At 44.3% G+C, this 71,490-nt stretch overlaps 13 non-coding genes across 13 annotated transcripts; all 13 read left to right on the forward strand.

The window, feature by feature from the left end:
* The first annotated feature begins 3,684 nt into the window (after positions 1-3,684).
* Positions 3,685-3,770, forward strand: TRNAY-GUA (transfer RNA tyrosine (anticodon GUA)). The gene is given in 2 exon segments: positions 3,685-3,721; positions 3,735-3,770. It is a non-coding gene; the product is annotated as a tRNA-Tyr (tRNA).
* Positions 3,771-4,133: 363 nt separating this feature from the next.
* TRNAD-GUC (transfer RNA aspartic acid (anticodon GUC)) lies at positions 4,134-4,205 on the forward strand. Its single transcript has one exon. It is a non-coding gene; the product is annotated as a tRNA-Asp (tRNA).
* Positions 4,206-10,817: 6,612 nt separating this feature from the next.
* Positions 10,818-10,903, forward strand: TRNAY-GUA (transfer RNA tyrosine (anticodon GUA)). Its single transcript is given in 2 exon segments — positions 10,818-10,854; positions 10,868-10,903. It is a non-coding gene; the product is annotated as a tRNA-Tyr (tRNA).
* Positions 10,904-11,266: 363 nt separating this feature from the next.
* On the forward strand, positions 11,267-11,338 carry TRNAD-GUC (transfer RNA aspartic acid (anticodon GUC)). The gene has a single exon. It is a non-coding gene; the product is annotated as a tRNA-Asp (tRNA).
* Positions 11,339-17,949: 6,611 nt separating this feature from the next.
* TRNAY-GUA (transfer RNA tyrosine (anticodon GUA)) lies at positions 17,950-18,035 on the forward strand. The gene is given in 2 exon segments: positions 17,950-17,986; positions 18,000-18,035. It is a non-coding gene; the product is annotated as a tRNA-Tyr (tRNA).
* Positions 18,036-18,398: 363 nt separating this feature from the next.
* Positions 18,399-18,470, forward strand: TRNAD-GUC (transfer RNA aspartic acid (anticodon GUC)). Its single transcript has one exon. It is a non-coding gene; the product is annotated as a tRNA-Asp (tRNA).
* Positions 18,471-25,532: 7,062 nt separating this feature from the next.
* TRNAD-GUC (transfer RNA aspartic acid (anticodon GUC)) lies at positions 25,533-25,604 on the forward strand. Its single transcript has one exon. It is a non-coding gene; the product is annotated as a tRNA-Asp (tRNA).
* A 7,062-nt stretch (positions 25,605-32,666) lies between these two features.
* On the forward strand, positions 32,667-32,738 carry TRNAD-GUC (transfer RNA aspartic acid (anticodon GUC)). The gene has a single exon. It is a non-coding gene; the product is annotated as a tRNA-Asp (tRNA).
* Positions 32,739-39,796: 7,058 nt separating this feature from the next.
* On the forward strand, positions 39,797-39,868 carry TRNAD-GUC (transfer RNA aspartic acid (anticodon GUC)). Its single transcript has one exon. It is a non-coding gene; the product is annotated as a tRNA-Asp (tRNA).
* A 7,060-nt stretch (positions 39,869-46,928) lies between these two features.
* Positions 46,929-47,000, forward strand: TRNAD-GUC (transfer RNA aspartic acid (anticodon GUC)). The gene has a single exon. It is a non-coding gene; the product is annotated as a tRNA-Asp (tRNA).
* Positions 47,001-54,060: 7,060 nt separating this feature from the next.
* TRNAD-GUC (transfer RNA aspartic acid (anticodon GUC)) lies at positions 54,061-54,132 on the forward strand. The gene has a single exon. It is a non-coding gene; the product is annotated as a tRNA-Asp (tRNA).
* A 13,745-nt stretch (positions 54,133-67,877) lies between these two features.
* Positions 67,878-67,963, forward strand: TRNAY-GUA (transfer RNA tyrosine (anticodon GUA)). Its single transcript is given in 2 exon segments — positions 67,878-67,914; positions 67,928-67,963. It is a non-coding gene; the product is annotated as a tRNA-Tyr (tRNA).
* Positions 67,964-68,326: 363 nt separating this feature from the next.
* TRNAD-GUC (transfer RNA aspartic acid (anticodon GUC)) lies at positions 68,327-68,398 on the forward strand. The gene has a single exon. It is a non-coding gene; the product is annotated as a tRNA-Asp (tRNA).
* Positions 68,399-71,490: the final 3,092 nt, after the last annotated feature.

A 71,490-nucleotide genomic window follows, 5' to 3' on the forward strand; every position in this document is an offset into this window, starting at 1 on the left:
AGTTGGGTTGCCAAGGACGAAACTTGGTAACAAGGAGCTACAAGAACGGCTCCCTTACTATATTCCTGGGCATGGATGTAATCCAAGGTGGAGCAGATGTGTTCAGAAGAGGATAAAAGTGAATTGGACATAATTCACAATGGTGTCTTGTTAGTAATTGTTTCTTTGGGTGTGATGTCAGCTACTGGAAGGCTCTGGGGTGATTAAAGTGTTGTTCAGTTAGGCAGAGATTCAGAATCTTTTTGCCCCCTTGACTAGAGTGGACTCTAAGGGAAAGATAACTCTCCTTGACTAAGTGGCAGTCGCGACTCACAGGGGTTACCAGAGGTGGGGTGGAGAGCGGGGTGTGGGGAGGCAAGGAGAATATTAACAATATTAAAAAGTTAAAAAACTAAAAACTTACCTGCTCCGTCGCACCGCTGCTCCTCCGTCAGCAGCAGGCTCCCAGCCTGCCCTGCGGCCAATCCTGACGCTGCTCAGAGAAGCGTTAGGATTGGCTGGGAGTGCCCAGCCACGGTGCTCCCAGACAGACTGGGAGCCTGTGCCTGCTCTCTCCAGCCCGGCAGCAGTGTGCCCCAGATGGCCGGCCAAACACACATGTGCACTGAGGGGAGTGCACAGTGCACTCCCCTCACTGCTCGTCACCCCCAATGCCCCACCCCTTTATAATTCTCAGTATAATGTACATGCGACATCAGCTCCCGCGAGTTTCTGTAGTGTAGTGGTTATCACGTTCGCTGCCCCCGTGAAAGGTCGCGGGTTTGAAACTGGGCGGAAACACTTTTAACACTTCCATCTACCTTGTTCTGCATTATTATTAATATCTATGACCACCTAACTTGTTCTGCATTATTAATATATATGACGAGCGATACTTCTGTGCTACAATTTTAATTGATATCATCCATATAGTAACATATTTCAAATAAACAAGATAAGCAACGCATAGATGATGTAAACTGTGCAAAAGATATTAGCTCGCTTGTAATTAGTACGGGACTGAAAATTTTAAAATAATACAAAACTAAAGAAATGAATGTTAAATTATTAAAACTACAGCAGGTTCTACCGAGATTCAAACTCAGATCGCTGGACTCAAAGTCCAGAGTGCTAACCATTACACCATGGAACCTTCCATTGACAAGCATGAGGTGCGTTAGTAGTGAAATGACAGTATCCTGTAGTGTGCACGTCTCCTTGTAAAAGTCCTGATGTTTTTCAGATGTCAGGTTATTAATGGCAAGGAACACAAGCATTGGCAAAGCCAATAGGTATCGCCTATGTGATAGCTACTGGTTTTGCCAGTGATTTAGCCATGCTGCAACATGGCTGAAAGTAAAGGAAAAAAGCTGTATATGACACAGCCAGCATTGATCACTTCATAGTGCTTTTTTTTACATTCATCCATGCTGCACTGAAGCCAGAGCTGCTGTACAATGTGGCTAAAAAAACATTCACAAAACCAATAGATCCCACATAGGCAAGATCTATTAGCTTTACCAAGGCTTGTTTGTCATCTGGAGCCATTGTGGTACTGCCATGAAAGAGCTGCCAACAATAGCCAGGCCCTGTTCAGACTGCAATTCGGGTCATCATTCACACTGCTGTCAAGAAACCAGTAATGTTTTATAAAAACACAGCTGAGTGATTTGAGCTAAAAAAAAAGTGTTTGCTCCTTAAGTGCATTTTTCAGTCCGGGGGGGGGGGGGGATTACATACATTGCAGTGTTGAACCAACGCTTCTGCATTTCTGGGATGCATATGTTACACTTGTACTGATCCTGTTTTGTGATGACATTTGTGGCATATCAACGTGCTAAATAAAAAGACATTTGCGCTGACTAACCAGGGCAAATACGTTCAAATGACGATGCCCAATTGCTGTAGCATCAGTGCAGGGTATGTAATGTAGCGCCTGGGGTCTAGCTTCTATGCCCCAACCATAATCTCCCTTCTGGTGATGCGTGTCACGAGCTACACTTTATGTGGAAGCGCGAGGGATGCCTGAAGAAGTCAAAGACACGCAGGCAGCCGTGGGACTGACACTGTGCTCGAGAGCGCCTAGCAGCAGAGTTTCTAGGTGCTTCCAGGGGTGAGATGATGGCTGTCAGGCCTTTGCTGGGAGCCAGGGGGGGACGAGGAGTTTTCACAACAGATGCTTGTCTCAAAAAGGTGGGGTGGGCTAGGGCAGAGTCAGTCATGGGCAGCCTCCAAGATGGCTCACTAGTAAAGTGCCCCCTGCTGGTACCTGAGCATGACTTACAGGTCACATTCTTAAATCCGAGCCGAGTGGGCTCAACGCTTTTCCCTCACAAGGTATATAAAGTGGCTGCTATGAATACTGGTTATTTACGGTGCTATGAAGGTGACATATGGAAATAGCAAACACTTTAGAAATCAGGTCACTTTACTTTCCTTTTGTTGCACAAGAGCACAGAACCGGATGAGCAGCTCCTCACGTGCACTGTGGCTGGCCAGGGATGGACACTTTACAGAACCAGTGCTGAGCCTCTTAAGCAGAGCTGGATCTGTTCAAGTCTGTGCAAACCCTGGGCCTGCTCACAGCCTGGCAAGCTGCAGACAATGTTGGGTGCAGCCTTAAATGTGAAATCGTTCCAAGTTGCCACTGTTTGTAGTGAGTTTAACAGACACTGTCTCTGGCTTCCTTCCTGCACGAGGCCAGGTAGGAAGCAGTATCACTCCCCCCATCCTGTGTGTTAGAGAATGGTTTCCATTGCAGTGGGAGGCGGGGCCGTCCATGCCAGGTTTTCAAGGTGACCTCGGACGAGCTTAATATGTAACTGTTGTTCATTTCTGGCAATCATATATATATCTTGTGGATATCCTGCAAATCCGGCATGGATCCGACTCTACTGGACTTATGTTGGGCACCCTTGCACTAGAGCAAGGTTTTTTATGTAAAACTGGTAAGTGTTAATATTGTCATTGTTCACGCCTTCACCAATCACAGGGGGGGGCAACATGCCTGCATCCTCACCGCACACTCCCTATCATTCTTACACTGAGCGCCAAGCTTTCCAAAGTTTAAGAATCTACACAACTTTCAGCATTCCAGCTGAGTTCATTGGCCGACATACTTGTTGTGATGGTTTTGCCATTTTATTTCCTGAGCTGTACTTTTCTCAAGAAAGTTAGTTCCCATTATTTTTAATAAACCATTGAGAATGCTGAGAAATCACTTTGTGCGTCTGCGACAAGACACATTTATTTTTTTGAATTCTAAGTAAAGGTAATCAAGATGGAAAGACAATGGCTGTATGACTGACTTCAACAGAAAGCCCTCCCCCATGCTTGCTGCTGAAATATTCAGATATTAGAAAAGCACTGAAAATGTGCATTGCTAAAGCGGCATGTGTTTTCCAGAGTACGCAAATGAAGAGGAAAAGCACGCCTTGCCGATTAAAATGCAGAGTCACCCTTTGTAGTTATTCTGCGATGAGTTTCCAAAAAGTACTCAGGTGGTAGATGAAATGATGCTGATTGTAGGTTTGTGCTGTTGGAGAATGAGATAGGCATCTGAAAATAAACAGCATGCATCCTGAAGACACAGCTTGATATGTGACCTCGGTCTTTAAATGCCCAGCACACATACACATGATCACCATGGGCCCCACTGCTGGCAGGTACATAACCTGAAGGCTGCAGTCACATGATGCTTCCGTCCCTTCGATAGCTCAGTTGGTAGAGCGGAGGACTGTAGTGGTGAAGCTGATATCCTTAGGTCGCTGGTTCAAATCCGGCTCGAAGGATTTTTTTTCGTATTTGCTCTTCATATTTCTTTTCACATTCTGAAATTAAAATACGCCATGTTTTGAAGCAACGACGCTAGAGCTTGACAATTGTTTTTGTCTCCCCCATTTTTCTCAGATGGCACCAAGAAGTGAATTTAGCCAGAGCAGAAATGGACGGAGGTGCAGCCGCTGATCCCAGTGACTGTCAGAGAGAGAAAAGGAGGAGTCTGTGCAGAGGAAGCTGTAAATCAGTGATACAAAGAGAGCGGCTCTTTCCTTGCACAGATGGGGTCAACACTGACATTTCTGTGGGTGCAGCGCCCCCAGCAGGGGGACAGGTAGAACAATCAGTAGGAGGTCAGGTACCAGGGAGTCATCAGTTCCTCGTTAGTATAGTGGTCAGTATCCCCGCCTGTCACGCGGGAGACCGGGGTTCAATTCCCCGACGGGGAGACTATGTTTATGACTTAACCATGTTTACACTTTAGAAATACATTTTTTTATTTGTTTCGTTTACAATCTCGACATTTTAGAAGTATTGCGATTTAATGTATATGAAGTGCACTGTATAATATGATCAGTGGCAGCATATAGAATTGTAATAAATACCAACACCGAGGCGCCTCTAGCAGAGCGCTGGAAGGCTTGGAAATCCAACAGAGAAAGCTTTCAACATGAAGGAATCAAGTTTTGGGAACACATTTGTACATTTTGATTTTAAGTTATGGACCACTTAGTCGACAGCGAATGTTTAATATTTACAGAAAAACAAAGTACTATGTGGTGAACAATTGGTACTGGCTGTTTTGCTTGATTATCAATTCCACGTAATCGCGTCATGGTTAATTTCAAATGTATTATAAGCTTCATCACTATTACTTTTTCTAGTTGCGCCTCTGATTTTCAACTAAAACTATATATCATCTATACAAACAATTAGAACCAAACTGTATCTTTTTTAATAACGAACGTACTTTTCTGAAATTGGAGTGAATGCAAGTTGTAGTAACGAAGAAACGTAGGCTTCCGGGTAGTGTATTGGTTATTCATGTTTGTAGGGTCGAGCCTGCGTTGCATGCGCTCGCGCATGCGTATCGCAGCGAGACGCTTTAGTGTTTAGAAAAGGGCTCGGAGCCCTGTCAACGTCACGTCAGTGTTTTTTATTGGTACGTGGGCTTGCCTAATAAAATCCGCTTGCTTTCATTAGTCGAAGGCACGCATAGGTCATGCCTTTTCCGGTGGCTCGCCCTCCTCCAGCGCAGCGACCAAGTACAGAAAACATGCGAGGCTCGCTGTTTTCCATCGGGCTCATGGACTTCTTTTTCTCTCATTCACGAGCGCGATCTCGCTTGGCAGAAGTCGAGCACTTTACATAATTAACTTCACTTTTTCGGGTTATGTACATAAATGCACTTTTGCCCGATAGGTGAAAAGTCGGGTTAGGAGTTTACAACGCGATCAGCTGTAACATGAGCAAACGCGAGACCCGTTGCATTGCAAATGCTTGTTTTAATAGTTTGTGTCTCCGTCAAGTATTCTCCATCTATTTAATGTAAATCTATTTAATGTGCAGTATCTCTTTCTTCGTGGTCTCCATGAATGCAGTGTGTCTTCCATGTCTGGTGTTTTATTCTGGCTTTTTGTATATCTTGGTCAGTCGGCGAAAGCGTAGGTTTAAGCCTGTGTGGTGATGTCTGGTCCACACTGCTGTAAAGAGAGCAGCGACCCCCGGCGAGGCTTCTTTCAGACTAAGGGGGGAGGTGATGAGAGACCTGGACACCTGTAAAGATACCTGTGAGCTCTCCAAAACAACAGAGCCCCTCCATGGGCTCTTGGCTAGGACGTTAGACTGAAGCTCTAAAGATCCCAGGTTTCCACAGTGACTTTTTGTTTGATATCCATTACCTTCAGTGCTGAGTAGTCAAACTTTAAACCCTCTCAAACTTGGTAAAATAAAACATGACTTTAACAACATCAATCTATTTCCCTCCACATTCCAGCTTCTTTCTTTCTTCACCCCTCATTTCTTTCTGAGCCCCCTTCAGTCCGTCTTTATTTTCTTTATTGGAACAAGTTTCTCAAAGCCCTACTCAGTGTGAGTCTCAGAACTGAGAGAATACTATCACAGGCTGTAAGTTCACTGCTAAGAGGAAAGTTTTACTCCTTGTATGAAGGTCCGAAAGAGTGGAGTGCAACTTTCCAAAAAACTACTATTTAAATACAATCTCCCGGACCTTCCGTAACCTGAGTCTAGACAGAAATATTTAGAATTCTTCTCTGAAAAAGTGGCAACCCTCCTGCAGGGCTTGAAAGCAGACAATACTCATCATTAGAATCCACAGCCAGCAACACTAGAAAACTGCCACTCATGACCAAGTTAGCAGCAAGTTGGGCCACGGGGATGCTCTCTATGCTTGAAACATCAGATAACTCACTAGAAAACTACCTGGAAGTTGGCACCCAGACTCATCCTCAACCTCCCGCTCTGAATTCACATCTCACCATACCTCAGAGAGCTCCACTGTCTCCCGAAACAGAAATGAACTAATTTCAAACACCTTACATACACATTCAAGGCACAACACAACGTAGGCCCCACCTACTTGACCAGTTGCTTCTCTTTCCACAACCACCAAGAGACTTCCATCTACTCAGGGCTCCTACTCACACACATCCCATACATACAGAGAACCAGATCAGGAGGATGGGTGTTCTGTTGCATCACTCCTAAAGCATGGAATGGACTCCCATTTCACACAAGAGCATTTTATTCTCTTCTTCAATTCTGCAAGAAGTTGAAGACCTGCGTTTTTAATAAACCAACCTACCTTAGACAGGGCTACACACACACACGCCTGCTCAGCGCCAGGAAACCCTTGCAGGTGATTGCGTGCCTTACAAATACCCATTACGTTACAGATGCACCCCCAGGGCTCCACCAGATGTTTCACAGCAATGGGTGTGACAGAGCATAACATGGCTGTGCCTTTATGCTTTCTTTGGTAGAAGAGAAGGACAGCATTTACCTTCATATATTGTGTGAAAAACTATACCCATGTAAATGTGATGCATTAAAAGACCACAACATTATGGTGCCTTTGTGAGTGATATTACACTTGTTAGATATAAACTGCTTTTATGAAATGTTAACCAGATGCATTTATACCTTGGTATCTTAACAAATGATATATTTTATAGTCACTCATCATTTACTGTGTTTAAGACAATTGCATTTGTAAAAACATAACTAAAATGTGCTTCCATTCCATTGTTCAAGCTGGAGTTAAGGTCTGCCAATTCCTATGTTTAATTTCAACATGAAACTTGCTTTGTTTGTGCGCTATTTTTCTTTCGTCTGCAGGTGATAGGTAAGGAAGAGAGAGTTGGGTTGCCAAGGACGAAACTTGGTAACAAGGAGCTACAAGAACGGCTCCCTTACTATATTCCTGGGCATGGATGTAATCCAAGGTGGAGCAGATGTGTTCAGAAGAGGATAAAAGTGAATTGGACATAATTCACAATGGTGTCTTGTTAGTAATTGTTTCTTTGGGTGTGATGTCAGCTACTGGAAGGCTCTGGGGTGATTAAAGTGTTGTTCAGTTAGGCAGAGATTCAGAATCTTTTTGCCCCCTTGACTAGAGTGGACTCTAAGGGAAAGATAACTCTCCTTGACTAAGTGGCAGTCGCGACTCACAGGGGTTACCAGAGGTGGGGTGGAGAGCGGGGTGTGGGGAGGCAAGGAGAATATTAACAATATTAAAAAGTTAAAAAACTAAAAACTTACCTGCTCCGTCGCACCGCTGCTCCTCCGTCAGCAGCAGGCTCCCAGCCTGCCCTGCGGCCAATCCTGACGCTGCTCAGAGAAGCGTTAGGATTGGCTGGGAGTGCCCAGCCACGGTGCTCCCAGACAGACTGGGAGCCTGTGCCTGCTCTCTCCAGCCCGGCAGCAGTGTGCCCCAGATGGCCGGCCAAACACACATGTGCACTGAGGGGAGTGCACAGTGCACTCCCCTCACTGCTCGTCACCCCCAATGCCCCACCCCTTTATAATTCTCAGTATAATGTACATGCGACATCAGCTCCCGCGAGTTTCTGTAGTGTAGTGGTTATCACGTTCGCTGCCCCCGTGAAAGGTCGCGGGTTTGAAACTGGGCGGAAACACTTTTAACACTTCCATCTACCTTGTTCTGCATTATTATTAATATCTATGACCACCTAACTTGTTCTGCATTATTAATATATATGACGAGCGATACTTCTGTGCTACAATTTTAATTGATATCATCCATATAGTAACATATTTCAAATAAACAAGATAAGCAACGCATAGATGATGTAAACTGTGCAAAAGATATTAGCTCGCTTGTAATTAGTACGGGACTGAAAATTTTAAAATAATACAAAACTAAAGAAATGAATGTTAAATTATTAAAACTACAGCAGGTTCTACCGAGATTCAAACTCAGATCGCTGGACTCAAAGTCCAGAGTGCTAACCATTACACCATGGAACCTTCCATTGACAAGCATGAGGTGCGTTAGTAGTGAAATGACAGTATCCTGTAGTGTGCACGTCTCCTTGTAAAAGTCCTGATGTTTTTCAGATGTCAGGTTATTAATGGCAAGGAACACAAGCATTGGCAAAGCCAATAGGTATCGCCTATGTGATAGCTACTGGTTTTGCCAGTGATTTAGCCATGCTGCAACATGGCTGAAAGTAAAGGAAAAAAGCTGTATATGACACAGCCAGCATTGATCACTTCATAGTGCTTTTTTTTACATTCATCCATGCTGCACTGAAGCCAGAGCTGCTGTACAATGTGGCTAAAAAAACATTCACAAAACCAATAGATCCCACATAGGCAAGATCTATTAGCTTTACCAAGGCTTGTTTGTCATCTGGAGCCATTGTGGTACTGCCATGAAAGAGCTGCCAACAATAGCCAGGCCCTGTTCAGACTGCAATTCGGGTCATCATTCACACTGCTGTCAAGAAACCAGTAATGTTTTATAAAAACACAGCTGAGTGATTTGAGCTAAAAAAAAAGTGTTTGCTCCTTAAGTGCATTTTTCAGTCCGGGGGGGGGGGGGGATTACATACATTGCAGTGTTGAACCAACGCTTCTGCATTTCTGGGATGCATATGTTACACTTGTACTGATCCTGTTTTGTGATGACATTTGTGGCATATCAACGTGCTAAATAAAAAGACATTTGCGCTGACTAACCAGGGCAAATACGTTCAAATGACGATGCCCAATTGCTGTAGCATCAGTGCAGGGTATGTAATGTAGCGCCTGGGGTCTAGCTTCTATGCCCCAACCATAATCTCCCTTCTGGTGATGCGTGTCACGAGCTACACTTTATGTGGAAGCGCGAGGGATGCCTGAAGAAGTCAAAGACACGCAGGCAGCCGTGGGACTGACACTGTGCTCGAGAGCGCCTAGCAGCAGAGTTTCTAGGTGCTTCCAGGGGTGAGATGATGGCTGTCAGGCCTTTGCTGGGAGCCAGGGGGGGACGAGGAGTTTTCACAACAGATGCTTGTCTCAAAAAGGTGGGGTGGGCTAGGGCAGAGTCAGTCATGGGCAGCCTCCAAGATGGCTCACTAGTAAAGTGCCCCCTGCTGGTACCTGAGCATGACTTACAGGTCACATTCTTAAATCCGAGCCGAGTGGGCTCAACGCTTTTCCCTCACAAGGTATATAAAGTGGCTGCTATGAATACTGGTTATTTACGGTGCTATGAAGGTGACATATGGAAATAGCAAACACTTTAGAAATCAGGTCACTTTACTTTCCTTTTGTTGCACAAGAGCACAGAACCGGATGAGCAGCTCCTCACGTGCACTGTGGCTGGCCAGGGATGGACACTTTACAGAACCAGTGCTGAGCCTCTTAAGCAGAGCTGGATCTGTTCAAGTCTGTGCAAACCCTGGGCCTGCTCACAGCCTGGCAAGCTGCAGACAATGTTGGGTGCAGCCTTAAATGTGAAATCGTTCCAAGTTGCCACTGTTTGTAGTGAGTTTAACAGACACTGTCTCTGGCTTCCTTCCTGCACGAGGCCAGGTAGGAAGCAGTATCACTCCCCCCATCCTGTGTGTTAGAGAATGGTTTCCATTGCAGTGGGAGGCGGGGCCGTCCATGCCAGGTTTTCAAGGTGACCTCGGACGAGCTTAATATGTAACTGTTGTTCATTTCTGGCAATCATATATATATCTTGTGGATATCCTGCAAATCCGGCATGGATCCGACTCTACTGGACTTATGTTGGGCACCCTTGCACTAGAGCAAGGTTTTTTATGTAAAACTGGTAAGTGTTAATATTGTCATTGTTCACGCCTTCACCAATCACAGGGGGGGGCAACATGCCTGCATCCTCACCGCACACTCCCTATCATTCTTACACTGAGCGCCAAGCTTTCCAAAGTTTAAGAATCTACACAACTTTCAGCATTCCAGCTGAGTTCATTGGCCGACATACTTGTTGTGATGGTTTTGCCATTTTATTTCCTGAGCTGTACTTTTCTCAAGAAAGTTAGTTCCCATTATTTTTAATAAACCATTGAGAATGCTGAGAAATCACTTTGTGCGTCTGCGACAAGACACATTTATTTTTTTGAATTCTAAGTAAAGGTAATCAAGATGGAAAGACAATGGCTGTATGACTGACTTCAACAGAAAGCCCTCCCCCATGCTTGCTGCTGAAATATTCAGATATTAGAAAAGCACTGAAAATGTGCATTGCTAAAGCGGCATGTGTTTTCCAGAGTACGCAAATGAAGAGGAAAAGCACGCCTTGCCGATTAAAATGCAGAGTCACCCTTTGTAGTTATTCTGCGATGAGTTTCCAAAAAGTACTCAGGTGGTAGATGAAATGATGCTGATTGTAGGTTTGTGCTGTTGGAGAATGAGATAGGCATCTGAAAATAAACAGCATGCATCCTGAAGACACAGCTTGATATGTGACCTCGGTCTTTAAATGCCCAGCACACATACACATGATCACCATGGGCCCCACTGCTGGCAGGTACATAACCTGAAGGCTGCAGTCACATGATGCTTCCGTCCCTTCGATAGCTCAGTTGGTAGAGCGGAGGACTGTAGTGGTGAAGCTGATATCCTTAGGTCGCTGGTTCAAATCCGGCTCGAAGGATTTTTTTTCGTATTTGCTCTTCATATTTCTTTTCACATTCTGAAATTAAAATACGCCATGTTTTGAAGCAACGACGCTAGAGCTTGACAATTGTTTTTGTCTCCCCCATTTTTCTCAGATGGCACCAAGAAGTGAATTTAGCCAGAGCAGAAATGGACGGAGGTGCAGCCGCTGATCCCAGTGACTGTCAGAGAGAGAAAAGGAGGAGTCTGTGCAGAGGAAGCTGTAAATCAGTGATACAAAGAGAGCGGCTCTTTCCTTGCACAGATGGGGTCAACACTGACATTTCTGTGGGTGCAGCGCCCCCAGCAGGGGGACAGGTAGAACAATCAGTAGGAGGTCAGGTACCAGGGAGTCATCAGTTCCTCGTTAGTATAGTGGTCAGTATCCCCGCCTGTCACGCGGGAGACCGGGGTTCAATTCCCCGACGGGGAGACTATGTTTATGACTTAACCATGTTTACACTTTAGAAATACATTTTGTTATTTGTTTCGTTTACAATCTCGACATTTTAGAAGTATTGCGATTTAATGTATATGAAGTGCACTGTATAATATGATCAGTGGCAGCATATAGAATTGTAATAAATACCAACACCGAGGCGCCTCTAGCAGAGCGCTGGAAGGCTTGGAAATCCAACAGAGAAAGCTTTCAACATGAAGGAATCAAGTTTTGGGAACACATTTGTACATTTTGATTTTAAGTTATGGACCACTTAGTCGACAGCGAATGTTTAATATTTACAGAAAAACAAAGTACTATGTGGTGAACAATTGGTACTGGCTGTTTTGCTTGATTATCAATTCCACGTAATCGCGTCATGGTTAATTTCAAATGTATTATAAGCTTCATCACTATTACTTTTTCTAGTTGCGCCTCTGATTTTCAACTAAAACTATATATCATCTATACAAACAATTAGAACCAAACTGTATCTTTTTTAATAACGAACGTACTTTTCTGAAATTGGAGTGAATGCAAGTTGTAGTAACGAAGAAACGTAGGCTTCCGGGTAGTGTATTGGTTATTCATGTTTGTAGGGTCGAGCCTGCGTTGCATGCGCTCGCGCATGCGTATCGCAGCGAGACGCTTTAGTGTTTAGAAAAGGGCTCGGAGCCCTGTCAACGTCACGTCAGTGTTTTTTATTGGTACGTGGGCTTGCCTAATAAAATCCGCTTGCTTTCATTAGTCGAAGGCACGCATAGGTCATGCCTTTTCCGGTGGCTCGCCCTCCTCCAGCGCAGCGACCAAGTACAGAAAACATGCGAGGCTCGCTGTTTTCCATCGGGCTCATGGACTTCTTTTTCTCTCATTCACGAGCGCGATCTCGCTTGGCAGAAGTCGAGCACTTTACATAATTAACTTCACTTTTTCGGGTTATGTACATAAATGCACTTTTGCCCGATAGGTGAAAAGTCGGGTTAGGAGTTTACAACGCGATCAGCTGTAACATGAGCAAACGCGAGACCCGTTGCATTGCAAATGCTTGTTTTAATAGTTTGTGTCTCCGTCAAGTATTCTCCATCTATTTAATGTAAATCTATTTAATGTGCAGTATCTCTTTCTTCGTGGTCTCCATGAATGCAGTGTGTCTTCCATGTCTGGTGTTTTATTCTGGCTTTTTGTATATCTTGGTCAGTCGGCGAAAGCGTAGGTTTAAGCCTGTGTGGTGATGTCTGGTCCACACTGCTGTAAAGAGAGCAGCGACCCCCGGCGAGGCTTCTTTCAGACTAAGGGGGGAGGTGATGAGAGACCTGGACACCTGTAAAGATACCTGTGAGCTCTCCAAAACAACAGAGCCCCTCCATGGGCTCTTGGCTAGGACGTTAGACTGAAGCTCTAAAGATCCCAGGTTTCCACAGTGACTTTTTGTTTGATATCCATTACCTTCAGTGCTGAGTAGTCAAACTTTAAACCCTCTCAAACTTGGTAAAATAAAACATTACTTTAACAACATCAATCTATTTCCCTCCACATTCCAGCTTCTTTCTTTCTTCACCCCTCATTTCTTTCTGAGCCCCCTTCAGTCCGTCTTTATTTTCTTTATTGGAACAAGTTTCTCAAAGCCCTACTCAGTGTGAGTCTCAGAACTGAGAGAATACTATCACAGGCTGTAAGTTCACTGCTAAGAGGAAAGTTTTACTCCTTGTATGAAGGTCCGAAAGAGTGGAGTGCAACTTTCCACAAACTACTATTTAAATACAATCTCCCGGACCTTCCGTAACCTGAGTCTAGACAGAAATATTTAGAATTCTTCTCTGAAAAAGTGGCAACCCTCCTGCAGGGCTTGAAAGCAGACAATACTCATCATTAGAATCCACAGCCAGCAACACTAGAAAACTGCCACTCATGACCAAGTTAGCAGCAAGTTGGGCCACGGGGATGCTCTCTATGCTTGAAACATCAGATAACTCACTAGAAAACTACCTGGAAGTTGGCACCCAGACTCATCCTCAACCTCCCGCTCTGAATTCACATCTCACCATACCTCAGAGAGCTCCACTGTCTCCCGAAACAGAAATGAACTAATTTCAAACACCTTACATACACATTCAAGGCACAACACAACGTAGGCCCCACCTACTTGACCAGTTGCTTCTCTTTCCACAACCACCAAGAGACTTCCATCTACTCAGGGCTCCTACTCACACACATCCCATACATACAGAGAACCAGATCAGGAGGATGGGTGTTCTGTTGCATCACTCCTAAAGCATGGAATGGACTCCCATTTCACACAAGAGCATTTTATTCTCTTCTTCAATTCTGCAAGAAGTTGAAGACCTGCGTTTTTAATAAACCAACCTACCTTAGACAGGGCTACACACACACACGCCTGCTCAGCGCCAGGAAACCCTTGCAGGTGATTGCGTGCCTTACAAATACCCATTACGTTACAGATGCACCCCCAGGGCTCCACCAGATGTTTCACAGCAATGGGTGTGACAGAGCATAACATGGCTGTGCCTTTATGCTTTCTTTGGTAGAAGAGAAGGACAGCATTTACCTTCATATATTGTGTGAAAAACTATACCCATGTAAATGTGATGCATTAAAAGACCACAACATTATGGTGCCTTTGTGAGTGATATTACACTTGTTAGATATAAACTGCTTTTATGAAATGTTAACCAGATGCATTTATACCTTGGTATCTTAACAAATGATATATTTTATAGTCACTCATCATTTACTGTGTTTAAGACAATTGCATTTGTAAAAACATAACTAAAATGTGCTTCCATTCCATTGTTCAAGCTGGAGTTAAGGTCTGCCAATTCCTATGTTTAATTTCAACATGAAACTTGCTTTGTTTGTGCGCTATTTTTCTTTCGTCTGCAGGTGATAGGTAAGGAAGAGAGAGTTGGGTTGCCAAGGACGAAACTTGGTAACAAGGAGCTACAAGAACGGCTCCCTTACTATATTCCTGGGCATGGATGTAATCCAAGGTGGAGCAGATGTGTTCAGAAGAGGATAAAAGTGAATTGGACATAATTCACAATGGTGTCTTGTTAGTAATTGTTTCTTTGGGTGTGATGTCAGCTACTGGAAGGCTCTGGGGTGATTAAAGTGTTGTTCAGTTAGGCAGAGATTCAGAATCTTTTTGCCCCCTTGACTAGAGTGGACTCTAAGGGAAAGATAACTCTCCTTGACTAAGTGGCAGTCGCGACTCACAGGGGTTACCAGAGGTGGGGTGGAGAGCGGGGTGTGGGGAGGCAAGGAGAATATTAACAATATTAAAAAGTTAAAAAACTAAAAACTTACCTGCTCCGTCGCACCGCTGCTCCTCCGTCAGCAGCAGGCTCCCAGCCTGCCCTGCGGCCAATCCTGACGCTGCTCAGAGAAGCGTTAGGATTGGCTGGGAGTGCCCAGCCACGGTGCTCCCAGACAGACTGGGAGCCTGTGCCTGCTCTCTCCAGCCCGGCAGCAGTGTGCCCCAGATGGCCGGCCAAACACACATGTGCACTGAGGGGAGTGCACAGTGCACTCCCCTCACTGCTCGTCACCCCCAATGCCCCACCCCTTTATAATTCTCAGTATAATGTACATGCGACATCAGCTCCCGCGAGTTTCTGTAGTGTAGTGGTTATCACGTTCGCTGCCCCCGTGAAAGGTCGCGGGTTTGAAACTGGGCGGAAACACTTTTAACACTTCCATCTACCTTGTTCTGCATTATTATTAATATCTATGACCACCTAACTTGTTCTGCATTATTAATATATATGACGAGCGATACTTCTGTGCTACAATTTTAATTGATATCATCCATATAGTAACATATTTCAAATAAACAAGATAAGCAACGCATAGATGATGTAAACTGTGCAAAAGATATTAGCTCGCTTGTAATTAGTACGGGACTGAAAATTTTAAAATAATACAAAACTAAAGAAATGAATGTTAAATTATTAAAACTACAGCAGGTTCTACCGAGATTCAAACTCAGATCGCTGGACTCAAAGTCCAGAGTGCTAACCATTACACCATGGAACCTTCCATTGACAAGCATGAGGTGCGTTAGTAGTGAAATGACAGTATCCTGTAGTGTGCACGTCTCCTTGTAAAAGTCCTGATGTTTTTCAGATGTCAGGTTATTAATGGCAAGGAACACAAGCATTGGCAAAGCCAATAGGTATCGCCTATGTGATAGCTACTGGTTTTGCCAGTGATTTAGCCATGCTGCAACATGGCTGAAAGTAAAGGAAAAAAGCTGTATATGACACAGCCAGCATTGATCACTTCATAGTGCTTTTTTTTACATTCATCCATGCTGCACTGAAGCCAGAGCTGCTGTACAATGTGGCTAAAAAAACATTCACAAAACCAATAGATCCCACATAGGCAAGATCTATTAGCTTTACCAAGGCTTGTTTGTCATCTGGAGCCATTGTGGTACTGCCATGAAAGAGCTGCCAACAATAGCCAGGCCCTGTTCAGACTGCAATTCGGGTCATCATTCACACTGCTGTCAAGAAACCAGTAATGTTTTATAAAAACACAGCTGAGTGATTTGAGCTAAAAAAAAAGTGTTTGCTCCTTAAGTGCATTTTTCAGTCCGGGGGGGGGGGGGGATTACATACATTGCAGTGTTGAACCAACGCTTCTGCATTTCTGGGATGCATATGTTACACTTGTACTGATCCTGTTTTGTGATGACATTTGTGGCATATCAACGTGCTAAATAAAAAGACATTTGCGCTGACTAACCAGGGCAAATACGTTCAAATGACGATGCCCAATTGCTGTAGCATCAGTGCAGGGTATGTAATGTAGCGCCTGGGGTCTAGCTTCTATGCCCCAACCATAATCTCCCTTCTGGTGATGCGTGTCACGAGCTACACTTTATGTGGAAGCGCGAGGGATGCCTGAAGAAGTCAAAGACACGCAGGCAGCCGTGGGACTGACACTGTGCTCGAGAGCGCCTAGCAGCAGAGTTTCTAGGTGCTTCCAGGGGTGAGATGATGGCTGTCAGGCCTTTGCTGGGAGCCAGGGGGGGACGAGGAGTTTTCACAACAGATGCTTGTCTCAAAAAGGTGGGGTGGGCTAGGGCAGAGTCAGTCATGGGCAGCCTCCAAGATGGCTCACTAGTAAAGTGCCCCCTGCTGGTACCTGAGCATGACTTACAGGTCACATTCTTAAATCCGAGCCGAGTGGGCTCAACGCTTTTCCCTCACAAGGTATATAAAGTGGCTGCTATGAATACTGGTTATTTACGGTGCTATGAAGGTGACATATGGAAATAGCAAACACTTTAGAAATCAGGTCACTTTACTTTCCTTTTGTTGCACAAGAGCACAGAACCGGATGAGCAGCTCCTCACGTGCACTGTGGCTGGCCAGGGATGGACACTTTACAGAACCAGTGCTGAGCCTCTTAAGCAGAGCTGGATCTGTTCAAGTCTGTGCAAACCCTGGGCCTGCTCACAGCCTGGCAAGCTGCAGACAATGTTGGGTGCAGCCTTAAATGTGAAATCGTTCCAAGTTGCCACTGTTTGTAGTGAGTTTAACAGACACTGTCTCTGGCTTCCTTCCTGCACGAGGCCAGGTAGGAAGCAGTATCACTCCCCCCATCCTGTGTGTTAGAGAATGGTTTCCATTGCAGTGGGAGGCGGGGCCGTCCATGCCAGGTTTTCAAGGTGACCTCGGACGAGCTTAATATGTAACTGTTGTTCATTTCTGGCAATCATATATATATCTTGTGGATATCCTGCAAATCCGGCATGGATCCGACTCTACTGGACTTATGTTGGGCACCCTTGCACTAGAGCAAGGTTTTTTATGTAAAACTGGTAAGTGTTAATATTGTCATTGTTCACGCCTTCACCAATCACAGGGGGGGGCAACATGCCTGCATCCTCACCGCACACTCCCTATCATTCTTACACTGAGCGCCAAGCTTTCCAAAGTTTAAGAATCTACACAACTTTCAGCATTCCAGCTGAGTTCATTGGCCGACATACTTGTTGTGATGGTTTTGCCATTTTATTTCCTGAGCTGTACTTTTCTCAAGAAAGTTAGTTCCCATTATTTTTAATAAACCATTGAGAATGCTGAGAAATCACTTTGTGCGTCTGCGACAAGACACATTTATTTTTTTGAATTCTAAGTAAAGGTAATCAAGATGGAAAGACAATGGCTGTATGACTGACTTCAACAGAAAGCCCTCCCCCATGCTTGCTGCTGAAATATTCAGATATTAGAAAAGCACTGAAAATGTGCATTGCTAAAGCGGCATGTGTTTTCCAGAGTACGCAAATGAAGAGGAAAAGCACGCCTTGCCGATTAAAATGGCGAGTCACCCTTTGTAGTTATTGTGCGATGAGTTTCCAAAAAGTACTCAGGTGGTAGATGAAATGATGCTGATTGTAGGTTTGTGCTGTTGGAGAATGAGATAGGCATCTGAAAATAAACAGCATGCATCCTGAAGACACAGCTTGATATGTGACCTCGGTCTTTAAATGCCCAGCACACATACACATGATCACCATGGGCCCCACTGCTGGCAGGTACATAACCTGAAGGCTGCAGTCACATGATGCTTCTGTCCCTTCGATAGCTCAGTTGGTAGAGCGGAGGACTGTAGTGGTGAAGCTGATATCCTTAGGTCGCTGGTTCAAATCCGGCTCGAAGGATTTTTTTTCGTATTTGCTCTTCATATTTCTTTTCACATTCTGAAATTAAAATACGCCATGTTTTGAAGCAACGACGCTAGAGCTTGACAATTGTTTTTGTCTCCCCCATTTTTCTCAGATGGCACCAAGAAGTGAATTTAGCCAGAGCAGAAATGGACGGAGGTGCAGCCGCTGATCCCAGTGACTGTCAGAGAGAGAAAAGGAGGAGTCTGTGCAGAGGAAGCTGTAAATCAGTGATACAAAGAGAGCGGCTCTTTCCTTGCACAGATGGGGTCAACACTGACATTTCTGTGGGTGCAGCGCCCCCAGCAGGGGGACAGGTAGAACAATCAGTAGGAGGTCAGGTACCAGGGAGTCATCAGTTCCTCGTTAGTATAGTGGTCAGTATCCCCGCCTGTCACGCGGGAGACCGGGGTTCAATTCCCCGACGGGGAGACTATGTTTATGACTTAACCATGTTTACACTTTAGAAATATATTTTGTTATTTGTTTCGTTTACAATCTCGACATTTTAGAAGTATTGCGATTTAATGTATATGAAGTGCACTGTATAATATGATCAGTGGCAGCATATAGAATTGTAATAAATACCAACACCGAGGCGCCTCTAGCAGAGCGCTGGAAGGCTTGGAAATCCAACAGAGAAAGCTTTCAACATGAAGGAATCAAGTTTTGGGAACACATTTGTACATTTTGATTTTAAGTTATGGACCACTTAGTCGACAGCGAATGTTTAATATTTACAGAAAAACAAAGTACTATGTGGTGAACAATTGGTACTGGCTGTTTTGCTTGATTATCAATTCCACGTAATCGCGTCATGGTTAATTTCAAATGTATTATAAGCTTCATCACTATTACTTTTTCTAGTTGCGCCTCTGATTTTCAACTAAAACTATATATCATCTATACAAACAATTAGAACCAAACTGTATCTTTTTTAATAACGAACGTACTTTTCTGAAATTGGAGTGAATGCAAGTTGTAGTAACGAAGAAACGTAGGCTTCCGGGTAGTGTATTGGTTATTCATGTTTTTAGGGTCGAGCCTGCGTTGCATGCGCTCGCGCATGCGTATCGCAGCGAGACGCTTTAGTGTTTAGAAAAGGGCTCGGAGCCCTGTCAACGTCACGTCAGTGTTTTTTATTGGTACGTGGGCTTGCCTAATAAAATCCGCTTGCTTTCATTAGTCGAAGGCACGCATAGGTCATGCCTTTTCCGGTGGCTCGCCCTCCTCCAGCGCAGCGACCAAGTACAGAAAACATGCGAGGCTCGCTGTTTTCCATCGGGCTCATGGACTTCTTTTTCTCTCATTCACGAGCGCGATCTCGCTTGGCAGAAGTCGAGCACTTTACATAATTAACTTCACTTTTTCGGGTTATGTACATAAATGCACTTTTGCCCGATAGGTGAAAAGTCGGGTTAGGAGTTTACAACGCGATCAGCTGTAACATGAGCAAACGCGAGACCCGTTGCATTGCAAATGCTTGTTTTAATAGTTTGTGTCTCCGTCAAGTATTCTCCATCTATTTAATGTAAATCTATTTAATGTGCAGTATCTCTTTCTTCGTGGTCTCCATGAATGCAGTGTGTCTTCCATGTCTGGTGTTTTATTCTGGCTTTTTGTATATCTTGGTCAGTCGGCGAAAGCGTAGGTTTAAGCCTGTGTGGTGATGTCTGGTCCACACTGCTGTAAAGAGAGCAGCGACCCCCGGCGAGGCTTCTTTCAGACTAAGGGGGGAGGTGATGAGAGACCTGGACACCTGTAAAGATACCTGTGAGCTCTCCAAAACAACAGAGCCCCTCCATGGGCTCTTGGCTAGGACGTTAGACTGAAGCTCTAAAGATCCCAGGTTTCCACAGTGACTTTTTGTTTGATATCCATTACCTTCAGTGCTGAGTAGTCAAACTTTAAACCCTCTCAAACTTGGTAAAATAAAACATTACTTTAACAACATCAATCTATTTCCCTCCACATTCCAGCTTCTTTCTTTCTTCACCCCTCATTTCTTTCTGAGCCCCCTTCAGTCCGTCTTTATTTTCTTTATTGGAACAAGTTTCTCAAAGCCCTACTCAGTGTGAGTCTCAGAACTGAGAGAATACTATCACAGGCTGTAAGTTCACTGCTAAGAGGAAAGTTTTACTCCTTGTATGAAGGTCCGAAAGAGTGGAGTGCAACTTTCCAAAAAACTACTATTTAAATACAATCTCCCGGACCTTCCGTAACCTGAGTCTAGACAGAAATATTTAGAATTCTTCTCTGAAAAAGTGGCAACCCTCCTGCAGGGCTTGAAAGCAGACAATACTCATCATTAGAATCCACAGCCAGCAACACTAGAAAACTGCCACTCATGACCAAGTTAGCAGCAAGTTGGGCCACGGGGATGCTCTCTATGCTTGAAACATCAGATAACTCACTAGAAAACTACCTGGAAGTTGGCACCCAGACTCATCCTCAACCTCCCGCTCTGAATTCACATCTCACCATACCTCAGAGAGCTCCACTGTCTCCCGAAACAGAAATGAACTAATTTCAAACACCTTACATACACATTCAAGGCACAACACAACGTAGGCCCCACCTACTTGACCAGTTGCTTCTCTTTCCACAACCACCAAGAGACTTCCATCTACTCAGGGCTCCTACTCACACACATCCCATACATACAGAGAACCAGATCAGGAGGATGGGTGTTCTGTTGCATCACTCCTAAAGCATGGAATGGACTCCCATTTCACACAAGAGCATTTTATTCTCTTCTTCAATTCTGCAAGAAGTTGAAGACCTGCGTTTTTAATAAACCAACCTACCTTAGACAGGGCTACACACACACACGCCTGCTCAGCGCCAGGAAACCCTTGCAGGTGATTGCGTGCCTTACAAATACCCATTACGTTACAGATGCACCCCCAGGGCTCCACCAGATGTTTCACAGCAATGGGTGTGACAGAGCATAACATGGCTGTGCCTTTATGCTTTCTTTGGTAGAAGAGAAGGACAGCATTTACCTTCATATATTGTGTGAAAAACTATACCCATGTAAATGTGATGCATTAAAAGACCACAACATTATGGTGCCTTTGTGAGTGATATTACACTTGTTAGATATAAACTGCTTTTATGAAATGTTAACCAGATGCATTTATACCTTGGTATCTTAACAAATGATATATTTTATAGTCACTCATCATTTACTGTGTTTAAGACAATTGCATTTGTAAAAACATAACTAAAATGTGCTTCCATTCCATTGTTCAAGCTGGAGTTAAGGTCTGCCAATTCCTATGTTTAATTTCAACATGAAACTTGCTTTGTTTGTGCGCTATTTTTCTTTCGTCTGCAGGTGATAGGTAAGGAAGAGAGAGTTGGGTTGCCAAGGACGAAACTTGGTAACAAGGAGCTACAAGAACGGCTCCCTTACTATATTCCTGGGCATGGATGTAATCCAAGGTGGAGCAGATGTGTTCAGAAGAGGATAAAAGTGAATTGCACATAATTCACAATGGTGTCTTGTTAGTAATTGTTTCTTTGGGTGTGATGTCAGCTACTGGAAGGCTCTGGGGTGATTAAAGTGTTGTTCAGTTAGGCAGAGATTCAGAATCTTTTTGCCCCCTTGACTAGAGTGGACTCTAAGGGAAAGATAACTCTCCTTGACTAAGTGGCAGTCGCGACTCACAGGGGTTACCAGAGGTGGGGTGGAGAGCGGGGTGTGGGGAGGCAAGGAGAATATTAACAATATTAAAAAGTTAAAAAACTAAAAACTTACCTGCTCCGTCGCACCGCTGCTCCTCCGTCAGCAGCAGGCTCCCAGCCTGCCCTGCGGCCAATCCTGACGCTGCTCAGAGAAGCGTTAGGATTGGCTGGGAGTGCCCAGCCACGGCGCTCCCAGACAGACTGGGAGCCTGTGCCTGCTCTCTCCAGCCCGGCAGCAGTGTGCCCCAGATGGCCGGCCAAACACACATGTGCACTGAGGGGAGTGCACAGTGCACTCCCCTCACTGCTCGTCACCCCCAATGCCCCACCCCTTTATAATTCTCAGTATAATGTACATGCGACATCAGCTCCCGCGAGTTTCTGTAGTGTAGTGGTTATCACGTTCGCTGACCCCGTGAAAGGTCGCGGGTTTGAAACTGGGCGGAAACACTTTTAACACTTCCATCTACCTTGTTCTGCATTATTATTAATATCTATGACCACCTAACTTGTTCTGCATTATTAATATATATGACGAGCGATACTTCTGTGCTACAATTTTAATTGATATCATCCATATAGTAACATATTTCAAATAAACAAGATAAGCAACGCATAGATGATGTAAACTGTGCAAAAGATATTAGCTCGCTTGTAATTAGTACGGGACTGAAAATTTTAAAATAATACAAAACTAAAGAAATGAATGTTAAATTATTAAAACTACAGCAGGTTCTACCGAGATTCAAACTCAGATCGCTGGACTCAAAGTCCAGAGTGCTAACCATTACACCATGGAACCTTCCATTGACAAGCATGAGGTGCGTTAGTAGTGAAATGACAGTATCCTGTAGTGTGCACGTCTCCTTGTAAAAGTCCTGATGTTTTTCAGATGTCAGGTTATTAATGGCAAGGAACACAAGCATTGGCAAAGCCAATAGGTATCGCCTATGTGATAGCTACTGGTTTAGCCAGTGATTTAGCCATGCTGCAACATGGCTGAAAGTAAAGGAAAAAAGCTGTATATGACACAGCCAGCATTGATCACTTAATAGTGCTTTTTTTTACATTCATCCATGCTGCACTGAAGCCAGAGCTGCTGTACAATGTGGCTAAAAAAACATTCACAAAACCAATAGATCCCACATAGGCAAGATCTATTAGCTTTACCAAGGCTTGTTTGTCATCTGGAGCCATTGTGGTACTGCCATGAAAGAGCTGCCAACAATAGCCAGGCCCTGTTCATACTGCAATTCGGGTCATCATTCACACTGCTGTCAAGAAACCAGTAATGTTTTATAAAAACACAGCTGAGTGATTTGAGCTAAAAAAAAAGTGTTTGCTCCTTAAGTGCATTTTTCAGTCCGGGGGGGGGGGGGGGGATTACATACATTGCAGTGTTGAACCAACGCTTCTGCATTTCTGGGATGCATATGTTACACTTGTACTGATCCTGTTTTGTGATGACATTTGTGGCATATCAACGTGCTAAATAAAAAGACATTTGCGCTGACTAACCAGGGCAAATACGTTCAAATGACGATGCCCAATTGCTGTAGCATCAGTGCAGGGTATGTAATGTAGCGCCTGGGGTCTAGCTTCTATGCCCCAACCATAATCTCCCTTCTGGTGATGCGTGTCACGAGCTACACTTTATGTGGAAGCGCGAGGGATGCCTGAAGAAGTCAAAGACACGCAGGCAGCCGTGGGACTGACACTGTGCTCGAGAGCGCCTAGCAGCAGAGTTTCTAGGTGCTTCCAGGGGTGAGATGATGGCTGTCAGGCCTTTGCTGGGAGCCAGGGGGGGACGAGGAGTTTTCACAACAGATGCTTGTCTCAAAAAGGTGGGGTGGGCTAGGGCAGAGTCAGTCATGGGCAGCCTCCAAGATGGCTCACTAGTAAAGTGCCCCCTGCTGGTACCTGAGCATGACTTACAGGTCACATTCTTAAATCCGAGCCGAGTGGGCTCAACGCTTTTCCCTCACAAGGTATATAAAGTGGCTGCTATGAATACTGGTTATTTACGGTGCTATGAAGGTGACATATGGAAATAGCAAACACTTTAGAAATCAGGTCACTTTACTTTCCTTTTGTTGCACAAGAGCACAGAACCGGATGAGCAGCTCCTCACGTGCACTGTGGCTGGCCAGGGATGGACACTTTACAGAACCAGTGCTGAGCCTCTTAAGCAGAGCTGGATCTGTTCAAGTCTGTGCAAACCCTGGGCCTGCTCACAGCCTGGCAAGCTGCAGACAATGTTGGGTGCAGCCTTAAATGTGAAATCGTTCCAAGTTGCCACTGTTTGTAGTGAGTTTAACAGACACTGTCTCTGGCTTCCTTCCTGCACGAGGCCAGGTAGGAAGCAGTATCACTCCCCCCATCCTGTGTGTTAGAGAATGGTTTCCATTGCAGTGGGAGGCGGGGCCGTCCATGCCAGGTTTTCAAGGTGACCTCGGACGAGCTTAATATGTAACTGTTGTTCATTTCTGGCAATCATATATATATCTTGTGGATATCCTGCAAATCCGGCATGGATCCGACTCTACTGGACTTATGTTGGGCACCCTTGCACTAGAGCAAGGTTTTTTATGTAAAACTGGTAAGTGTTAATATTGTCATTGTTCACGCCTTCACCAATCACAGGGGGGGCAACATGCCTGCATCCTCACCGCACACTCCCTATCATTCTTACACTGAGCGCCAAGCTTTCCAAAGTTTAAGAATCTACACAACTTTCAGCATTCCAGCTGAGTTCATTGGCCGACATACTTGTTGTGATGGTTTTGCCATTTTATTTCCTGAGCTGTACTTTTCTCAAGAAAGTTAGTTCCCATTATTTTTAATAAACCATTGAGAATGCTGAGAAATCACTTTGTGCGTCTGCGACAAGACACATTTATTTTTTTGAATTCTAAGTAAAGGTAATCAAGATGGAAAGACAATGGCTGTATGACTGACTTCAACAGAAAGCCCTCCCCCATGCTTGCTGCTGAAATATTCAGATATTAGAAAAGCACTGAAAATGTGCATTGCTAAAGCGGCATGTGTTTTCCAGAGTACGCAAATGAAGAGGAAAAGCACGCCTTGCCAATTAAAATGGCGAGTCACCCTTTGTAGTTATTGTGCGATGAGTTTCCAAAAAGTACTCAGGTGGTAGATGAAATGATGCTGATTGTAGGTTTGTGCTGTTGGAGAATGAGATAGGCATCTGAAAATAAACAGCATGCATCCTGAAGACACAGCTTGATATGTGACCTCGGTCTTTAAATGCCCAGCACACATACACAGGATCACCATGGGCCCCACTGCTGGCAGGTACATAACCTGAAGGCTGCAGTCACATGCTGCTTCCGTCCCTTCGATAGCTCAGTTGGTAGAGCGGAGGACCGTAGTGGTGAAGCTGATATCCTTAGGTCGCTGGTTCAAATCCGGCTCGAAGGATTTTTTTTCGTATTTGCTCTTCATATTTCTTTTCACATTCTGAAATTAAAATACGCCATGTTTTGAAGCAACGACGCTAGAGCTTGACAATTGTTTTTGTCTCCCCCATTTTTCTCAGATGGCACCAAGAAGTGAATTTAGCCAGAGCAGAAATGGACGGAGGTGCAGCCGCTGATCCCAGTGACTGTCAGAGAGAGAAAAGGAGGAGTCTGTGCAGAGGAAGCTGTAAATCAGTGATACACAGAGACCGGCTCCTTCCTGGCACAGGCGGGGTCAACACTGACATTTCTGTGGGTGCAGCGCCCCCAGCAGGGGGACAGGTAGAACAATCAGTAGGAGGTCAGGTACCAGGGAGTCATCAGTTCCTCGTTAGTATAGTGGTCAGTATCCCCGCCTGTCACGCGGGAGACCGGGGTTCAATTCCCCGACGGGGAGACTAGGTTTATGACTTAACCATGTTTACACTTTAGAAATACATTTTGTTATTTGTTTCGTTTACAATCTCGACATTTTAGAAGTATTGCGATTTAATGTATATGAAGTGCACTGTATAATATGATCAGTGGCAGCATATAGAATTGTAATAAATACCAACACCGAGGCGCCTCTAGCAGAGCGCTGGAAGGCTTGGAAATCCAACAGAGAAAGCTTTCAACATGAAGGAATCAAGTTTTGGGAACACATTTGTACATTTTGATTTTAAGTTATGGACCACTTTGTCGACAGCGAATGTTTAATATTTACAGAAAAACAAAGTACTATGTGGTGAACAATTGGTACTGGCTGTTTTGCTTGATTATCAATTCCACGTAATCGCGTCATGGTTAATTTCAAATGTATTATAAGCTTCATCACTATTACTTTTTCTAGTTGCGCCTCTGATTTTCAACTAAAACTATATATCATCTATACAAACAATTAGAACCAAACTGTATCTTTTTTAATAACGAACGTACTTTTCTGAAATTGGAGTGAATGCAAGTTGTAGTAACGAAGAAACGTAGGCTTCCGGGTAGTGTATTGGTTATTCATGTTTTTAGGGTCGAGCCTGCGTTGCATGCGCTCGCGCATGCGTATCGCAGCGAGACGCTTTAGTGTTTAGAAAAGGGCTCGGAGCCCTGTCAACGTCACGTCAGTGTTTTTTATTGGTACGTGGGCTTGCCTAATAAAATCCGCTTGCTTTCATTAGTCGAAGGCACGCATAGGTCATGCCTTTTCCGGTGGCTCGCCCTCCTCCAGCGCAGCGACCAAGTACAGAAAACATGCCAGGCTCGCTGTTTTCCATCGGGCTCAAGGACTTCTTTTTCTCTCATTCACGAGCGCGATCTCGCTTGGCAGAAGTCGAGCACTTTACATAATTAACTTCACTTTTTCGGGTTATGTACATAAATGCACTTTTGCCCGATAGGTGAAAAGTCGGGTTAGGAGTTTACAACGCGATCAGCTGTAACATGAGCAAACGCGAGACCCGTTGCATTGCAAATGCTTGTTTTAATAGTTTGTGTCTCCGTCAAGTATTCTCCATCTATTTAATGTAAATCTATTTAATGTGCAGTATCTCTTTCTTCGTGGTCTCCATGAATGCAGTGTGTCTTCCATGTCTGGTGTTTTATTCTGGCTTTTTGTATATCTTGGTCAGTCGGCGAAAGCGTAGGTTTAAGCCTGTGTGGTGATGTCTGGTCCACACTGCTGTAAAGAGAGCAGCGACCCCCGGCGAGGCTTCTTTCAGACTAAGGGGGGAGGTGATGAGAGACCTGGACACCTGTAAAGATACCTGTGAGCTCTCCAAAACAACAGAGCCCCTCCATGGGCTCTTGGCTAGGACGTTAGACTGAAGCTCTAAAGGTCCCAGGTTTCCACAGTGACTTTTTGTTTGATATCCATTACCTTCAGTGCTGAGTAGTCAAACTTTAAACCCTCTCAAACTTGGTAAAATAAAACATTACTTTAACAACATCAATCTATTTCCCTCCACATTCCAGCTTCTTTCTTTCTTCACCCCTCATTTCTTTCTGAGCCCCCTTCAGTCCGTCTTTATTTTCTTTATTGGAACAAGTTTCTCAAAGCCCTACTCAGTGTGAGTCTCAGAACTGAGAGAATACTATCACAGGCTGTAAGTTCACTGCTAAGAGGAAAGTTTTACTCCTTGTATGAAGGTCCGAAAGAGTGGAGTGCAACTTTCCACAAACTACTATTTAAATACAATCTCCCGGACCTTCCGTAACCTGAGTCTAGACAGAAATATTTAGAATTCTTCTCTGAAAAAGTGGCAACCCTCCTGCAGGGCTTGAAAGCAGACAATACTCATCATTAGAATCCACAGCCAGCAACACTAGAAAACTGCCACTCATGACCAAGTTAGCAGCAAGTTGGCCCACGGGGATGCTCTCTATGCTTGAAACATCAGATAACTCACTAGAAAACTACCTGGAAGTTGGCACCCAGACTCATCCTCAACCTCCCGCTCTGAATTCACATCTCACCATACCTCAGAGAGCTCCACTGTCTCCCGAAACAGAAATGAACTAATTTCAAACACCTTACATACACATTCAAGGCACAACACAACGTAGGCCCCACCTACTTGACCAGTTGCTTCTCTTTCCACAACCACCAAGAGACTTCCATCTACTCAGGGCTCCTACTCACACACATCCCATACATACAGAGAACCAGATCAGGAGGATGGGTGTTCTGTTGCATCACTCCTAAAGCATGGAATGGACTCCCATTTCACACAAGAGCATTTTATTCTCTTCTTCAATTCTGCAAGAAGTTGAAGACCTGCGTTTTTAATAAACCAACCTACCTTAGACAGGGCTACACACACACACGCCTGCTCAGCGCCAGGAAACCCTTGCAGGTGATTGCGTGCCTTACAAATACCCATTACGTTACAGATGCACCCCCAGGGCTCCACCAGATGTTTCACAGCAATGGGTGTGACAGAGCATAACATGGCTGTGCCTTTATGCTTTCTTTGGTAGAAGAGAAGGACAGCATTTACCTTCATATAGTGTGTGAAAAACTATACCCATGTAAATGTGATGCATTAAAAGACCACAACATTATGGTGCCTTTGTGAGTGATATTACACTTGTTAGATATAAACTGCTTTTATGAAATGTTAACCAGATGCATTTATACCTTGGTATCTTAACAAATGATATATTTTATAGTCACTCATCATTTACTGTGTTTAAGACAATTGCATTTGTAAAAACATAACTAAAATGTGCTTCCATTCCATTGTTCAAGCTGGAGTTAAGGTCTGCCAATTCCTATGTTTAATTTCAACATGAAACTTGCTTTGTTTGTGCGCTATTTTTCTTTCGTCTGCAGGTGATAGGTAAGGAAGAGAGAGTTGGGTTGCCAAGGACGAAACTTGGTAACAAGGAGCTACAAGAACGGCTCCCTTACTATATTCCTGGGCATGGATGTAATCCAAGGTGGAGCAGATGTGTTCAGAAGAGGATAAAAGTGAATTGCACATAATTCACAATGGTGTCTTGTTAGTAATTGTTTCTTTGGGTGTGATGTCAGCTACTGGAAGGCTCTGGGGTGATTAAAGTGTTGTTCAGTTAGGCAGAGATTCAGAATCTTTTTGCCCCCTTGACTAGAGTGGACTCTAAGCGAAAGATAACTCTCCTTGACTAAGTGGCAGTCGCGACTCACAGGGGTTACCAGAGGTGGGGTGGAGAGCGGGGTGTGGGGAGGCAAGGAGAATATTAACAATATTAAAAAGTTAAAAAACTAAAAACTTACCTGCTCCGTCGCACCGCTGCTCCTCCGTCAGCAGCAGGCTCCCAGCCTGCCCTGCGGCCAATCCTGACGCTGCTCAGAGAAGCGTTAGGATTGGCTGGGAGTGCCCAGCCACGGCGCTCCCAGACAGACTGGGAGCCTGTGCCTGCTCTCTCCAGCCCGGCAGCAGTGTGCCCCAGATGGCCGGCCAAACACACATGTGCACTGAGGGGAGTGCACAGTGCACTCCCCTCACTGCTCGTCACCCCCAATGCCCCACCCCTTTATAATTCTCAGTATAATGTACATGCGACATCAGCTCCCGCGAGTTTCTGTAGTGTAGTGGTTATCACGTTCGCTGACCCCGTGAAAGGTCGCGGGTTTGAAACTGGGCGGAAACACTTTTAACACTTCCATCTACCTTGTTCTGCATTATTATTAATATCTATGACCACCTAACTTGTTCTGCATTATTAATATATATGACGAGCGATACTTCTGTGCTACAATTTTAATTGATATCATCCATATAGTAACATATTTCAAATAAACAAGATAAGCAACGCATAGATGATGTAAACTGTGCAAAAGATATTAGCTCGCTTGTAATTAGTACGGGACTGAAAATTTTAAAATAATACAAAACTAAAGAAATGAATGTTAAATTATTAAAACTACAGCAGGTTCTACCGAGATTCAAACTCAGATCGCTGGACTCAAAGTCCAGAGTGCTAACCATTACACCATGGAACCTTCCATTGACAAGCCTGAGGTGCGTTAGTAGTGAAATGACAGTATCCTGTAGTGTGCACGTCTCCTTGTAAAAGTCCTGATGTTTTTCAGATGTCAGGTTATTAATGGCAAGGAACACAAGCATTGGCAAAGCCAATAGGTATCGCCTATGTGATAGCTACTGGTTTAGCCAGTGATTTAGCCATGCTGCAACATGGCTGAAAGTAAAGGAAAAAAGCTGTATATGACACAGCCAGCATTGATCACTTAATAGTGCTTTTTTTTACATTCATCCATGCTGCACTGAAGCCAGAGCTGCTGTACAATGTGGCTAAAAAAACATTCACAAAACCAATAGATCCCACATAGGCAAGATCTATTAGCTTTACCAAGGCTTGTTTGTCATCTGGAGCCATTGTGGTACTGCCATGAAAGAGCTGCCAACAATAGCCAGGCCCTGTTCATACTGCAATTCGGGTCATCATTCACACTGCTGTCAAGAAACCAGTAATGTTTTATAAAAACACAGCTGAGTGATTTGAGCTAAAAAAAAAGTGTTTGCTCCTTAAGTGCATTTTTCAGTCCGGGGGGGGGGGGGGGGATTACATACATTGCAGTGTTGAACCAACGCTTCTGCATTTCTGGGATGCATATGTTACACTTGTACTGATCCTGTTTTGTGATGACATTTGTGGCATATCAACGTGCTAAATAAAAAGACATTTGCGCTGACTAACCAGGGCAAATACGTTCAAATGACGATGCCCAATTGCTGTAGCATCAGTGCAGGGTATGTAATGTAGCGCCTGGGGTCTAGCTTCTATGCCCCAACCATAATCTCCCTTCTGGTGATGCGTGTCACGAGCTACACTTTATGTGGAAGCGCGAGGGATGCCTGAAGAAGTCAAAGACACGCAGGCAGCCGTGGGACTGACACTGTGCTCGAGAGCGCCTAGCAGCAGAGTTTCTAGGTGCTTCCAGGGGTGAGATGATGGCTGTCAGGCCTTTGCTGGGAGCCAGGGGGGGACGAGGAGTTTTCACAACAGATGCTTGTCTCAAAAAGGTGGGGTGGGCTAGGGCAGAGTCAGTCATGGGCAGCCTCCAAGATGGCTCACTAGTAAAGTGCCCCCTGCTGGTACCTGAGCATGACTTACAGGTCACATTCTTAAATCCGAGCCGAGTGGGCTCAACGCTTTTCCCTCACAAGGTATATAAAGTGGCTGCTATGAATACTGGTTATTTACGGTGCTATGAAGGTGACATATGGAAATAGCAAACACTTTAGAAATCAGGTCACTTTACTTTCCTTTTGTTGCACAAGAGCACAGAACCGGATGAGCAGCTCCTCACGTGCACTGTGGCTGGCCAGGGATGGACACTTTACAGAACCAGTGCTGAGCCTCTTAAGCAGAGCTGGATCTGTTCAAGTCTGTGCAAACCCTGGGCCTGCTCACAGCCTGGCAAGCTGCAGACAATGTTGGGTGCAGCCTTAAATGTGAAATCGTTCCAAGTTGCCACTGTTTGTAGTGAGTTTAACAGACACTGTCTCTGGCTTCCTTCCTGCACGAGGCCAGGTAGGAAGCAGTATCACTCCCCCCATCCTGTGTGTTAGAGAATGGTTTCCATTGCAGTGGGAGGCGGGGCCGTCCATGCCAGGTTTTCAAGGTGACCTCGGACGAGCTTAATATGTAACTGTTGTTCATTTCTGGCAATCATATATATATCTTGTGGATATCCTGCAAATCCGGCATGGATCCGACTCTACTGGACTTATGTTGGGCACCCTTGCACTAGAGCAAGGTTTTTTATGTAAAACTGGTAAGTGTTAATATTGTCATTGTTCACGCCTTCACCAATCACAGGGGGGGGCAACATGCCTGCATCCTCACCGCACACTCCCTATCATTCTTACACTGAGCGCCAAGCTTTCCAAAGTTTAAGAATCTACACAACTTTCAGCATTCCAGCTGAGTTCATTGGCCGACATACTTGTTGTGATGGTTTTGCCATTTTATTTCCTGAGCTGTACTTTTCTCAAGAAAGTTAGTTCCCATTATTTTTAATAAACCATTGAGAATGCTGAGAAATCACTTTGTGCGTCTGCGACAAGACACATTTATTTTTTTGAATTCTAAGTAAAGGTAATCAAGATGGAAAGACAATGGCTGTATGACTGACTTCAACAGAAAGCCCTCCCCCATGCTTGCTGCTGAAATATTCAGATATTAGAAAAGCACTGAAAATGTGCATTGCTAAAGCGGCATGTGTTTTCCAGAGTACGCAAATGAAGAGGAAAAGCACGCCTTGCCGATTAAAATGGCGAGTCACCCTTTGTAGTTATTGTGCGATGAGTTTCCAAAAAGTACTCAGGTGGTAGATGAAATGATGCTGATTGTAGGTTTGTGCTGTTGGAGAATGAGATAGGCATCTGAAAATAAACAGCATGCATCCTGAAGACACAGCTTGATATGTGACCTCGGTCTTTAAATGCCCAGCACACATACACAGGATCACCATGGGCCCCACTGCTGGCAGGTACATAACCTGAAGGCTGCAGTCACATGCTGCTTCCGTCCCTTCGATAGCTCAGTTGGTAGAGCGGAGGACCGTAGTGGTGAAGCTGATATCCTTAGGTCGCTGGTTCAAATCCGGCTCGAAGGATTTTTTTTCGTATTTGCTCTTCATATTTCTTTTCACATTCTGAAATTAAAATACGCCATGTTTTGAAGCAACGACGCTAGAGCTTGACAATTGTTTTTGTCTCCCCCATTTTTCTCAGATGGCACCAAGAAGTGAATTTAGCCAGAGCAGAAATGGACGGAGGTGCAGCCGCTGATCCCAGTGACTGTCAGAGAGAGAAAAGGAGGAGTCTGTGCAGAGGAAGCTGTAAATCAGTGATACACAGAGACCGGCTCCTTCCTGGCACAGGCGGGGTCAACACTGACATTTCTGTGGGTGCAGCGCCCCCAGCAGGGGGACAGGTAGAACAATCAGTAGGAGGTCAGGTACCAGGGAGTCATCAGTTCCTCGTTAGTATAGTGGTCAGTATCCCCGCCTGTCACGCGGGAGACCGGGGTTCAATTCCCCGACGGGGAGACTAGGTTTATGACTTAACCATGTTTACACTTTAGAAATACATTTTGTTATTTGTTTCGTTTACAATCTCGACATTTTAGAAGTATTGCGATTTAATGTATATGAAGTGCACTGTATAATATGATCAGTGGCAGCATATAGAATTGTAATAAATACCAACACCGAGGCGCCTCTAGCAGAGCGCTGGAAGGCTTGGAAATCCAACAGAGAAAGCTTTCAACATGAAGGAATCAAGTTTTGGGAACACATTTGTACATTTTGATTTTAAGTTATGGACCACTTTGTCGACAGCGAATGTTTAATATTTACAGAAAAACAAAGTACTATGTGGTGAACAATTGGTACTGGCTGTTTTGCTTGATTATCAATTCCACGTAATCGCGTCATGGTTAATTTCAAATGTATTATAAGCTTCATCACTATTACTTTTTCTAGTTGCGCCTCTGATTTTCAACTAAAACTATATATCATCTATACAAACAATTAGAACCAAACTGTATCTTTTTTAATAACGAACGTACTTTTCTGAAATTGGAGTGAATGCAAGTTGTAGTAACGAAGAAACGTAGGCTTCCGGGTAGTGTATTGGTTATTCATGTTTTTAGGGTCGAGCCTGCGTTGCATGCGCTCGCGCATGCGTATCGCAGCGAGACGCTTTAGTGTTTAGAAAAGGGCTCGGAGCCCTGTCAACGTCACGTCAGTGTTTTTTATTGGTACGTGGGCTTGCCTAATAAAATCCGCTTGCTTTCATTAGTCGAAGGCACGCATAGGTCATGCCTTTTCCGGTGGCTCGCCCTCCTCCAGCGCAGCGACCAAGTACAGAAAACATGCCAGGCTCGCTGTTTTCCATCGGGCTCAAGGACTTCTTTTTCTCTCATTCACGAGCGCGATCTCGCTTGGCAGAAGTCGAGCACTTTACATAATTAACTTCACTTTTTCGGGTTATGTACATAAATGCACTTTTGCCCGATAGGTGAAAAGTCGGGTTAGGAGTTTACAACGCGATCAGCTGTAACATGAGCAAACGCGAGACCCGTTGCATTGCAAATGCTTGTTTTAATAGTTTGTGTCTCCGTCAAGTATTCTCCATCTATTTAATGTAAATCTATTTAATGTGCAGTATCTCTTTCTTCGTGGTCTCCATGAATGCAGTGTGTCTTCCATGTCTGGTGTTTTATTCTGGCTTTTTGTATATCTTGGTCAGTCGGCGAAAGCGTAGGTTTAAGCCTGTGTGGTGATGTCTGGTCCACACTGCTGTAAAGAGAGCAGCGACCCCCGGCGAGGCTTCTTTCAGACTAAGGGGGGAGGTGATGAGAGACCTGGACACCTGTAAAGATACCTGTGAGCTCTCCAAAACAACAGAGCCCCTCCATGGGCTCTTGGCTAGGACGTTAGACTGAAGCTCTAAAGGTCCCAGGTTTCCACAGTGACTTTTTGTTTGATATCCATTACCTTCAGTGCTGAGTAGTCAAACTTTAAACCCTCTCAAACTTGGTAAAATAAAACATTACTTTAACAACATCAATCTATTTCCCTCCACATTCCAGCTTCTTTCTTTCTTCACCCCTCATTTCTTTCTGAGCCCCCTTCAGTCCGTCTTTATTTTCTTTATTGGAACAAGTTTCTCAAAGCCCTACTCAGTGTGAGTCTCAGAACTGAGAGAATACTATCACAGGCTGTAAGTTCACTGCTAAGAGGAAAGTTTTACTCCTTGTATGAAGGTCCGAAAGAGTGGAGTGCAACTTTCCACAAACTACTATTTAAATACAATCTCCCGGACCTTCCGTAACCTGAGTCTAGACAGAAATATTTAGAATTCTTCTCTGAAAAAGTGGCAACCCTCCTGCAGGGCTTGAAAGCAGACAATACTCATCATTAGAATCCACAGCCAGCAACACTAGAAAACTGCCACTCATGACCAAGTTAGCAGCAAGTTGGCCCACGGGGATGCTCTCTATGCTTGAAACATCAGATAACTCACTAGAAAACTACCTGGAAGTTGGCACCCAGACTCATCCTCAACCTCCCGCTCTGAATTCACATCTCACCATACCTCAGAGAGCTCCACTGTCTCCCGAAACAGAAATGAACTAATTTCAAACACCTTACATACACATTCAAGGCACAACACAACGTAGGCCCCACCTACTTGACCAGTTGCTTCTCTTTCCACAACCACCAAGAGACTTCCATCTACTCAGGGCTCCTACTCACACACATCCCATACATACAGAGAACCAGATCAGGAGGATGGGTGTTCTGTTGCATCACTCCTAAAGCATGGAATGGACTCCCATTTCACACAAGAGCATTTTATTCTCTTCTTCAATTCTGCAAGAAGTTGAAGACCTGCGTTTTTAATAAACCAACCTACCTTAGACAGGGCTACACACACACACGCCTGCTCAGCGCCAGGAAACCCTTGCAGGTGATTGCGTGCCTTACAAATACCCATTACGTTACAGATGCACCCCCAGGGCTCCACCAGATGTTTCACAGCAATGGGTGTGACAGAGCATAACATGGCTGTGCCTTTATGCTTTCTTTGGTAGAAGAGAAGGACAGCATTTACCTTCATATATTGTGTGAAAAACTATACCCATGTAAATGTGATGCATTAAAAGACCACAACATTATGGTGCCTTTGTGAGTGATATTACACTTGTTAGATATAAACTGCTTTTATGAAATGTTAACCAGATGCATTTATACCTTGGTATCTTAACAAATGATATATTTTATAGTCACTCATCATTTACTGTGTTTAAGACAATTGCATTTGTAAAAACATAACTAAAATGTGCTTCCATTCCATTGTTCAAGCTGGAGTTAAGGTCTGCCAATTCCTATGTTTAATTTCAACATGAAACTTGCTTTGTTTGTGCGCTATTTTTCTTTCGTCTGCAGGTGATAGGTAAGGAAGAGAGAGTTGGGTTGCCAAGGACGAAACTTGGTAACAAGGAGCTACAAGAACGGCTCCCTTACTATATTCCTGGGCATGGATGTAATCCAAGGTGGAGCAGATGTGTTCAGAAGAGGATAAAAGTGAATTGGACATAATTCACAATGGCGTCTTGTTAGTAATTGTTTCTTTGGGTGTGATGTCAGCTACTGGAAGGCTCTGGGGTGATTAAAGTGTTGTTCAGTTAGGCAGAGATTCAGAATCTTTTTGCCCCCTTGACTAGAGTGGACTCTAAGGGAAAGATAACTCTCCTTGACTAAGTGGCAGTCGCGACTCACAGGGGTTACCAGAGGTGGGGTGGAGAGCGGGGTGTGGGGAGGCAAGGAGAATATTAACAATATTAAAAAGTTAAAAAACTAAAAACTTACCTGCTCCGTCGCACCGCTGCTCCTCCGTCAGCAGCAGGCTCCCAGCCTGCCCTGCGGCCAATCCTGACGCTGCTCAGAGAAGCGTTAGGATTGGCTGGGAGTGCCCAGCCACGGCGCTCCCAGACAGACTGGGAGCCTGTGCCTGCTCTCTCCAGCCCGGCAGCAGTGTGCCCCAGATGGCCGGCCAAACACACATGTGCACTGAGGGGAGTGCACAGTGCACTCCCCTCACTGCTCGTCACCCCCAATGCCCCACCCCTTTATAATTCTCAGTATAATGTACATGCGACATCAGCTCCCGCGAGTTTCTGTAGTGTAGTGGTTATCACGTTCGCTGACCCCGTGAAAGGTCGCGGGTTTGAAACTGGGCGGAAACACTTTTAACACTTCCATCTACCTTGTTCTGCATTATTATTAATATCTATGACCACCTAACTTGTTCTGCATTATTAATATATATGACGAGCGATACTTCTGTGCTACAATTTTAATTGATATCATCCATATAGTAACATATTTCAAATAAACAAGATAAGCAACGCATAGATGATGTAAACTGTGCAAAAGATATTAGCTCGCTTGTAATTAGTACGGGACTGAAAATTTTAAAATAATACAAAACTAAAGAAATGAATGTTAAATTATTAAAACTACAGCAGGTTCTACCGAGATTCAAACTCAGATCGCTGGACTCAAAGTCCAGAGTGCTAACCATTACACCATGGAACCTTCCATTGACAAGCATGAGGTGCGTTAGTAGTGAAATGACAGTATCCTGTAGTGTGCACGTCTCCTTGTAAAAGTCCTGATGTTTTTCAGATGTCAGGTTATTAATGGCAAGGAACACAAGCATTGGCAAAGCCAATAGGTATCGCCTATGTGATAGCTACTGGTTTAGCCAGTGATTTAGCCATGCTGCAACATGGCTGAAAGTAAAGGAAAAAAGCTGTATATGACACAGCCAGCATTGATCACTTCATAGTGCTTTTTTTTACATTCATCCATGCTGCACTGAAGCCAGAGCTGCTGTACAATGTGGCTAAAAAAACATTCACAAAACCAATAGATCCCACATAGGCAAGATCTATTAGCTTTACCAAGGCTTGTTTGTCATCTGGAGCCATTGTGGTACTGCCATGAAAGAGCTGCCAACAATAGCCAGGCCCTGTTCATACTGCAATTCGGGTCATCATTCACACTGCTGTCAAGAAACCAGTAATGTTTTATAAAAACACAGCTGAGTGATTTGAGCTAAAAAAAAAGTGTTTGCTCCTTAAGTGCATTTTTCAGTCCGGGGGGGGGGGGGATTACATACATTGCAGTGTTGAACCAACGCTTCTGCATTTCTGGGATGCATATGTTACACTTGTACTGATCCTGTTTTGTGATGACATTTGTGGCATATCAACGTGCTAAATAAAAAGACATTTGCGCTGACTAACCAGGGCAAATACGTTCAAATGACGATGCCCAATTGCTGTAGCATCAGTGCAGGGTATGTAATGTAGCGCCTGGGGTCTAGCTTCTATGCCCCAACCATAATCTCCCTTCTGGTGATGCGTGTCACGAGCTACACTTTATGTGGAAGCGCGAGGGATGCCTGAAGAAGTCAAAGACACGCAGGCAGCCGTGGGACTGACACTGTGCTCGAGAGCGCCTAGCAGCAGAGTTTCTAGGTGCTTCCAGGGGTGAGATGATGGCTGTCAGGCCTTTGCTGGGAGCCAGGGGGGGACGAGGAGTTTTCACAACAGATGCTTGTCTCAAAAAGGTGGGGTGGGCTAGGGCAGAGTCAGTCATGGGCAGCCTCCAAGATGGCTCACTAGTAAAGTGCCCCCTGCTGGTACCTGAGCATGACTTACAGGTCACATTCTTAAATCCGAGCCGAGTGGGCTCAACGCTTTTCCCTCACAAGGTATATAAAGTGGCTGCTATGAATACTGGTTATTTACGGTGCTATGAAGGTGACATATGGAAATAGCAAACACTTTAGAAATCAGGTCACTTTACTTTCCTTTTGTTGCACAAGAGCACAGAACCGGATGAGCAGCTCCTCACGTGCACTGTGGCTGGCCAGGGATGGACACTTTACAGAACCAGTGCTGAGCCTCTTAAGCAGAGCTGGATCTGTTCAAGTCTGTGCAAACCCTGGGCCTGCTCACAGCCTGGCAAGCTGCAGACAATGTTGGGTGCAGCCTTAAATGTGAAATCGTTCCAAGTTGCCACTGTTTGTAGTGAGTTTAACAGACACTGTCTCTGGCTTCCTTCCTGCACGAGGCCAGGTAGGAAGCAGTATCACTCCCCCCATCCTGTGTGTTAGAGAATGGTTTCCATTGCAGTGGGAGGCGGGGCCGTCCATGCCAGGTTTTCAAGGTGACCTCGGACGAGCTTAATATGTAACTGTTGTTCATTTCTGGCAATCATATATATATCTTGTGGATATCCTGCAAATCCGGCATGGATCCGACTCTACTGGACTTATGTTGGGCACCCTTGCACTAGAGCAAGGTTTTTTATGTAAAACTGGTAAGTGTTAATATTGTCATTGTTCACGCCTTCACCAATCACAGGGGGGGCAACATGCCTGCATCCTCACCGCACACTCCCTATCATTCTTACACTGAGCGCCAAGCTTTCCAAAGTTTAAGAATCTACACAACTTTCAGCATTCCAGCTGAGTTCATTGGCCGACATACTTGTTGTGATGGTTTTGCCATTTTATTTCCTGAGCTGTACTTTTCTCAAGAAAGTTAGTTCCCATTATTTTTAATAAACCATTGAGAATGCTGAGAAATCACTTTGTGCGTCTGCGACAAGACACATTTATTTTTTTGAATTCTAAGTAAAGGTAATCAAGATGGAAAGACAATGGCTGTATGACTGACTTCAACAGAAAGCCCTCCCCCATGCTTGCTGCTGAAATATTCAGATATTAGAAAAGCACTGAAAATGTGCATTGCTAAAGCGGCATGTGTTTTCCAGAGTACGCAAATGAAGAGGAAAAGCACGCCTTGCCAATTAAAATGGCGAGTCACCCTTTGTAGTTATTGTGCGATGAGTTTCCAAAAAGTACTCAGGTGGTAGATGAAATGATGCTGATTGTAGGTTTGTGCTGTTGGAGAATGAGATAGGCATCTGAAAATAAACAGCATGCATCCTGAAGACACAGCTTGATATGTGACCTCGGTCTTTAAATGCCCAGCACACATACACAGGATCACCATGGGCCCCACTGCTGGCAGGTACATAACCTGAAGGCTGCAGTCACATGCTGCTTCCGTCCCTTCGATAGCTCAGTTGGTAGAGCGGAGGACCGTAGTGGTGAAGCTGATATCCTTAGGTCGCTGGTTCAAATCCGGCTCGAAGGATTTTTTTTCGTATTTGCTCTTCATATTTCTTTTCACATTCTGAAATTAAAATACGCCATGTTTTGAAGCAACGACGCTAGAGCTTGACAATTGTTTTTGTCTCCCCCATTTTTCTCAGATGGCACCAAGAAGTGAATTTAGCCAGAGCAGAAATGGACGGAGGTGCAGCCGCTGATCCCAGTGACTGTCAGAGAGAGAAAAGGAGGAGTCTGTGCAGAGGAAGCTGTAAATCAGTGATACACAGAGACCGGCTCCTTCCTGGCACAGGCGGGGTCAACACTGACATTTATGTGGGTGCAGCGCCCCCAGCAGGGGGACAGGTAGAACAATCAGTAGGAGGTCAGGTACCAGGGAGTCATCAGTTCCTCGTTAGTATAGTGGTCAGTATCCCCGCCTGTCACGCGGGAGACCGGGGTTCAATTCCCCGACGGGGAGACTAGGTTTATGACTTAACCATGTTTACACTTTAGAAATACATTTTGTTATTTGTTTCGTTTACAATCTCGACATTTTAGAAGTATTGCGATTTAATGTATATGAAGTGCACTGTATAATATGATCAGTGGCAGCATATAGAATTGTAATAAATACCAACACCGAGGCGCCTCTAGCAGAGCGCTGGAAGGCTTGGAAATCCAACAGAGAAAGCTTTCAACATGAAGGAATCAAGTTTTGGGAACACATTTGTACATTTTGATTTTAAGTTATGGACCACTTTGTCGACAGCGAATGTTTAATATTTACAGAAAAACAAAGTACTATGTGGTGAACAATTGGTACTGGCTGTTTTGCTTGATTATCAATTCCACGTAATCGCGTCATGGTTAATTTCAAATGTATTATAAGCTTCATCACTATTACTTTTTCTAGTTGCGCCTCTGATTTTCAACTAAAACTATATATCATCTATACAAACAATTAGAACCAAACTGTATCTTTTTTAATAACGAACGTACTTTTCTGAAATTGGAGTGAATGCAAGTTGTAGTAACGAAGAAACGTAGGCTTCCGGGTAGTGTATTGGTTATTCATGTTTTTAGGGTCGAGCCTGCGTTGCATGCGCTCGCGCATGCGTATCGCAGCGAGACGCTTTAGTGTTTAGAAAAGGGCTCGGAGCCCTGTCAACGTCACGTCAGTGTTTTTTATTGGTACGTGGGCTTGCCTAATAAAATCCGCTTGCTTTCATTAGTCGAAGGCACGCATAGGTCATGCCTTTTCCGGTGGCTCGCCCTCCTCCAGCGCAGCGACCAAGTACAGAAAACATGCGAGGCTCGCTGTTTTCCATCGGGCTCAAGGACTTCTTTTTCTCTCATTCACGAGCGCGATCTCGCTTGGCAGAAGTCGAGCACTTTACATAATTAACTTCACTTTTTCGGGTTATGTACATAAATGCACTTTTGCCCGATAGGTGAAAAGTCGGGTTAGGAGTTTACAACGCGATCAGCTGTAACATGAGCAAACGCGAGACCCGTTGCATTGCAAATGCTTGTTTTAATAGTTTGTGTCTCCGTCAAGTATTCTCCATCTATTTAATGTAAATCTATTTAATGTGCAGTATCTCTTTCTTCGTGGTCTCCATGAATGCAGTGTGTCTTCCATGTCTGGTGTTTTATTCTGGCTTTTTGTATATCTTGGTCAGTCGGCGAAAGCGTAGGTTTAAGCCTGTGTGGTGATGTCTGGTCCACACTGCTGTAAAGAGAGCAGCGACCCCCGGCGAGGCTTCTTTCAGACTAAGGGGGGAGGTGATGAGAGACCTGGACACCTGTAAAGATACCTGTGAGCTCTCCAAAACAACAGAGCCCCTCCATGGGCTCTTGGCTAGGACGTTAGACTGAAGCTCTAAAGGTCCCAGGTTTCCACAGTGACTTTTTGTTTGATATCCATTACCTTCAGTGCTGAGTAGTCAAACTTTAAACCCTCTCAAACTTGGTAAAATAAAACATTACTTTAACAACATCAATCTATTTCCCTCCACATTCCAGCTTCTTTCTTTCTTCACCCCTCATTTCTTTCTGAGCCCCCTTCAGTCCGTCTTTATTTTCTTTATTGGAACAAGTTTCTCAAAGCCCTACTCAGTGTGAGTCTCAGAACTGAGAGAATACTATCACAGGCTGTAAGTTCACTGCTAAGAGGAAAGTTTTACTCCTTGTATGAAGGTCCGAAAGAGTGGAGTGCAACTTTCCACAAACTACTATTTAAATACAATCTCCCGGACCTTCCGTAACCTGAGTCTAGACAGAAATATTTAGAATTCTTCTCTGAAAAAGTGGCAACCCTCCTGCAGGGCTTGAAAGCAGACAATACTCATCATTAGAATCCACAGCCAGCAACACTAGAAAACTGCCACTCATGACCAAGTTAGCAGCAAGTTGGCCCACGGGGATGCTCTCTATGCTTGAAACATCAGATAACTCACTAGAAAACTACCTGGAAGTTGGCACCCAGACTCATCCTCAACCTCCCGCTCTGAATTCACATCTCACCATACCTCAGAGAGCTCCACTGTCTCCCGAAACAGAAATGAACTAATTTCAAACACCTTACATACACATTCAAGGCACAACACAACGTAGGCCCCACCTACTTGACCAGTTGCTTCTCTTTCCACAACCACCAAGAGACTTCCATCTACTCAGGGCTCCTACTCACACACATCCCATACATACAGAGAACCAGATCAGGAGGATGGGTGTTCTGTTGCATCACTCCTAAAGCATGGAATGGACTCCCATTTCACACAAGAGCATTTTATTCTCTTCTTCAATTCTGCAAGAAGTTGAAGACCTGCGTTTTTAATAAACCAACCTACCTTAGACAGGGCTACACACACACACGCCTGCTCAGCGCCAGGAAACCCTTGCAGGTGATTGCGTGCCTTACAAATACCCATTACGTTACAGATGCACCCCCAGGGCTCCACCAGATGTTTCACAGCAATGGGTGTGACAGAGCATAACATGGCTGTGCCTTTATGCTTTCTTTGGTAGAAGAGAAGGACAGCATTTACCTTCATATATTGTGTGAAAAACTATACCCATGTAAATGTGATGCATTAAAAGACCACAACATTATGGTGCCTTTGTGAGTGATATTACACTTGTTAGATATAAACTGCTTTTATGAAATGTTAACCAGATGCATTTATACCTTGGTATCTTAACAAATGATATATTTTATAGTCACTCATCATTTACTGTGTTTAAGACAATTGCATTTGTAAAAACATAACTAAAATGTGCTTCCATTCCATTGTTCAAGCTGGAGTTAAGGTCTGCCAATTCCTATGTTTAATTTCAACATGAAACTTGCTTTGTTTGTGCGCTATTTTTCTTTCGTCTGCAGGTGATAGGTAAGGAAGAGAGAGTTGGGTTGCCAAGGACGAAACTTGGTAACAAGGAGCTACAAGAACGGCTCCCTTACTATATTCCTGGGCATGGATGTAATCCAAGGTGGAGCAGATGTGTTCAGAAGAGGATAAAAGTGAATTGGACATAATTCACAATGGCGTCTTGTTAGTAATTGTTTCTTTGGGTGTGATGTCAGCTACTGGAAGGCTCTGGGGTGATTAAAGTGTTGTTCAGTTAGGCAGAGATTCAGAATCTTTTTGCCCCCTTGACTAGAGTGGACTCTAAGGGAAAGATAACTCTCCTTGACTAAGTGGCAGTCGCGACTCACAGGGGTTACCAGAGGTGGGGTGGAGAGCGGGGTGTGGGGAGGCAAGGAGAATATTAACAATATTAAAAAGTTAAAAAACTAAAAACTTACCTGCTCCGTCGCACCGCTGCTCCTCCGTCAGCAGCAGGCTCCCAGCCTGCCCTGCGGCCAATCCTGACGCTGCTCAGAGAAGCGTTAGGATTGGCTGGGAGTGCCCAGCCACGGCGCTCCCAGACAGACTGGGAGCCTGTGCCTGCTCTCTCCAGCCCGGCAGCAGTGTGCCCCAGATGGCCGGCCAAACACACATGTGCACTGAGGGGAGTGCACAGTGCACTCCCCTCACTGCTCGTCACCCCCAATGCGCCACCCCTTTATAATTCTCAGTATAATGTACATGCGACATCAGCTCCCGCGAGTTTCTGTAGTGTAGTGGTTATCACGTTCGCTGCCCCCGTGAAAGGTCGCGGGTTTGAAACAGGGCGGAAACACTTTTAACACTTCCATCTACCTTGCTCTGCATTATTATTAATATCTATGACCACCTAACTTGTTCTGCATTATTAATATATATGACGAGCGATACTTCTGTGCTACAATTTTAATTGATATCATCCATATAGTAACATATTTCAAATAAACAAGATAAGCAACGCATAGATGATGTAAACTGTGCAAAAGATATTAGCTCGCTTGTAATTAGTACGGGACTGAAAATTTTAAAATAATACAAAACTAAAGAAATGAATGTTAAATTATTAAAACTACAGCAGGTTCTACCGAGATTCAAACTCAGATCGCTGGACTCAAAGTCCAGAGTGCTAACCATTACACCATGGAACCTTCCATTGACAAGCATGAGGTGTGTTAGTAGTGAAATGACAGTATCCTGTAGTGTGCACGTCTCCTTGTAAAAGTCCTGATGTTTTTCAGATGTCAGGTTATTAATGGCAAGGAACACAAGCATTGGCAAAGCCAATAGGTATCGCCTATGTGATAGCTACTGGTTTTGCCAGTGATTTAGCCATGCTGCAACATGGCTGAAAGTAAAGGAAAAAAGCTGTATATGACACAGCCAGCATTGATCACTTCATAGTGCTTTTTTTTACATTCATCCATGCTGCACTGAAGCCAGAGCTGCTGTACAATGTGGCTAAAAAAACATTCACAAAACCAATAGATCCCACATAGGCAAGATCTATTAGCTTTACCAAGGCTTGTTTGTCATCTGGAGCCATTGTGGTACTGCCATGAAAGAGCTGCCAACAATAGCCAGGCCCTGTTCATACTGCAATTCGGGTCATCATTTACACTGCTGTCAAGAAACCAGTAATGTTTTATAAAAACACAGCTGAGTGATTTGAGCTAAAAAAAAAGTGTTTGCTCCTTAAGTGCATTTTTTAGTCCGGGGGGGGGGGGGGATTACATACATTGCAGTGTTGAACCAACGCTTCTGCATTTCTGGGATGCATATGTTACACTTGTACTGATCCTGTTTTGTGATGACATTTGTGGCATATCAACGTGCTAAATAAAAAGACATTTGCGCTGACTAACCAGGGCAAATACGTTCAAATGACGATGCCCAATTGCTGTAGCATCAGTGCAGGGTATGTAATGTAGCGCCTGGGGTCTAGCTTCTATGCCCCAACCATAATCTCCCTTCTGGTGATGCGTGTCACGAGCTACACTTTATGTGGAAGCGCGAGGGATGCCTGAAGAAGTCAAAGACACGCAGGCAGCCGTGGGACTGACACTGTGCTCGAGAGCGCCTAGCAGCAGAGTTTCTAGGTGCTTCCAGGGGTGAGATGATGGCTGTCAGGCCTTTGCTGGGAGCCAGGGGGGGACGAGGAGTTTTCACAACAGATGCTTGTCTCAAAAAGGTGGGGTGGGCTAGGGCAGAGTCAGTCATGGGCAGCCTCCAAGATGGCTCACTAGTAAAGTGCCCCCTGCTGGTACCTGAGCATGACTTACAGGTCACATTCTTAAATCCGAGCCGAGTGGGCTCAACGCTTTTCCCTCACAAGGTATATAAAGTGGCTGCTATGAATACTGGTTATTTACGGTGCTATGAAGGTGACATATGGAAATAGCAAACACTTTAGAAATCAGGTCACTTTACTTTCCTTTTGTTGCACAAGAGCACAGAACCGGATGAGCAGCTCCTCACGTGCACTGTGGCTGGCCAGGGATGGACACTTTACAGAACCAGTGCTGAGCCTCTTAAGCAGAGCTGGATCTGTTCAAGTCTGTGCAAACCCTGGGCCTGCTCACAGCCTGGCAAGCTGCAGACAAAGTTGGGTGCAGCCTTAAATGTGAAATCGTTCCAAGTTGCCACTGTTTGTAGTGAGTTTAACAGACACTGTCTCTGGCTTCCTTCCTGCACGAGGCCAGGTAGGAAGCAGTATCACTCCCCCCATCCTGTGTGTTAGAGAATGGTTTCCATTGCAGTGGGAGGCGGGGCCGTCCATGCCAGGTTTTCAAGGTGACCTCGGACGAGCTTAATATGTAACTGTTGTTCATTTCTGGCAATCATATATATATCTTGTGGATATCCTGCAAATCCGGCATGGATCCGACTCTACTGGACTTATGTTGGGCACCCTTGCACTAGAGCAAGGTTTTTTATGTAAAACTGGTAAGTGTTAATATTGTCATTGTTCACGCCTTCACCAATCACAGGGGGGGCAACATGCCTGCATCCTCACCGCACACTCCCTATCATTCTTACACTGAGCACCAAGCTTTCCAAAGTTTAAGAATCTACACAACTTTCAGCATTCCAGCTGAGTTCATTGGCCGACATACTTGTTGTGATGGTTTTGCCATTTTATTTCCTGAGCTGTACTTTTCTCAAGAAAGTTAGTTCCCATTATTTTTAATAAACCATTGAGAATGCTGAGAAATCACTTTGTGCGTCTGCGACAAGACACATTTATTTTTTTGAATTCTAAGTAAAGGTAATCAAGATGGAAAGACAATGGCTGTATGACTGACTTCAACAGAAAGCCCTCCCCCATGCTTGCTGCTGAAATATTCAGATATTAGAAAAGCACTGAAAATGTGCATTGCTAAAGCGGCATGTGTTTTCCAGAGTACGCAAATGAAGAGGAAAAGCACGCCTTGCCAATTAAAATGGCGAGTCACCCTTTGTAGTTATTGTGCGATGAGTTTCCAAAAAGTACTCAGGTGGTAGATGAAATGATGCTGATTGTAGGTTTGTGCTTTTGGAGAATGAGATAGGCATCTGAAAATAAACAGCATGCATCCTGAAGACACAGCTTGATATGTGACCTCGGTCTTTAAATGCCCAGCACACATACACATGATCACCATGGGCCCCACTGCTGGCAGGTACATAACCTGAAGGCTGCAGTCACATGATGCTTCCGTCCCTTCGATAGCTCAGTTGGTAGAGCGGAGGACTGTAGTGGTGAAGCTGATATCCTTAGGTCGCTGGTTCAAATCCGGCTCGAAGCATTTTTTTTTCGTATTTGCTCTTCATATTTCTTTTCACATTCTGAAATTAAAATACGCCATGTTTTGAAGCAACGACGCTAGAGCTTGACAATTGTTTTTGTCTCCCCCATTTTTCTCAGATGGCACCAAGAAGTGAATTTAGCCAGAGCAGAAATGGACGGAGGTGCAGCCGCTGATCCCAGTGACTGTCAGAGAGAGAAAAGGAGGAGTCTGTGCAGAGGAAGCTGTAAATCAGTGATACAAAGAGAGCGGCTCTTTCCTTGCACAGATGGGGTCAACACTGACATGTATGTGGGTGCAGCGCCCACGGCAGGGGGACAGGTAGAACAATCAGTAGGAGGTCAGGTACCAGGGAGTCATCAGTTCCTCGTTAGTATAGTGGTCAGTATCCCCGCCTGTCACGCGGGAGACCGGGGTTCAATTCCCCGACGGGGAGACTATGTTTATGACTTAACCATGTTTACACTTTAGAAATACATTTTGTTATTTGTTTCGTTTACAATCTCGACATTTTAGAAGTATTGCGATTTAATGTATATGAAGTGCACTGTATAATATGATCAGTGGCAGCATATAGAATTGTAATAAATACCAACACCGAGGCGCCTCTAGCAGAGCGCTGGAAGGCTTGGAAATCCAACAGAGAAAGCTTTCAACATGAAGGAATCAAGTTTTGGGAACACATTTGTACATTTTGATTTTAAGTTATGGACCACTTTGTCGACAGCGAATGTTTAATATTTACAGAAAAACAAAGTACTATGTGGTGAACAATTGGTACTGGCTGTTTTGCTTGATTATCAATTCCACGTAATCGCGTCATGGTTAATTTCAAATGTATTATAAGCTTCATCACTATTACTTTTTCTAGTTGCGCCTCTGATTTTCAACTAAAACTATATATCATCTATACAAACAATTAGAACCAAACTGTATCTTTTTTAATAACGAACGTACTTTTCTGAAATTGGAGTGAATGCAAGTTGTAGTAACGAAGAAACGTAGGCTTCCGGGTAGTGTATTGGTTATTCATGTTTTTAGGGTCGAGCCTGCGTTGCATGCGCTCGCGCATGCGTATCGCAGCGAGACGCTTTAGTGTTTAGAAAAGGGCTCGGAGCCCTGTCAACGTCACGTCAGTGTTTTTTATTGGTACGTGGGCTTGCCTAATAAAATCCGCTTGCTTTCATTAGTCGAAGGCACGCATAGGTCATGCCTTTTCCGGTGGCTCGCCCTCCTCCAGCGCAGCGACCAAGTACAGAAAACATGCGAGGCTCGCTGTTTTCCATCGGGCTCATGGACTTCTTTTTCTCTCATTCACGAGCGCGATCTCGCTTGGCAGAAGTCGAGCACTTTACATAATTAACTTCACTTTTTCGGGTTATGTACATAAATGCACTTTTGCCCGATAGGTGAAAAGTCGGGTTAGGAGTTTACAACGCGATCAGCTGTAACATGAGCAAACGCGAGACCCGTTGCATTGCAAATGCTTGTTTTAATAGTTTGTGTCTCCGTCAAGTATTCTCCATCTATTTAATGTAAATCTATTTAATGTGCAGTATCTCTTTCTTCGTGGTCTCCATGAATGCAGTGTGTCTTCCATGTCTGGTGTTTTATTCTGGCTTTTTGTATATCTTGGTCAGTCGGCGAAAGCGTAGGTTTAAGCCTGTGTGGTGATGTCTGGTCCACACTGCTGTAAAGAGAGCAGCGACCCCCGGCGAGGCTTCTTTCAGACTAAGGGGGGAGGTGATGAGAGACCTGGACACCTGTAAAGATACCTGTGAGCTCTCCAAAACAACAGAGCCCCTCCATGGGCTCTTGGCTAGGACGTTAGACTGAAGCTCTAAAGGTCCCAGGTTTCCACAGTGACTTTTTGTTTGATATCCATTACCTTCAGTGCTGAGTAGTCAAACTTTAAACCCTCTCAAACTTGGTAAAATAAAACATTACTTTAACAACATCAATCTATTTCCCTCCACATTCCAGCTTCTTTCTTTCTTCACCCCTCATTTCTTTCTGAGCCCCCTTCAGTCCGTCTTTATTTTCTTTATTGGAACAAGTTTCTCAAAGCCCTACTCAGTGTGAGTCTCAGAACTGAGAGAATACTATCACAGGCTGTAAGTTCACTGCTAAGAGGAAAGTTTTACTCCTTGTATGAAGGTCCGAAAGAGTGGAGTGCAACTTTCCACAAACTACTATTTAAATACAATCTCCCGGACCTTCCGTAACCTGAGTCTAGACAGAAATATTTAGAATTCTTCTCTGAAAAAGTGGCAACCCTCCTGCAGGGCTTGAAAGCAGACAATACTCATCATTAGAATCCACAGCCAGCAACACTAGAAAACTGCCACTCATGACCAAGTTAGCAGCAAGTTGGCCCACGGGGATGCTCTCTATGCTTGAAACATCAGATAACTCACTAGAAAACTACCTGGAAGTTGGCACCCAGACTCATCCTCAACCTCCCGCTCTGAATTCACATCTCACCATACCTCAGAGAGCTCCACTGTCTCCCGAAACAGAAATGAACTAATTTCAAACACCTTACATACACATTCAAGGCACAACACAACGTAGGCCCCACCTACTTGACCAGTTGCTTCTCTTTCCACAACCACCAAGAGACTTCCATCTACTCAGGGCTCCTACTCACACACATCCCATACATACAGAGAACCAGATCAGGAGGATGGGTGTTCTGTTGCATCACTCCTAAAGCATGGAATGGACTCCCATTTCACACAAGAGCATTTTATTCTCTTCTTCAATTCTGCAAGAAGTTGAAGACCTGCGTTTTTAATAAACCAACCTACCTTAGACAGGGCTACACACACACACGCCTGCTCAGCGCCAGGAAACCCTTGCAGGTGATTGCGTGCCTTACAAATACCCATTACGTTACAGATGCACCCCCAGGGCTCCACCAGATGTTTCACAGCAATGGGTGTGACAGAGCATAACATGGCTGTGCCTTTATGCTTTCTTTGGTAGAAGAGAAGGACAGCATTTACCTTCATATATTGTGTGAAAAACTATACCCATGTAAATGTGATGCATTAAAAGACCACAACATTATGGTGCCTTTGTGAGTGATATTACACTTGTTAGATATAAACTGCTTTTATGAAATGTTAACCAGATGCATTTATACCTTGGTATCTTAACAAATGATATATTTTATAGTCACTCATCATTTACTGTGTTTAAGACAATTGCATTTGTAAAAACATAACTAAAATGTGCTTCCATTCCATTGTTCAAGCTGGAGTTAAGGTCTGCCAATTCCTATGTTTAATTTCAACATGAAACTTGCTTTGTTTGTGCGCTATTTTTCTTTCGTCTGCAGGTGATAGGTAAGGAAGAGAGAGTTGGGTTGCCAAGGACGAAACTTGGTAACAAGGAGCTACAAGAACGGCTCCCTTACTATATTCCTGGGCATGGATGTAATCCAAGGTGGAGCAGATGTGTTCAGAAGAGGATAAAAGTGAATTGGACATAATTCACAATGGCGTCTTGTTAGTAATTGTTTCTTTGGGTGTGATGTCAGCTACTGGAAGGCTCTGGGGTGATTAAAGTGTTGTTCAGTTAGGCAGAGATTCAGAATCTTTTTGCCCCCTTGACTAGAGTGGACTCTAAGGGAAAGATAACTCTCCTTGACTAAGTGGCAGTCGCGACTCACAGGGGTTACCAGAGGTGGGGTGGAGAGCGGGGTGTGGGGAGGCAAGGAGAATATTAACAATATTAAAAAGTTAAAAAACTAAAAACTTACCTGCTCCGTCGCACCGCTGCTCCTCCGTCAGCAGCAGGCTCCCAGCCTGCCCTGCGGCCAATCCTGACGCTGCTCAGAGAAGCGTTAGGATTGGCTGGGAGTGCCCAGCCACGGCGCTCCCAGACAGACTGGGAGCCTGTGCCTGCTCTCTCCAGCCCGGCAGCAGTGTGCCCCAGATGGCCGGCCAAACACACATGTGCACTGAGGGGAGTGCACAGTGCACTCCCCTCACTGCTCGTCACCCCCAATGCGCCACCCCTTTATAATTCTCAGTATAATGTACATGCGACATCAGCTCCCGCGAGTTTCTGTAGTGTAGTGGTTATCACGTTCGCTGCCCCCGTGAAAGGTCGCGGGTTTGAAACAGGGCGGAAACACTTTTAACACTTCCATCTACCTTGCTCTGCATTATTATTAATATCTATGACCACCTAACTTGTTCTGCATTATTAATATATATGACGAGCGATACTTCTGTGCTACAATTTTAATTGATATCATCCATATAGTAACATATTTCAAATAAACAAGATAAGCAACGCATAGATGATGTAAACTGTGCAAAAGATATTAGCTCGCTTGTAATTAGTACGGGACTGAAAATTTTAAAATAATACAAAACTAAAGAAATGAATGTTAAATTATTAAAACTACAGCAGGTTCTACCGAGATTCAAACTCAGATCGCTGGACTCAAAGTCCAGAGTGCTAACCATTACACCATGGAACCTTCCATTGACAAGCATGAGGTGTGTTAGTAGTGAAATGACAGTATCCTGTAGTGTGCACGTCTCCTTGTAAAAGTCCTGATGTTTTTCAGATGTCAGGTTATTAATGGCAAGGAACACAAGCATTGGCAAAGCCAATAGGTATCGCCTATGTGATAGCTACTGGTTTTGCCAGTGATTTAGCCATGCTGCAACATGGCTGAAAGTAAAGGAAAAAAGCTGTATATGACACAGCCAGCATTGATCACTTCATAGTGCTTTTTTTTACATTCATCCATGCTGCACTGAAGCCAGAGCTGCTGTACAATGTGGCTAAAAAAACATTCACAAAACCAATAGATCCCACATAGGCAAGATCTATTAGCTTTACCAAGGCTTGTTTGTCATCTGGAGCCATTGTGGTACTGCCATGAAAGAGCTGCCAACAATAGCCAGGCCCTGTTCATACTGCAATTCGGGTCATCATTTACACTGCTGTCAAGAAACCAGTAATGTTTTATAAAAACACAGCTGAGTGATTTGAGCTAAAAAAAAAGTGTTTGCTCCTTAAGTGCATTTTTTAGTCCGGGGGGGGGGGGGGATTACATACATTGCAGTGTTGAACCAACGCTTCTGCATTTCTGGGATGCATATGTTACACTTGTACTGATCCTGTTTTGTGATGACATTTGTGGCATATCAACGTGCTAAATAAAAAGACATTTGCGCTGACTAACCAGGGCAAATACGTTCAAATGACGATGCCCAATTGCTGTAGCATCAGTGCAGGGTATGTAATGTAGCGCCTGGGGTCTAGCTTCTATGCCCCAACCATAATCTCCCTTCTGGTGATGCGTGTCACGAGCTACACTTTATGTGGAAGCGCGAGGGATGCCTGAAGAAGTCAAAGACACGCAGGCAGCCGTGGGACTGACACTGTGCTCGAGAGCGCCTAGCAGCAGAGTTTCTAGGTGCTTCCAGGGGTGAGATGATGGCTGTCAGGCCTTTGCTGGGAGCCAGGGGGGGACGAGGAGTTTTCACAACAGATGCTTGTCTCAAAAAGGTGGGGTGGGCTAGGGCAGAGTCAGTCATGGGCAGCCTCCAAGATGGCTCACTAGTAAAGTGCCCCCTGCTGGTACCTGAGCATGACTTACAGGTCACATTCTTAAATCCGAGCCGAGTGGGCTCAACGCTTTTCCCTCACAAGGTATATAAAGTGGCTGCTATGAATACTGGTTATTTACGGTGCTATGAAGGTGACATATGGAAATAGCAAACACTTTAGAAATCAGGTCACTTTACTTTCCTTTTGTTGCACAAGAGCACAGAACCGGATGAGCAGCTCCTCACGTGCACTGTGGCTGGCCAGGGATGGACACTTTACAGAACCAGTGCTGAGCCTCTTAAGCAGAGCTGGATCTGTTCAAGTCTGTGCAAACCCTGGGCCTGCTCACAGCCTGGCAAGCTGCAGACAATGTTGGGTGCAGCCTTAAATGTGAAATCGTTCCAAGTTGCCACTGTTTGTAGTGAGTTTAACAGACACTGTCTCTGGCTTCCTTCCTGCACGAGGCCAGGTAGGAAGCAGTATCACTCCCCCCATCCTGTGTGTTAGAGAATGGTTTCCATTGCAGTGGGAGGCGGGGCCGTCCATGCCAGGTTTTCAAGGTGACCTCGGACGAGCTTAATATGTAACTGTTGTTCATTTCTGGCAATCATATATATATCTTGTGGATATCCTGCAAATCCGGCATGGATCCGACTCTACTGGACTTATGTTGGGCACCCTTGCACTAGAGCAAGGTTTTTTATGTAAAACTGGTAAGTGTTAATATTGTCATTGTTCACGCCTTCACCAATCACAGGGGGGGCAACATGCCTGCATCCTCACCGCACACTCCCTATCATTCTTACACTGAGCACCAAGCTTTCCAAAGTTTAAGAATCTACACAACTTTCAGCATTCCAGCTGAGTTCATTGGCCGACATACTTGTTGTGATGGTTTTGCCATTTTATTTCCTGAGCTGTACTTTTCTCAAGAAAGTTAGTTCCCATTATTTTTAATAAACCATTGAGAATGCTGAGAAATCACTTTGTGCGTCTGCGACAAGACACATTTATTTTTTTGAATTCTAAGTAAAGGTAATCAAGATGGAAAGACAATGGCTGTATGACTGACTTCAACAGAAAGCCCTCCCCCATGCTTGCTGCTGAAATATTCAGATATTAGAAAAGCACTGAAAATGTGCATTGCTAAAGCGGCATGTGTTTTCCAGAGTACGCAAATGAAGAGGAAAAGCACGCCTTGCCAATTAAAATGGCGAGTCACCCTTTGTAGTTATTGTGCGATGAGTTTCCAAAAAGTACTCAGGTGGTAGATGAAATGATGCTGATTGTAGGTTTGTGCTGTTGGAGAATGAGATAGGCATCTGAAAATAAACAGCATGCATCCTGAAGACACAGCTTGATATGTGACCTCGGTCTTTAAATGCCCAGCACACATACACATGGTCACCATGGGCCCCACTGCTGGCAGGTACATAACCTGAAGGCTGCAGTCACATGATGCTTCCGTCCCTTCGATAGCTCAGTTGGTAGAGCGGAGGACTGTAGTGGTGAAGCTGATATCCTTAGGTCGCTGGTTCAAATCCGGCTCGAAGCATTTTTTTTTCGTATTTGCTCTTCATATTTCTTTTCACATTCTGAAATTAAAATACGCCATGTTTTGAAGCAACGACGCTAGAGCTTGACAATTGTTTTTGTCTCCCCCATTTTTCTCAGATGGCACCAAGAAGTGAATTTAGCCAGAGCAGAAATGGACGGAGGTGCAGCCGCTGATCCCAGTGACTGTCAGAGAGAGAAAAGGAGGAGTCTGTGCAGAGGAAGCTGTAAATCAGTGATACAAAGAGAGCGGCTCTTTCCTTGCACAGATGGGGTCAACACTGACATGTATGTGGGTGCAGCGCCCCCGGCAGGGGGACAGGTAGAACAATCAGTAGGAGGTCAGGTACCAGTGAGTCATCAGTTCCTCGTTAGTATAGTGGTCAGTATCCCCGCCTGTCACGCGGGAGACCGGGGTTCAATTCCCCGACGGGGAGACTATGTTTATGACTTAACCATGTTTACACTTTAGAAATACATTTTGTTATTTGTTTTGTTTACAATCTCGACATTTTAGAAGTATTGCGATTTAATGTATATGAAGTGCACTGTATAATATGATCAGTGGCAGCATATAGAATTGTAATAAATACCAACACCGAGGCGCCTCTAGCAGAGCGCCGGAAGGCTTGGAAATCCAACAGAGAAAGCTTTCAACATGAAGGAATCAAGTTTTGGGAACACATTTGTACATTTTGATTTTAAGTTATGGACCACTTTGTCGACAGCGAATGTTTAATATTTACAGAAAAACAAAGTACTATGTGGTGAACAATTGGTACTGGCTGTTTTGCTTGATTATCAATTCCACGTAATCGCGTCATGGTTAATTTCAAATGTATTATAAGCTTCATCACTATTACTTTTTCTAGTTGCGCCTCTGATTTTCAACTAAAACTATATATCATCTATACAAACAATTAGAACCAAACTGTATCTTTTTTAATAACGAACGTACTTTTCTGAAATTGGAGTGAATGCAAGTTGTAGTAACGAAGAAACGTAGGCTTCCGGGTAGTGTATTGGTTATTCATGTTTTTAGGGTCGAGCCTGCGTTGCATGCGCTCGCGCATGCGTATCGCAGCGAGACGCTTTAGTGTTTAGAAAAGGGCTCGGAGCCCTGTCAACGTCACGTCAGTGTTTTTTATTGGTACGTGGGCTTGCCTAATAAAATCCGCTTGCTTTCATTAGTCGAAGGCACGCATAGGTCATGCCTTTTCCGGTGGCTCGCCCTCCTCCAGCGCAGCGACCAAGTACAGAAAACATGCGAGGCTCGCTGTTTTCCATCGGGCTCATGGACTTCTTTTTCTCTCATTCACGAGCGCGATCTCGCTTGGCAGAAGTCGAGCACTTTACATAATTAACTTCACTTTTTCGGGTTATGTACATAAATGCACTTTTGCCCGATAGGTGAAAAGTCGGGTTAGGAGTTTACAACGCGATCAGCTGTAACATGAGCAAACGCGAGACCCGTTGCATTGCAAATGCTTGTTTTAATAGTTTGTGTCTCCGTCAAGTATTCTCCATCTATTTAATGTAAATCTATTTAATGTGCAGTATCTCTTTCTTCGTGGTCTCCATGAATGCAGTGTGTCTTCCATGTCTGGTGTTTTATTCTGGCTTTTTGTATATCTTGGTCAGTCGGCGAAAGCGTAGGTTTAAGCCTGTGTGGTGATGTCTGGTCCACACTGCTGTAAAGAGAGCAGCGACCCCCGGCGAGGCTTCTTTCAGACTAAGGGGGGAGGTGATGAGAGACCTGGACACCTGTAAAGATACCTGTGAGCTCTCCAAAACAACAGAGCCCCTCCATGGGCTCTTGGCTAGGACGTTAGACTGAAGCTCTAAAGGTCCCAGGTTTCCACAGTGACTTTTTGTTTGATATCCATTACCTTCAGTGCTGAGTAGTCAAACTTTAAACCCTCTCAAACTTGGTAAAATAAAACATTACTTTAACAACATCAATCTATTTCCCTCCACATTCCAGCTTCTTTCTTTCTTCACCCCTCATTTCTTTCTGAGCCCCCTTCAGTCCGTCTTTATTTTCTTTATTGGAACAAGTTTCTCAAAGCCCTACTCAGTGTGAGTCTCAGAACTGAGAGAATACTATCACAGGCTGTAAGTTCACTGCTAAGAGGAAAGTTTTACTCCTTGTATGAAGGTCCGAAAGAGTGGAGTGCAACTTTCCACAAACTACTATTTAAATACAATCTCCCGGACCTTCCGTAACCTGAGTCTAGACAGAAATATTTAGAATTCTTCTCTGAAAAAGTGGCAACCCTCCTGCAGGGCTTGAAAGCAGACAATACTCATCATTAGAATCCACAGCCAGCAACACTAGAAAACTGCCACTCATGACCAAGTTAGCAGCAAGTTGGCCCACGGGGATGCTCTCTATGCTTGAAACATCAGATAACTCACTAGAAAACTACCTGGAAGTTGGCACCCAGACTCATCCTCAACCTCCCGCTCTGAATTCACATCTCACCATACCTCAGAGAGCTCCACTGTCTCCCGAAACAGAAATGAACTAATTTCAAACACCTTACATACACATTCAAGGCACAACACAACGTAGGCCCCACCTACTTGACCAGTTGCTTCTCTTTCCACAACCACCAAGAGACTTCCATCTACTCAGGGCTCCTACTCACACACATCCCATACATACAGAGAACCAGATCAGGAGGATGGGTGTTCTGTTGCATCACTCCTAAAGCATGGAATGGACTCCCATTTCACACAAGAGCATTTTATTCTCTTCTTCAATTCTGCAAGAAGTTGAAGACCTGCGTTTTTAATAAACCAACCTACCTTAGACAGGGCTACACACACACACGCCTGCTCAGCGCCAGGAAACCCTTGCAGGTGATTGCGTGCCTTACAAATACCCATTACGTTACAGATGCACCCCCAGGGCTCCACCAGATGTTTCACAGCAATGGGTGTGACAGAGCATAACATGGCTGTGCCTTTATGCTTTCTTTGGTAGAAGAGAAGGACAGCATTTACCTTCATATATTGTGTGAAAAACTATACCCATGTAAATGTGATGCATTAAAAGACCACAACATTATGGTGCCTTTGTGAGTGATATTACACTTGTTAGATATAAACTGCTTTTATGAAATGTTAACCAGATGCATTTATACCTTGGTATCTTAACAAATGATATATTTTATAGTCACTCATCATTTACTGTGTTTAAGACAATTGCATTTGTAAAAACATAACTAAAATGTGCTTCCATTCCATTGTTCAAGCTGGAGTTAAGGTCTGCCAATTCCTATGTTTAATTTCAACATGAAACTTGCTTTGTTTGTGCGCTATTTTTCTTTCGTCTGCAGGTGATAGGTAAGGAAGAGAGAGTTGGGTTGCCAAGGACGAAACTTGGTAACAAGGAGCTACAAGAACGGCTCCCTTACTATATTCCTGGGCATGGATGTAATCCAAGGTGGAGCAGATGTGTTCAGAAGAGGATAAAAGTGAATTGGACATAATTCACAATGGCGTCTTGTTAGTAATTGTTTCTTTGGGTGTGATGTCAGCTACTGGAAGGCTCTGGGGTGATTAAAGTGTTGTTCAGTTAGGCAGAGATTCAGAATCTTTTTGCCCCCTTGACTAGAGTGGACTCTAAGGGAAAGATAACTCTCCTTGACTAAGTGGCAGTCGCGACTCACAGGGGTTACCAGAGGTGGGGTGGAGAGCGGGGTGTGGGGAGGCAAGGAGAATATTAACAATATTAAAAAGTTAAAAAACTAAAAACTTACCTGCTCCGTCGCACCGCTGCTCCTCCGTCAGCAGCAGGCTCCCAGCCTGCCCTGCGGCCAATCCTGACGCTGCTCAGAGAAGCGTTAGGATTGGCTGGGAGTGCCCAGCCACGGCGCTCCCAGACAGACTGGGAGCCTGTGCCTGCTCTCTCCAGCCCGGCAGCAGTGTGCCCCAGATGGCCGGCCAAACACACATGTGCACTGAGGGGAGTGCACAGTGCACTCCCCTCACTGCTCGTCACCCCAATGCCCCACCCCTTTATAATTCTCAGTATAATGTACATGCGACATCAGCTCCCGCGAGTTTCTGTAGTGTAGTGGTTATCACGTTCGCTGCCCCCGTGAAAGGTCGCGGGTTTGAAACAGGGCGGAAACACTTTTAACACTTCCATCTACCTTGCTCTGCATTATTATTAATATCTATGACCACCTAACTTGTTCTGCATTATTAATATATATGACGAGCGATACTTCTGTGCTACAATTTTAATTGATATCATCCATATAGTAACATATTTCAAATAAACAAGATAAGCAACGCATAGATGATGTAAACTGTGCAAAAGATATTAGCTCGCTTGTAATTAGTACGGGACTGAAAATTTTAAAATAATACAAAACTAAAGAAATGAATGTTAAATTATTAAAACTACAGCAGGTTCTACCGAGATTCAAACTCAGATCGCTGGACTCAAAGTCCAGAGTGCTAACCATTACACCATGGAACCTTCCATTGACAAGCATGAGGTGTGTTAGTAGTGAAATGACAGTATCCTGTAGTGTGCACGTCTCCTTGTAAAAGTCCTGATGTTTTTCAGATGTCAGGTTATTAATGGCAAGGAACACAAGCATTGGCAAAGCCAATAGGTATCGCCTATGTGATAGCTACTGGTTTTGCCAGTGATTTAGCCATGCTGCAACATGGCTGAAAGTAAAGGAAAAAAGCTGTATATGACACAGCCAGCATTGATCACTTCATAGTGCTTTTTTTTACATTCATCCATGCTGCACTGAAGCCAGAGCTGCTGTACAATGTGGCTAAAAAAACATTCACAAAACCAATAGATCCCACATAGGCAAGATCTATTAGCTTTACCAAGGCTTGTTTGTCATCTGGAGCCATTGTGGTACTGCCATGAAAGAGCTGCCAACAATAGCCAGGCCCTGTTCATACTGCAATTCGGGTCATCATTCACACTGCTGTCAAGAAACCAGTAATGTTTTATAAAAACACAGCTGAGTGATTTGAGCTAAAAAAAAAGTGTTTGCTCCTTAAGTGCATTTTTTAGTCCGGGGGGGGGGGGGGGGGGATTACATACATTGCAGTGTTGAACCAACGCTTCTGCATTTCTGGGATGCATATGTTACACTTGTACTGATCCTGTTTTGTGATGACATTTGTGGCATATCAACGTGCTAAATAAAAAGACATTTGCGCTGACTAACCAGGGCAAATACGTTCAAATGACGATGCCCAATTGCTGTAGCATCAGTGCAGGGTATGTAATGTAGCGCCTGGGGTCTAGCTTCTATGCCCCAACCATAATCTCCCTTCTGGTGATGCGTGTCACGAGCTACACTTTATGTGGAAGCGCGAGGGATGCCTGAAGAAGTCAAAGACACGCAGGCAGCCGTGGGACTGACACTGTGCTCGAGAGCGCCTAGCAGCAGAGTTTCTAGGTGCTTCCAGGGGTGAGATGATGGCTGTCAGGCCTTTGCTGGGAGCCAGGGGGGGACGAGGAGTTTTCACAACAGATGCTTGTCTCAAAAAGGTGGGGTGGGCTAGGGCAGAGTCAGTCATGGGCAGCCTCCAAGATGGCTCACTAGTAAAGTGCCCCCTGCTGGTACCTGAGCATGACTTACAGGTCACATTCTTAAATCCGAGCCGAGTGGGCTCAACGCTTTTCCCTCACAAGGTATATAAAGTGGCTGCTATGAATACTGGTTATTTACGGTGCTATGAAGGTGACATATGGAAATAGCAAACACTTTAGAAATCAGGTCACTTTACTTTCCTTTTGTTGCACAAGAGCACAGAACCGGATGAGCAGCTCCTCACGTGCACTGTGGCTGGCCAGGGATGGACACTTTACAGAACCAGTGCTGAGCCTCTTAAGCAGAGCTGGATCTGTTCAAGTCTGTGCAAACCCTGGGCCTGCTCACAGCCTGGCAAGCTGCAGACAATGTTGGGTGCAGCCTTAAATGTGAAATCGTTCCAAGTTGCCACTGTTTGTAGTGAGTTTAACAGACACTGTCTCTGGCTTCCTTCCTGCACGAGGCCAGGTAGGAAGCAGTATCACTCCCCCCATCCTGTGTGTTAGAGAATGGTTTCCATTGCAGTGGGAGGCGGGGCCGTCCATGCCAGGTTTTCAAGGTGACCTCGGACGAGCTTAATATGTAACTGTTGTTCATTTCTGGCAATCATATATATATCTTGTGGATATCCTGCAAATCCGGCATGGATCCGACTCTACTGGACTTATGTTGGGCACCCTTGCACTAGAGCAAGGTTTTTTATGTAAAACTGGTAAGTGTTAATATTGTCATTGTTCACGCCTTCACCAATCACAGGGGGGGCAACATGCCTGCATCCTCACCGCACACTCCCTATCATTCTTACACTGAGCGCCAAGCTTTCCAAAGTTTAAGAATCTACACAACTTTCAGCATTCCAGCTGAGTTCATTGGCCGACATACTTGTTGTGATGGTTTTGCCATTTTATTTCCTGAGCTGTACTTTTCTCAAGAAAGTTAGTTCCCATTATTTTTAATAAACCATTGAGAATGCTGAGAAATCACTTTGTGCGTCTGCGACAAGACACATTTATTTTTTTGAATTCTAAGTAAAGGTAATCAAGATGGAAAGACAATGGCTGTATGACTGACTTCAACAGAAAGCCCTCCCCCATGCTTGCTGCTGAAATATTCAGATATTAGAAAAGCACTGAAAATGTGCATTGCTAAAGCGGCATGTGTTTTCCAGAGTACGCAAATGAAGAGGAAAAGCACGCCTTGCCAATTAAAATGGCGAGTCACCCTTTGTAGTTATTGTGCGATGAGTTTCCAAAAAGTACTCAGGTGGTAGATGAAATGATGCTGATTGTAGGTTTGTGCTGTTGGAGAATGAGATAGGCATCTGAAAATAAACAGCATGCATCCTGAAGACACAGCTTGATATGTGACCTCGGTCTTTAAATGCCCAGCACACATACACATGGTCACCATGGGCCCCACTGCTGGCAGGTACATAACCTGAAGGCTGCAGTCACATGATGCTTCCGTCCCTTCGATAGCTCAGTTGGTAGAGCGGAGGACTGTAGTGGTGAAGCTGATATCCTTAGGTCGCTGGTTCAAATCCGGCTCGAAGCATTTTTTTTTCGTATTTGCTCTTCATATTTCTTTTCACATTCTGAAATTAAAATACGCCATGTTTTGAAGCAACGACGCTAGAGCTTGACAATTGTTTTTGTCTCCCCCATTTTTCTCAGATGGCACCAAGAAGTGAATTTAGCCAGAGCAGAAATGGACGGAGGTGCAGCCGCTGATCCCAGTGACTGTCAGAGAGAGAAAAGGAGGAGTCTGTGCAGAGGAAGCTGTAAATCAGTGATACAAAGAGAGCGGCTCTTTCCTTGCACAGATGGGGTCAACACTGACATGTATGTGGGTGCAGCGCCCCCGGCAGGGGGACAGGTAGAACAATCAGTAGGAGGTCAGGTACCAGTGAGTCATCAGTTCCTCGTTAGTATAGTGGTCAGTATCCCCGCCTGTCACTCTGGAGACCGGGGTTCAATTCCCCGACGGGGAGACTATGTTTATGACTTAACCATGTTTACACTTTAGAAATACATTTTGTTATTTGTTTCGTTTACAATCTCGACATTTTAGAAGTATTGCGATTTAATGTATATGAAGTGCACTGTATAATATGATCAGTGGCAGCATATAGAATTGTAATAAATACCAACACCGAGGCGCCTCTAGCAGAGCGCTGGAAGGCTTGGAAATCCAACAGAGAAAGCTTTCAACATGAAGGAATCAAGTTTTGGGAACACATTTGTACATTTTGATTTTAAGTTATGGACCACTTTGTCGACAGCGAATGTTTAATATTTACAGAAAAACAAAGTACTATGTGGTGAACAATTGGTACTGGCTGTTTTGCTTGATTATCAATTCCACGTAATCGCGTCATGGTTAATTTCAAATGTATTATAAGCTTCATCACTATTACTTTTTCTAGTTGCGCCTCTGATTTTCAACTAAAACTATATATCATCTATACAAACAATTAGAACCAAACTGTATCTTTTTTAATAACGAACGTACTTTTCTGAAATTGGAGTGAATGCAAGTTGTAGTAACGAAGAAACGTAGGCTTCCGGGTAGTGTATTGGTTATTCATGTTTTTAGGGTCGAGCCTGCGTTGCATGCGCTCGCGCATGCGTATCGCAGCGAGACGCTTTAGTGTTTAGAAAAGGGCTCGGAGCCCTGTCAACGTTACGTCAGTGTTTTTTATTGGTACGTGGGCTTGCCTAATAAAATCCGCTTGCTTTCATTAGTCGAAGGCACGCATAGGTCATGCCTTTTCCGGTGGCTCGCCCTCCTCCAGCGCAGCGACCAAGTACAGAAAACATGCGAGGCTCGCTGTTTTCCATCGGGCTCATGGACTTCTTTTTCTCTCATTCACGAGCGCGATCTCGCTTGGCAGAAGTCGAGCACTTTACATAATTAACTTCACTTTTTCGGGTTATGTACATAAATGCACTTTTGCCCGATAGGTGAAAAGTCGGGTTAGGAGTTTACAACGCGATCAGCTGTAACATGAGCAAACGCGAGACCCGTTGCATTGCAAATGCTTGTTTTAATAGTTTGTGTCTCCGTCAAGTATTCTCCATCTATTTAATGTAAATCTATTTAATGTGCAGTATCTCTTTCTTCGTGGTCTCCATGAATGCAGTGTGTCTTCCATGTCTGGTGTTTTATTCTGGCTTTTTGTATATCTTGGTCAGTCGGCGAAAGCGTAGGTTTAAGCCTGTGTGGTGATGTCTGGTCCACACTGCTGTAAAGAGAGCAGCGACCCCCGGCGAGGCTTCTTTCAGACTAAGGGGGGAGGTGATGAGAGACCTGGACACCTGTAAAGATACCTGTGAGCTCTCCAAAACAACAGAGCCCCTCCATGGGCTCTTGGCTAGGACGTTAGACTGAAGCTCTAAAGGTCCCAGGTTTCCACAGTGACTTTTTGTTTGATATCCATTACCTTCAGTGCTGAGTAGTCAAACTTTAAACCCTCTCAAACTTGGTAAAATAAAACATTACTTTAACAACATCAATCTATTTCCCTCCACATTCCAGCTTCTTTCTTTCTTCACCCCTCATTTCTTTCTGAGCCCCCTTCAGTCCGTCTTTATTTTCTTTATTGGAACAAGTTTCTCAAAGCCCTACTCAGTGTGAGTCTCAGAACTGAGAGAATACTATCACAGGCTGTAAGTTCACTGCTAAGAGGAAAGTTTTACTCCTTGTATGAAGGTCCGAAAGAGTGGAGTGCAACTTTCCACAAACTACTATTTAAATACAATCTCCCGGACCTTCCGTAACCTGAGTCTAGACAGAAATATTTAGAATTCTTCTCTGAAAAAGTGGCAACCCTCCTGCAGGGCTTGAAAGCAGACAATACTCATCATTAGAATCCACAGCCAGCAACACTAGAAAACTGCCACTCATGACCAAGTTAGCAGCAAGTTGGCCCACGGGGATGCTCTCTATGCTTGAAACATCAGATAACTCACTAGAAAACTACCTGGAAGTTGGCACCCAGACTCATCCTCAACCTCCCGCTCTGAATTCACATCTCACCATACCTCAGAGAGCTCCACTGTCTCCCGAAACAGAAATGAACTAATTTCAAACACCTTACATACACATTCAAGGCACAACACAACGTAGGCCCCACCTACTTGACCAGTTGCTTCTCTTTCCACAACCACCAAGAGACTTCCATCTACTCAGGGCTCCTACTCACACACATCCCATACATACAGAGAACCAGATCAGGAGGATGGGTGTTCTGTTGCATCACTCCTAAAGCATGGAATGGACTCCCATTTCACACAAGAGCATTTTATTCTCTTCTTCAATTCTGCAAGAAGTTGAAGACCTGCGTTTTTAATAAACCAACCTACCTTAGACAGGGCTACACACACACACGCCTGCTCAGCGCCAGGAAACCCTTGCAGGTGATTGCGTGCCTTACAAATACCCATTACGTTACAGATGCACCCCCAGGGCTCCACCAGATGTTTCACAGCAATGGGTGTGACAGAGCATAACATGGCTGTGCCTTTATGCTTTCTTTGGTAGAAGAGAAGGACAGCATTTACCTTCATATATTGTGTGAAAAACTATACCCATGTAAATGTGATGCATTAAAAGACCACAACATTATGGTGCCTTTGTGAGTGATATTACACTTGTTAGATATAAACTGCTTTTATGAAATGTTAACCAGATGCATTTATACCTTGGTATCTTAACAAATGATATATTTTATAGTCACTCATCATTTACTGTGTTTAAGACAATTGCATTTGTAAAAACATAACTAAAATGTGCTTCCATTCCATTGTTCAAGCTGGAGTTAAGGTCTGCCAATTCCTATGTTTAATTTCAACATGAAACTTGCTTTGTTTGTGCGCTATTTTTCTTTTGTCTGCAGGGGATAGGTAAGGAAGAGAGAGTTGGGTTGCCAAGGACGAAACTTGGTAACAAGGAGCTACAAGAACGGCTCCCTTACTATATTCCTGGGCATGGATGTAATCCAAGGTGGAGCAGATGTGTTCAGAAGAGGATAAAAGTGAATTGGACATAATTCACAATGGCGTCTTGTTAGTAATTGTTTCTTTGGGTGTGATGTCAGCTACTGGAAGGCTCTGGGGTGATTAAAGTGTTGTTCAGTTAGGCAGAGATTCAGAATCTTTTTGCCCCCTTGACTAGAGTGGACTCTAAGGGAAAGATAACTCTCCTTGACTAAGTGGCAGTCGCGACTCACAGGGGTTACCAGAGGTGGGGTGGAGAGTGGGGTGTGGGGAGGCAAGGAGAATATTAACAATATTAAAAAGTTAAAAAACTAAAAACTTACCTGCTCCGTCGCACCGCTGCTCCTCCGTCAGCAGCAGGCTCCCAGCCTGCCCTGCGGCCAATCCTGACGCTGCTCAGAGAAGCGTTAGGATTGGCTGGGAGTGCCCAGCCACGGCGCTCCCAGACAGACTGGGAGCCTGTGCCTGCTCTCTCCAGCCCGGCAGCAGTGTGCCCCAGATGGCCGGCCAAACACATATGTGCACTGAGGGGAGTGCACAGTGCACTCCCCTCACTGCTCGTCACCCCCAATGCCCCACCCCTTTATAATTCTCAGTATAATGTACATGCGACATCAGCTCCCGCGAGTTTCTGTAGTGTAGTGGTTATCACGTTCGCTGCCCCCGTGAAAGGTCGCGGGTTTGAAACAGGGCGGAAACACTTTTAACACTTCCATCTACCTTGCTCTGCATTATTATTAATATCTATGACCACCTAACTTGTTCTGCATTATTAATATATATGACGAGCGATACTTCTGTGCTACAATTTTAATTGATATCATCCATATAGTAACATATTTCAAATAAACAAGATAAGCAACGCATAGATGATGTAAACTGTGCAAAAGATATTAGCTCGCTTGTAATTAGTACGGGACTGAAAATTTTAAAATAATACAAAACTAAAGAAATGAATGTTAAATTATTAAAACTACAGCAGGTTCTACCGAGATTCAAACTCAGATCGCTGGACTCAAAGTCCAGAGTGCTAACCATTACACCATGGAACCTTCCATTGACAAGCATGAGGTGTGTTAGTAGTGAAATGACAGTATCCTGTAGTGTGCACGTCTCCTTGTAAAAGTCCTGATGTTTTTCAGATGTCAGGTTATTAATGGCAAGGAACACAAGCATTGGCAAAGCCAATAGGTATCGCCTATGTGATAGCTACTGGTTTTGCCAGTGATTTAGCCATGCTGCAACATGGCTGAAAGTAAAGGAAAAAAGCTGTATATGACACAGCCAGCATTGATCACTTCATAGTGCTTTTTTTTACATTCATCCATGCTGCACTGAAGCCAGAGCTGCTGTACAATGTGGCTAAAAAAACATTCACAAAACCAATAGATCCCACATAGGCAAGATCTATTAGCTTTACCAAGGCTTGTTTGTCATCTGGAGCCATTGTGGTACTGCCATGAAAGAGCTGCCAACAATAGCCAGGCCCTGTTCATACTGCAATTCGGGTCATCATTCACACTGCTGTCAAGAAACCAGTAATGTTTTATAAAAACACAGCTGAGTGATTTGAGCTAAAAAAAAAGTGTTTGCTCCTTAAGTGCATTTTTTAGTCCGGGGGGGGGGGGGGATTACATACATTGCATTGTTGAACCAACGCTTCTGCATTTCTGGGATGCATATGTTACACTTGTACTGATCCTGTTTTGTGATGACATTTGTGGCATATCAACGTGCTAAATAAAAAGACATTTGCGCTGACTAACCAGGGCAAATACGTTCAAATGACGATGCCCAATTGCTGTAGCATCAGTGCAGGGTATGTAATGTAGCGCCTGGGGTCTAGCTTCTATGCCCCAACCATAATCTCCCTTCTGGTGATGCGTGTCACGAGCTACACTTTATGTGGAAGCGCGAGGGATGCCTGAAGAAGTCAAAGACACGCAGGCAGCCGTGGGACTGACACTGTGCTCGAGAGCGCCTAGCAGCAGAGTTTCTAGGTGCTTCCAGGGGTGAGATGATGGCTGTCAGGCCTTTGCTGGGAGCCAGGGGGGGACGAGGAGTTTTCACAACAGATGCTTGTCTCAAAAAGGTGGGGTGGGCTAGGGCAGAGTCAGTCATGGGCAGCCTCCAAGATGGCTCACTAGTAAAGTGCCCCCTGCTGGTACCTGAGCATGACTTACAGGTCACATTCTTAAATCCGAGCCGAGTGGGCTCAACGCTTTTCCCTCACAAGGTATATAAAGTGGCTGCTATGAATACTGGTTATTTACGGTGCTATGAAGGTGACATATGGAAATAGCAAACACTTTAGAAATCAGGTCACTTTACTTTCCTTTTGTTGCACAAGAGCACAGAACCGGATGAGCAGCTCCTCACGTGCACTGTGGCTGGCCAGGGATGGACACTTTACAGAACCAGTGCTGAGCCTCTTAAGCAGAGCTGGATCTGTTCAAGTCTGTGCAAACCCTGGGCCTGCTCACAGCCTGGCAAGCTGCAGACAATGTTGGGTGCAGCCTTAAATGTGAAATCGTTCCAAGTTGCCACTGTTTGTAGTGAGTTTAACAGACACTGTCTCTGGCTTCCTTCCTGCACGAGGCCAGGTAGGAAGCAGTATCACTCCCCCCATCCTGTGTGTTAGAGAATGGTTTCCATTGCAGTGGGAGGCGGGGCCGTCCATGCCAGGTTTTCAAGGTGACCTCGGACGAGCTTAATATGTAACTGTTGTTCATTTCTGGCAATCATATATATATCTTGTGGATATCCTGCAAATCCGGCATGGATCCGACTCTACTGGACTTATGTTGGGCACCCTTGCACTAGAGCAAGGTTTTTTATGTAAAACTGGTAAGTGTTAATATTGTCATTGTTCACGCCTTCACCAATCACAGGGGGGGCAACATGCCTGCATCCTCACCGCACACTCCCTATCATTCTTACACTGAGCGCCAAGCTTTCCAAAGTTTAAGAATCTACACAACTTTCAGCATTCCAGCTGAGTTCATTGGCCGACATACTTGTTGTGATGGTTTTGCCATTTTATTTCCTGAGCTGTACTTTTCTCAAGAAAGTTAGTTCCCATTATTTTTAATAAACCATTGAGAATGCTGAGAAATCACTTTGTGCGTCTGCGACAAGACACATTTATTTTTTTGAATTCTAAGTAAAGGTAATCAAGATGGAAAGACAATGGCTGTATGACTGACTTCAACAGAAAGCCCTCCCCCATGCTTGCTGCTGAAATATTCAGATATTAGAAAAGCACTGAAAATGTGCATTGCTAAAGCGGCATGTGTTTTCCAGAGTACGCAAATGAAGAGGAAAAGCACGCCTTGCCAATTAAAATGGCGAGTCACCCTTTGTAGTTATTGTGCGATGAGTTTCCAAAAAGTACTCAGGTGGTAGATGAAATGATGCTGATTGTAGGTTTGTGCTGTTGGAGAATGAGATAGGCATCTGAAAATAAACAGCATGCATCCTGAAGACACAGCTTGATATGTGACCTCGGTCTTTAAATGCCCAGCACACATACACAGGATCACCATGGGCCCCACTGCTGGCAGGTACATAACCTGAAGGCTGCAGTCACATGCTGCTTCCGTCCCTTCGATAGCTCAGTTGGTAGAGCGGAGGACTGTAGTGGTGAAGCTGATATCCTTAGGTCGCTGGTTCAAATCCGGCTCGAAGGATTTTTTTTCGTATTTGCTCTTCATATTTCTTTTCACATTCTGAAATTAAAATACGCCATGTTTTGAAGCAACGACGCTAGAGCTTGACAATTGTTTTTGTCTCCCCCATTTTTCTCAGATGGCACCAAGAAGTGAATTTAGCCAGAGCAGAAATGGACGGAGGTGCAGCCGCTGATCCCAGTGACTGTCAGAGAGAGAAAAGGAGGAGTCTGTGCAGAGGAAGCTGTAAATCAGTGATACAAAGATACCGGCTCCTTCCTTGCACAGATGGGGTCAACACTGACATTTCTGTGGGTGCAGCGCCCCCAGCAGGGGGACAGGTAGAACAATCAGTAGGAGGTCAGGTACCAGGGAGTCATCAGTTCCTCCTTAGTATAGTGGTCAGTATCCCCGCCTGTCACGCGGGAGACCGGGGTTCAATTCCCCGACGGGGAGACTATGTTTATGACTTAACCATGTTTACACTTTAGAAATACATTTTGTTATTTGTTTCGTTTACAATCTCGACATTTTAGAAGTATTGCGATTTAATGTATATGAAGTGCACTGTATAATATGATCAGTGGCAGCATATAGAATTGTAATAAATACCAACACCGAGGCGCCTCTAGCAGAGCGCTGGAAGGCTTGGAAATCCAACAGAGAAAGCTTTCAACATGAAGGAATCAAGTTTTGGGAACACATTTGTACATTTTGATTTTAAGTTATGGACCACTTAGTCGACAGCGAATGTTTAATATTTACAGAAAAACAAAGTACTATGTGGTGAACAATTGGTACTGGCTGTTTTGCTTGATTATCAATTCCACGTAATCGCGTCATGGTTAATTTCAAATGTATTATAAGCTTCATCACTATTACTTTTTCTAGTTGCGCCTCTGATTTTCAACTAAAACTATATATCATCTATACAAACAATTAGAACCAAACTGTATCTTTTTTAATAACGAACGTACTTTTCTGAAATTGGAGTGAATGCAAGTTGTAGTAACGAAGAAACGTAGGCTTCCGGGTAGTGTATTGGTTATTCATGTTTTTAGGGTCGAGCCTGCGTTGCATGCGCTCGCGCATGCGTATCGCAGCGAGACGCTTTAGTGTTTAGAAAAGGGCTCGGAGCCCTGTCAACGTCACGTCAGTGTTTTTTATTGGTACGTGGGCTTGCCTAATAAAATCCGCTTGCTTTCATTAGTCGAAGGCACGCATAGGTCATGCCTTTTCCGGTGGCTCGCCCTCCTCCAGCGCAGCGACCAAGTACAGAAAACATGCGAGGCTCGCTGTTTTCCATCGGGCTCATGGACTTCTTTTTCTCTCATTCACGAGCGCGATCTCGCTTGGCAGAAGTCGAGCACTTTACATAATTAACTTCACTTTTTCGGGTTATGTACATAAATGCACTTTTGCCCGATAGGTGAAAAGTCGGGTTAGGAGTTTACAACGCGATCAGCTGTAACATGAGCAAACGCGAGACCCGTTGCATTGCAAATGCTTGTTTTAATAGTTTGTGTCTCCGTCAAGTATTCTCCATCTATTTAATGTAAATCTATTTAATGTGCAGTATCTCTTTCTTCGTGGTCTCCATGAATGCAGTGTGTCTTCCATGTCTGGTGTTTTATTCTGGCTTTTTGTATATCTTGGTCAGTCGGCGAAAGCGTAGGTTTAAGCCTGTGTGGTGATGTCTGGTCCACACTGCTGTAAAGAGAGCAGCGACCCCCGGCGAGGCTTCTTTCAGACTAAGGGGGGAGGTGATGAGAGACCTGGACACCTGTAAAGATACCTGTGAGCTCTCCAAAACAACAGAGCCCCTCCATGGGCTCTTGGCTAGGACGTTAGACTGAAGCTCTAAAGATCCCAGGTTTCCACAGTGACTTTTTGTTTGATATCCATTACCTTCAGTGCTGAGTAGTCAAACTTTAAACCCTCTCAAACTTGGTAAAATAAAACATTACTTTAACAACATCAATCTATTTCCCTCCACATTCCAGCTTCTTTCTTTCTTGAGTCTCAGAACTGAGAGAATACTATCACAGGCTGTAAGTTCACTGCTAAGAGGAAAGTTTTACTCCTTGTATGAAGGTCCGAAAGAGTGGAGTGCAACTTTCCACAAACTACTATTTAAATACAATCTCCCGGACCTTCCGTAACCTGAGTCTAGACAGAAATATTTAGAATTCTTCTCTGAAAAAGTGGCAACCCTCCTGCAGGGCTTGAAAGCAGACAATACTCATCATTAGAATCCACAGCCAGCAACACTAGAAAACTGCCACTCATGACCAAGTTAGCAGCAAGTTGGGCCACGGGGATGCTCTCTATGCTTGAAACATCAGATAACTCACTAGAAAACTACCTGGAAGTTGGCACCCAGACTCATCCTCAACCTCCCGCTCTGAATTCACATCTCACCATACCTCAGAGAGCTCCACTGTCTCCCGAAACAGAAATGAACTAATTTCAAACACCTTACATACACATTCAAGGCACAACACAACGTAGGCCCCACCTACTTGACCAGTTGCTTCTCTTTCCACAACCACCAATAGACTTCCATCTACTCAGGGCTCCTACTCACACACATCCCATACATACAGAGAACCAGATCAGGAGGATGGGTGTTCTGTTGCATCACTCCTAAAGCATGGAATGGACTCCCATTTCACACAAGAGCATTTTATTCTCTTCTTCAATTCTGCAAGAAGTTGAAGACCTGCGTTTTTAATAAACCAACCTACCTTAGACAGGGCTACACACACACACGCCTGCTCAGCGCCAGGAAACCCTTGCAGGTGATTGCGTGCCTTACAAATACCCATTACGTTACAGATGCACCCCCAGGGCTCCACCAGATGTTTCACAGCAATGGGTGTGACAGAGCATAACATGGCTGTGCCTTTATGCTTTCTTTGGTAGAAGAGAAGGACAGCATTTACCTTCATATATTGTGTGAAAAACTATACCCATGTAAATGTGATGCATTAAAAGACCACAACATTATGGTGCCTTTGTGAGTGATATTACACTTGTTAGATATAAACTGCTTTTATGAAATGTTAACCAGATGCATTTATACCTTGGTATCTTAACAAATGATATATTTTATAGTCACTCATCATTTACTGTGTTTAAGACAATTGCATTTGTAAAAACATAACTAAAATGTGCTTCCATTCCATTGTTCAAGCTGGAGTTAAGGTCTGCCAATTCCTATGTTTAATTTCAACATGAAACTTGCTTTGTTTGTGCGCTATTTTTCTTTCGTCTGCAGGTGATAGGTAAGGAAGAGAGAGTTGGGTTGCCAAGGACGAAACTTGGTAACAAGGAGCTACAAGAACGGCTCCCTTACTATATTCCTGGGCATGGATGTAATCCAAGGTGGAGCAGATGTGTTCAGAAGAGGATAAAAGTGAATTGGACATAATTCACAATGGTGTCTTGTTAGTAATTGTTTCTTTGGGTGTGATGTCAGCTACTGGAAGGCTCTGGGGTGATTAAAGTGTTGTTCAGTTAGGCAGAGATTCAGAATCTTTTTGCCC

The sequence above is a fragment of the Pleurodeles waltl genome, unplaced genomic scaffold (assembly GCF_031143425.1).
Source record: "Pleurodeles waltl isolate 20211129_DDA unplaced genomic scaffold, aPleWal1.hap1.20221129 scaffold_67, whole genome shotgun sequence".
In the NCBI taxonomy this organism is placed as follows: domain Eukaryota; kingdom Metazoa; phylum Chordata; class Amphibia; order Caudata; family Salamandridae; genus Pleurodeles; species Pleurodeles waltl.